Source organism: Phyllobates terribilis, unplaced genomic scaffold (genome assembly GCF_046119375.1).
Source record: "Phyllobates terribilis strain yellow unplaced genomic scaffold, ASM4611937v1 Scaffold_12__6_contigs__length_324123572, whole genome shotgun sequence".
In the NCBI taxonomy this organism is placed as follows: Eukaryota; Metazoa; Chordata; class Amphibia; order Anura; family Dendrobatidae; genus Phyllobates; species Phyllobates terribilis.
Genome location: NW_027362772.1, coordinates 288,411,599 through 288,483,687, shown reverse-complemented (window position 1 = coordinate 288,483,687; position 72,089 = coordinate 288,411,599). Strand labels below are relative to the sequence as shown.

Below are 72,089 nucleotides of genomic sequence, written 5' to 3'. Positions count from 1 at the left end.
AGACGGCACTGGGAACAGCAGTGCTGGATCTACCAGACGGCACTGGGAACAGGAGTGCTGGATCTACCAGACGGCACTGGGAACAGCAGTGCTGGATCTACCAGATGGCACTTGGAACAGCAGTGCTGGATCTACCAGATGGCACTTGGAACAGCAGTGCTGGATCTACCAGACGGCACTTGGAACAGCAGAGCAGGATCTGCCGGACGTCACTTGGAACAACAGTGCTGAATCTGCCGGACAGCACTTGGCAGATCCAGCTCTGCTGTTCTATGTGCCGTCCGGCAGATCCAGCTCTGTTGTTACGAGTGCTGTCCACAAGATCCAGCTCTGCTGTTCCGAGTGCCGTCCGGCAGATCCAGCACTACTGTTCCAAGCCACTTCCACAATTTTCTTTTATGATGGCAATCAGATGTGAATACATGTGACTTCAATATACAGTACAGACCAAAAATTTGGACACGCCTTCTCATTTAAAGATTTTTCTGTATTTTCATGACTATGAAAATTGTACATTCACACTGAAGGCATCAAAACTATGAATTAACACATGTGGAATTATATACTTAACCAAAAAGTGTGAAACAACTGAAAATATGTCTTATAGTCTAGGTTCTTCAAAGTAGCCACCTTTTGCTTTGATGACTGCTTTGCACACTCTTGGCATTCTCTTGATGAGCTTCAAGTGGTAGTCACCGGAAATGGTCTTCCAACAATCTTGAAGGAGTTCCCAGAGATACTTAGCACTTGTTGGCCCTTTTGCCTTCACTCTGCGGTCCAGCTCACCCCAAACCATCTCGATTGGGTTCAGGTCTGGTGACTGTGGAGGCCAGGTCATCTGGCGTATCACCCCATCACTCCCCTTCTTGGTCAAATAGCCCTTACACAGCCTGGAGGTGTGTTTGGGGTCATTGTCCTGTTGAAAAATAAATGATGGTCCAACTATACGCAAACCGGATGGAATAGCATGCCGCTGCAAGATGCTGTGGTAGCCATGCTGGTTCAGTATGCCTTCAATTTAGAATAAATCCCCAACAGTGTCACCAGCAAAGCACCCCCACACCATCACACCACCTCCTCCATGCTTCACGGTGGGAACCAGGCATGTAGAGTCCATCCGTTCACCTTTTCTGCGTCGCACAAAGACACGGTGGTTGGAACCAAAGATCTCAAATTTGGACTCATCAAACCAAAGCACAGATTTCCACTGGTTTAATGTCCATTCCTTGTGTTCTTTAGCCCAAACAAGTCTCTTCTGCTTGTTGCCTGTCCTTAGCAGTGGTTTCCTAGCAGCTATTTTACCATGAAGGCCTGCTGCACAAAGTCTCCTCTTAACAGTTGTTGAAGAGATGTGTCTGCTGCTAGAACTCTGTGTGGCATTGACCTGGTCTCTAATCTGAGCTGCTGTTAACCTGCGATTTCTGAGGCTGGTGACTCGGATAAACTTATCCTCAGAAGCAGAGGTGACTCTTGGTCTTCCTTTCCTGGGGCGGTCCTCATGTGAGCCAGTTTCTTTGTAGCGCTTGATGGTTTTTGCAACTGCACTGACCTTCATTTCTTAAAGTAATGATGGCCACTCGTTTTTCTTTACTTAGCTGCTTTTTTCCTGCCATAATACAAATTCTAACAGTCTATTCAGTAGGACTATCAGCTGTGTATCCACCTGACTTCTGCACAACACAACTGATGGTCCCAACCCCATTTATAAGGCAAGAAATCCCACTTATTAAACCTGACAGGGCACACCTGTGAAGTGAAAACCATTTCTGGTGACTACCTCTTGAAGCTCATCAAGAGAATGCCAAGAGTGTGCAAAGCAGTCATCAAAGCAAAAGGTGGCTACTTTGAAGAACCTAGAATATAAGACATATTTTCAGTTGTTTCACACTTTTTTGTTAAGTATATAATTCCACATGTGTTAATTCATAGTTTTGATGCCTTCAGTGTGAATGTACAATTTTCATAGTCATGAAAATACAGAAAAATCTTTAAATGAGAAGGTGTGTCCAAACTTTTGGTCTGTACTGTATATATAACACATTTACACTTTACACATTATATATATTGTATATATATATTACACACATACACTACACACACACATATATATATATATATATATATATATATATATAACACACATTTACACTTTACACATACACACTATACACATTTACACAACACATACACACATTTATGCACATTACACACACACTATACTGTGCACACATATACAATTTATGCGCACACATTACATACATACTATATACACACACACTATATACACACACACCTATATATACATTTATACACATTACATACACATGTGTAGACGTATCTCCATGCTGGACTGTGTTCAGGGTTCAGAAATTCCAGGACAGTTTGTAAGAATTGATCACTTTTTTGCCCTGTGCGTAAATTTTTTTTAAGGCATCCGTGTTGATATTTTTAAGCTGAACAAAGTTATATGGATTATTTTTATTGTAATTATCATTTTACAGTTTTACAGTGACTGCAGCTGATGTCTCAGATCAGACATGTATCACTTATAATCACGATTTATGATTTTCCAATTTGTCTGTAAAAAATATTGTCTGTTCGTGATTTTGGATAAACTCTCTAGAAAAAAATTAAACATCAAATTGTCAGGGACATCATACTCATAATGTGGGGGGAGTACACTTTTTTTTTTTTGCTTTTCATTCAAATTTAGCATCAAACCCTGCAGTCCACCACTTGGGATTTGGGATGGATTTTTCCTTTTCAGCTGACTTATTACAAAAATGTTGGGTGCTGACCGTTCTCTAAGTCCCGGCTTCTGCGCTCCCCAGTCACATCTACATATGATTGCAGTGGATCTCTGGAATCCCGGTGATCGTATATGGGGCTGTCAGCATCGGGCAGCTGTCACTGTCAGCGTCGGGCCGCTGTCGCTGTCATTGTCGGCGCCGGGCAGCTGTCACTGTCGGGCAGCTGTCACTATCGGCGTCGGGCAGCTGTCACTTTCAGCGTCGGGCAGCTGTTGCTGTCAGCGTCGGGCAGCTGTCACTGTCACTGTTGGCATTGGGCAGCTGTCACTGTCACTGTTGGCATTGGGCAGCTGTCACTGTCAGAGTCGGGCAGCTGTCGCTGTCACTGCCGGCTTCGGGCAGCTGTCGCTGTCACTGTCTGCGTCGGGCAGCTGTCGTTGTCGCTGTCTGCGTCGGGCAGCTGTCGCTGTCTGCGTCGGGCAGCTGTCGCTGTCTGCGTCGGGCAGCTGTCGCTGTCACTGTCGGGCAGCTGTCGCTGTCGGCGTCGGGCAGCTGTCGCTGTCGGCGTCGGGCAGCTGTCGGCGTCGGGCAGCTGTCGCTGTCGGGCAGCTGTCGCTGTCGGCGTCGGGCAGCTGTCGCTGTCTGCGTCGGGCAGCTGTCGCTGTCTGCGTCGGGCAGCTGTCGCTGTCTGCGTCGGGCAGCTGTCGCTGTCTGCGTCGGGCAGCTGTCGCTGTCACTGTCGGGCAGCTGTCGCTGTCACTGTCGGGCAGCTGTCGCTGTCGGCGTCGGGCAGCTGTCGCTGTCGGCGTCGGGCAGCTGTCGCTGTCGGCGTCGGGCAGCTGTCGCTGGCGGCGTCGGGCAGCTGTCACTGTTGGCATCGGGCAGCTGTCACTGTCCGCGTCGGGCAGCTGTCGCTGTCACTGCCGGCGTCGGGCAGCTGTAGTTGTCACTGTCTGCGTCGGGCAGCTGTCACTGTCACTGCCGGCGTCGGGCAGCTGTAGTTGTCACTGTCTGCGTCGGGCAGCTGTCACTGCCGGCGTCTGGCAGCTGTCACTGTCACTGTCTGCGTCGGGCAGCTGTCATTGTCACGGTCTGCATCGGGCAGCTGTCGCTGTCGGCGTCGGGCAGCTGTCGCTGTCACTGTTGGCATCGGGCAGCAGTCTCTGTCCGCGTCGGGCAGCTGTCACTGTCACTGTCTGCGTCGGGCAGCTGTCGTTGTCACTGTCTGCGTCGGGCAGCTGTCGTTGTCACTGCCGGCGTCGGGCAGCTGTCGCTGTCACTGCCGGCGTCGGGCAGCTGTCGCTGTCGGCCAGCTGTCACAGTCGCTGGGTCGTGTAAAGGCCACAAGTGATGTAACTGTGAACCCGATTTCTCACAGGATTTTCCTATACTCTGCGCGCGGCAGAAAGAAAAATCAATGTATTTCTATTTCCCTGGCTGTCAGCTTCCACTCTGTGCTAAATGCAATGTCCTCGCAGATGCTCCTTCCTGCAATAACAAGTCTGACGTCTTTTGTTACCATGGAGACTGTGTTATGATTTAGAAAAAAAAATTCTGTCGTGTCACCGATTTCTCTTTTTTTTTCTGTAATCCAATAAACAAATGGGCTTTAACCCTGTTGGTTTTATCTGCGCCCTCGTTACCCGGAAGCCCTATATATTCACCCGGGGAGGTCGCCGTCCGCTCCCGAGGGATCAGAGCGCGTCCCCCACTACTTTTGATCACCCCATCCCACAGATATGAGGTCTCTCATCCACATTTTGCTTTCTGGAGCCTTTTTCTATCCGTAACCCTCTATTTATCCAAAAATCATGAATCTCATTTACCCTAAAAAAGACGTCTCTACATAGGATCAATAACTTACTGATCGCTGGGACCCCCACAAGATCGGGGGCTCTGAAATACCCCATGGAAATGGAGCGCTCGCTTATTACCAGCACCCCTATAAAAAATTAATGGTGCGTTGCCGCCGCTCTATACTGATGGGACATTTCAAAGCCCCGGATACATAATATATATTATTATTATTATTATTTTACTTTATTGTATTTTTTTTATTACTCATTGCTATGGTGTATATATATAAAAAAAAAGTTTTATTATTAATTATTTTATAGTATTTTTTTAATACTATTCTTATTTTATTTCTATGGTGTAAAAAAAAACAAAAAAAAACAAACAACCCTTTATTATTTTATTGTATTTTTTATTACGCATTGCTATGGTATAAAAAAAACCCTTTATTATTTTTTGGTATTTTTTTTATTACTCATTGCTTCGGTGTAAAAAAAAAAACCAAAAAACTTTATAACTAGAAGTCATTATGTTACCACCAATGCCAAAAAAAGTATATATTGTTTTTGGGTTTTTCTTCTTTTAGAACATTTTTCATAAAACCTTTTTGCGTGTTTTTTTTTACTTTTCCTTCAGTGCAGCGTGACGCGTTTATTTTGCTGCATGATTAGTTACATTTTTCAGTGGTATCATTTTGAGGATGTATTTGTAACTCAATGAAAAAAAAATCCACCATTGTTTTGAAGGATTTTATTATGCTGTCATCATGCAGAATAAATAATATTTTACATTTATTACTCCGATGCGGCAATACCACAATTATATAGACACTGCTCAAAAAAAGCAAGAGAACACCTAAACCCACACATCGGATCTAGACGATTCTAAAAGGCTCAAATGCATCAATGCCTTCAGCCTCATGTGGCCGGAGCTTGTCGGCAGCTCCTGGATGGTGGACGTTGTCCTACACCAGGAGGAACCAAGGGCCACTACACCGGCGTCAGGTCTGACAATGACTTTGAGGGTTTCATCCCAGTACATAACAGCAGTCAGGGTACCTTTGGCTTCACATGAAGGTTAGTGCGACTCTCTAAGAATATATATATATATATATATATTATATTTTTTAACAGCCTTTGGCTCAATCTTGAGCCATGGTTACTTGATGGATGAATGCTCTGTAGGGAGATTGATTTTGTGAAAGCCTAGATAGGTCCACCAGGGTCTTCTCCGCCGTTGTCTTGATTGATAGCATCAAGCCATCGGGTTGCTGGCCTTCTTCTTCGCCTTGTTCCTTCTATTCTTCTGACCATGATGTCCTTCTCCAGTGATCGCTGTCTCCATATGATGTGGCCAAAGTAGACAAGTCATATCTTGGTGATCCTTGCTTCCAGTGACATGTCTGACTTGATTTGTTCCAAAATTGATTTGGTATTGATAACATCCTTCTCCAGCACCACATTGCGAAGGCGTTGATTCTTCTACGGTCTTGTTCCTTGATCATCCAGGTTTCGCATCCATATGTTGCTACAGAAAAGACCAGACTATGTATGAGCTGTGTCTTCTTCACCAGTGAAATGTTCCTTGATTTTGAAGACCTTGTCCAGTGACTTTATTGATGATTTGCCCATAGCTATTCTTCTATTGACTTCCGGTGGCATCACTACATCTTGAGTGATCATTGATCTGAGTAGGTTGAAGTTTTTTACAAGTTCCAATTCATCGCCGTCCATCTCATATGTGTCCCGGTTGTACCTGACAGTAGTCAATATCTTTGTCTTCTGTGTGTTGAGTATCTGTCCCATGCTCGAGCTTTCCATTTTGACCCTCCGTAATCAGTCCTTCATTCCATCTACGCTTGTTACTATCAATGTTGTATCCTCTGTGCATTTAAGATCGTTGATGATTCATTCAGCAATTTTGATTCCTTCTTCTTCTAAGAATATTCCTCCCCCCTTTTTGGTAGAGATAATAAAGTGTAGGAGAAAAAACAAAATCCACAGAGTTTTGGCAGCGAATTAACTGCACAATTCAGCGCTAAACGACACTGTTCAGTGTCCACTGTGCAACTAAAAATGAAAAAAAAACCTTCATCTCTGTGCAATTTACCATGTACGAACCAAAAAGGAATCTGCAAAACTCGAGACTCGGGGACGAGTTCAATGAGAACAGAAAGATTACACACGATGACAAACATCCTGCAGTATCGGCCGCCGTGAGAGCGTCTAATGCATCGAGCGCTATTAAATCACAATTGAGTAAGGCAGCGGGAGCCTCGGACCCACAGAAAATATTTCAGCCATTTGTCAAAAACATTTTATGTTGAATGTTCTGGAAATAATACAGTTATATGAAAAAGTTTGGGCACCCCTATTAATCTTAAGCTTAATGTTTTATAAAAATTGGTGTTTTTGCAACAGCTATTTCAGTTTGATATATGTAATAACTGTTGGACACAGTAATGTTTCTGCCTTGAAATGAGGTTATTGTACTAACAGAAAATGTGCAATCTGCATTCAAACAAAATTTGACAGGTGCATAAGTATGGGCACCTCACCAGAAAAGTGACATTAATATTTAGTAGATCCTCCTTTTGCAAAAATAACAGCCTCTAGTCGCTTCCTGTAGCTTTTAATGATTTCCTGGATCCTGGATGAAGGTATTTTTGACCATTCCTCTTTATACACAATTCCAGTTCAGTTAAGTTTGATGGTCGCCGAGCATGGACAGCCCTCTTCAAATGATCCCACAGATGTTCAATGATATTCAGGTCTGGGGACTGGGATGGCCATTCCAGAACATTGTAATTGCTCCTCTGCATGAATGTCTGAGTAGATTTGGAGCGGTGTTTTGGATCATTGTCTTGCTGAAAGATCCATCCCCTGCGTAACTTCAACTTTGTCACTGATTCTTGAACATTATTGTCAAGAATCTGCTGATACTGAGTGGAATCCATGCGTCCCTCAACTTTAACAAGATTCCCGGTGCCGGCATTGGCCACACAGCCCCAAAGCATGATGGAACCTCCACCAAATTTTACTGTGGGTAGCAAGTGTTTTTCTTGGAATGCTGTATTTTTTTGCCGCCATGCATAACGCCTGTTTGTATGACCAAACAACTCAATCTTGGTTTCATCAGTCCACAGGACCTTCTTCCAAAAAGAAATTGGCTTCTCCAAATGTGCTTTTGCATACCTCAGCCGACTCTGTTTGTGGCGTGCTTGCAGAAACGGCTTCTTTCGCATCACTCTCCCATACAGCTTCTCCTTGTGAAAAGTGCGTTGTATAGTTGACCGATGCACAGTGACACCATCTGCAGCAAGTTGATGCTGCAGCTCTCTGGAGGTGGTCTGAGGATTGTCCTTGACTGATCTCACCATTCTTCTTCTCTGCCTTTCTGATGTTTTTCTTGGCCTGCCACTTCTGGCCTTAACAAGAACTGTCCCTGTGTTCTTCTATTTCCTTACTATGTTCCTCACAGTGGAAACTGACAGGTTAAACCGCTGAGACAGCTTTTTGTATCCTTCCCCTGAACAACTATGTTGAATAATCTTTGTTTTCAGATCATTTGACAGTTGTTTTGAGGAGCCCATGATGCCACTCTTCAGAGGAGATTCAAACAGGAGAACAACTTGCAAGTGGCCACTTTAAGTAGCTTTTCTCATGAATGCATACACCTGGCTATGAAGTTCAAAGCTCAATGAGGTTACAAAACCAAAAAAAAGTGCTTTAGTAAGTCAGTAAAAAGTTGGTAGGAGTATTTAAAACAAGAGAATGATAAGGGTGCCCATACTTATGCACCTGTCAAATTTTGTTTGAATGCAGATTGCACATTTTCTGTTAGTACAATAAACCTCATTTCAAGGCAGAAACATTACTGTGTCCAACAGTTATTACATATATCAAACTGAAATAGCTGTTGCAAAAACACAAATTTTTATAAAACATTAAGCTTAAGATTAATAGGGGTGCCCAAACTTTTTCATATAACTGTAAGTAGATGAGCGCGCACTTTTTTTGGATTTACTTTCAGCAAGTAGTAAAGGGCAAATTCTCCTTTGAAGTTGTCGGCACAGATAATGGAGAGGAACTAAAAAATAAACAAAAAAAGTGCAATATACGAGGTTTTGTAGGTAGTCAATTGTGTTTATATATATATGTCTGAACGGTGGGGGTGCGGCACCCGGTATCTCCGCCGATCAGCTGTTTCCGGTGTCGGCGGTGGCCAGAACTGCTCAGCTGCATAGTTGCACAGCTTCGTTGACTGTATAGTGGCTGCGGTCGGATACTGCATATCCGCCACTGATTCAAATCAATAGAAGGTGGAAGTGCAGTACCCGACCGCAGCCACTATTCCGGTGACGGAGCTGTGCTGTGCCGCTCCGCAACTGAGCAGTTCCAACCACCACCGACACTGAGAACAGCTGATCAGCAGGGTGCCGAGTGCATCACCCCCACCGATCAACCTATCCCCCCCCCACAGACATTGACAACCTATCCTAAGGATAGGCCATAAAGGTTAAAGTCCTGGACAACCCCTTTAAGATTATTTTCTTGAAAGAATTTTGAAACTGAATCTTCTAAAGTGACAACTGAAATCAATGGGAACTTTAAGGGGCACATAATTTTCAATAGTAGCAATTACACACCAAACCTTTCTGCAAATCCCATTTTGTGCAATGGGAAATCCAGACTGTTCAGCTGTGGTTTAAAAGCCACTTCAATAAGTGACATGTCAAGAGGTTTCCTCCCAGAAGTCACAGGGGTCATGAAAAAGTCTGCAAAATTGGGGACAAATTTTAACACATTTTTTTTTTTCCTTTAACAAATCTGGCGCATCTTACAACTGCCGTGCGCCTCCGCCATAAACCTTACTTCAGCCATTGGCTGCGTACATTTCAGGGGGAATTCACGCCACTTTTGTGGAGGTAAATTATTTAGCATTTTTCGGGCAGGCTTCACCTCGCCTTGTCTCAGCTATGCTCACTTTGGGCTGGTGTAAAAATGGTAAAAGTGACTCGCCCCCTGGGCCGTGGGGCACTCGGATCCGGGCAATAGGGAACGATGGGAGTAGTAGTGGCAACCCGGTTCCGTGGCTCAGGGTGGTCAGGCCAGTGGTAGTCCGTTATGTGTTGATGATTATGTCCGACTACGCCACACGTGGATTGCGGTTATTAGGAACCGCCGCTGCATGCAGACCGCTGGGGCTGATGAGGTGTGCAGCTAGGATAGTGTGACTCCCCACGGGAAGAGTGCGGCCCCAGGGCAGTATAATGGATGTTGGGAGTGATGGTAGTGAGAGTCCCAGTGCTGATAGTGCTGGAGGAGCAAGGAGCACGCAGACAACAGGTTGCAGTCCAGGGTCTTTACTAGAACAGGTAAATTGACCCACAAACAGTCCCAGCTAGGAGGGGACCTGGATGTCTGAGAGCAACGGGGAAATTGGCCCTGGTCAGGGTGAGGGTGTAGGCCTACCGTGCTTTCTGTGCTCCTTCTGGCTATCTCCTCTTTATAGGGTAACAGCCCACGTTTCCGAGCTTTCCGTGTATTCTCGCCTGTATGGCCTGCGACGTGGGTTCCTTTCTGCTCCCAGCCTTGTATGGCTTTGCTGGTCCCTTCTGTTGTGGCAGGGCCTCCAGGCTTCTTAGGCCAAGGAATATACAGTCCCTTGCGGACTGGTTATCTGCTGGAGGATGTAGAATCCTCCCAGCCTCAGACACCAAAGTCTGGTAAAGTCAGTCTCTTATCTGCCAAGACAAGGCTTGCTTCGCCTCTTGTCTCTGGCTTGTGGCTCTCCTCCTGCCACACTTCCTCTTAGGTGCAATACAAAACTGTCTGTCCCTGCTCTGCTCTGGGACACGTCTCAGTGCTGAGACAGGCCTTCAAGTTCTCTCTAACCCTGCCCCCAGTACCAGCTTTTATAGGGGCAGCCAGCTCCCCCTACTGGCCTGAGACAGGAGGCACTGCATGCTAATGTTCCCCTGACTAGAGAACCTCCCCCTTGCTCTCAGACACAGCTTTAATTACACTTGTGGCATCCAGGCCAGGGTGACACATTCCCCCCTAGTGAAATTTAGTACTCCGGGACTAAACAATAAACAAAGACAATATGCATAACCATAAAACATTAACAGACAGACGACGCACAGATTGAGTTCCTAAGGTCACAGTGTGGTCTGTGACCGGGTGTCCAATACAATGGGGAGCCTTAACCAGGTGGGGGTCTGTCCTACCCCAAGTCCTTTACAGTCTTAGTTCATTCCTTGGTTAGGCTCCGAACGCAGTCCATACAAGGTCCCGGTTATAAAAAGTCCATAACCTTTGAGTCCTTAGGGTAGCTGCAAGAAACTGAAATACACTATTAATAAAAATGCAGGTAACTTGGCAAACATTTCAACATTTGGCAACAGGGTTATTTACAATTTTAGTGCACTCTATATTCTCCAGCGAGCGGGTATCTGCCCCTTTGTGCTCCTGGTTGACCTACGTAGCCCACTGTCTGGTGGTGGACTGACCTGGCTTTCCCCACTAGCGTTAGGGGTACAGCTACCAGCTGGGTGTACAGGTAGGGCAGGCAGCTGTCTGCGGGTCCTTTGGCTTACCGCAGGCATGGCAGGCTCACTGTCAGCAGAGGGTTGACTCTCCTGGGCTGCTGGTACAGGCTCTTCTGCCTCTGGAACCGCTTGCTCCTCTTCACCTTCTGGCTCTGGTGTTGGTTGTTGCTGTGCCGGTTGCAGGAAATGCAGGACAGGTACCACTATGGCATCATTTATGCGATCCAGGACTGAGGGAACTCTCAGAGAACGGTGCTGATCATTTCTTCCTTGTCCTCTGCGGGTTCAAGGTCACTCTGATCCTCTTCTGCACTATGGAGTTGCTCGGGGCATCTTTTGAGGTGGTCTCTGGAGACGACACTAGTGGTTTCTCCTCCGTCCTTGGTGATCACGCACACCTTCGGGTTGTCGTGATCAGACTGCAGCACGGTGTAGGGTTCCCTTTCCCACTGGTCGTCCAACTTATGTAGCCTTCTTTTTCGCTTTAGGACTTGTTCACCAGGTTCTAGGGGACCAGCAGGGGCGTGTTGATTGAAGAGTTTTTCTTGCCTCTCTCTCACCTGGGCCAGGCTCTTCTCCACACTCTCCTGTACCTTCTTGTACTGCAGTTGCCTTTCCGTATCCCAGTCCGCATCCGGGGAGGTGTCCTCAGGTATTAGGACTCCCATCTCCAGGTCTACGGGCAGCTTACCTGGTCTAGCTCGCATCAGGTAAGCCGGGGTGCAGTTTGTAGCATTCACCGGGATATTGTTGTATAGGTCTATCAGGTCCGGCAGTTTTTCTGGCCACAGGCTGCGTTCCTCCAGGGGCAACGTCTTCAGGAGATCAATGACTATATTGTTCATCTTCTCACACATCCCGTTGGTTTGGGGGTGGTAAGGCGTTGTACGAATCTTCTTACAGCCATAGAGGTTGCAGAACTCCTGGAAGATTTCAGCCTCGAACGCTGGACCCTGGTCTGTCAGGACCTGTTCCGGATACCCGTGTGGACGGCAGAAGTATTGCTGGAAGGCTCTGGCCGCTGTTTGGGCTGTCAAGTCCTTTACCGGGACCACCACTAGAAAACGGGAATAGTGGTCCACGATTGTCAGGGCATAGATGTATCCTGACCGGCTGGGAGCCAATTTGACATGGTCCAGAGCTACCAGCTCAAGAGGCTGCGTGGTGACGATGGGCCTCAAGGGTGTCTTCTGGCTGGCACGGTCCTTCCTCCTTAGGTGACAAGGGCCACAGTCTCTGCACCATTTTTCTACAGCTCCTCTCATGCCGACCCAAAAGAACCTTCCTCTTAGCAGGAACTCCAGTTTCTTCCAACCGAAGTGTCCCGCTCTGTCATGGTAAGCCCCCAGGACCATAGCTGCATCTCGCCTTGGGACCACGACTTGCCAGGTCAGCTCGTGCGTCCGGTGGTTGACAATTCTTCTGCACAACTTGCCTTCGTAGAGGAACAGCTTGCTCTTCTCTTTCCATAGCTGCTTGGCTTCCTCTGGGGCGTCCGGATCCATGCGGGCGTCTTCCTGGGTCAGCAGATCTTTCACCAGGCGGATGGCAGGGTCACTATCTTGGGTCTCGGCCCAGCTGTGGTGAGGTAGGGGATTGATCATCACGGTTGTTAGATCTTCCTCCTTCACACGGTGGGAGTGTTGGGCGGCTCCATACTGGTGAAACGCAGGGAGTTCTACCTCTTCCAGCTCCTCTGGGTCTTCGTCACCTTCAGGTAAGTGAGGCATCCTCGATAGGGCGTCAGCGTTGGCATTGGTTTTGCCTGCCTGGTACTTGATCACGAAGTCATAGTTGGAGAGACGGGCCATCCACCGCTGTTCCAGGGCACCCAGTCTTGCATTGTCCAGGTGTGTCAACGGGTTGTTGTCCGTGTACACGGTGAACTTTGCGGAGGCCAGGTAATGCTTGAAGCGTTCCGTCACGGCCCACACCACCGCCAAGAATTCTAGCTTGAAGGAGCTGTAATTCTACGGGTTCCTCTCGGTGGGCCTCAGCTTCCGGCTGGCGTATGCGATCACCCGTTCTCTGCCCTGTTGGTTTTGGGACAGTACGGCTCCCAGTCCCACATTACTGGCGTCTGTGTGGAGAATGAAAGGCTGGCCATAATCAGGGTAGGCCAGGATCTCATCCCCTGTGAGAGCCATCTTTAACTGGCGGAAGGACTCCTCTTCCGGTTTATTCCACTTGAAGGGCGGCTTTTGGCTCCTGGACTTAGACTGTCCGATTAGGAGGTCCTGCATAGGAGCTGCCATCTTAGTGAACCCGGGGATGAACCTTCGGTAGTAGCCTACCAACCCGAGCAACTGTCTCACCTCCTTGATGTTCGAGGGGCTTGGCCAGCTCTTGATTGCCGTGACCTTGTCAGGGTCGGGGGCCACTCCTTCCGCGCTTACCACGTGCCCTAGGTACTGGACCTTTGGTTTCAACAGGTGACACTTCGATGGTTTCACCTTCAGGCCGTAGCCTGCCAGGGCTTCGAACACCTCGGCCAGGTGCTTTAGATGGTCCTCGTAGGTTTTCGAATAGACGATCACGTCGTCCAGGTAAAGGAGGACCGTCTCGAAGTTTCGGTGCCCTAGACAGCATTCCATCAGCCCCTGGAAGGTCCCTGGTGCGTTGCAGAGCCCGAAAGGCATACAGTTGAACTCACTCAGTCCCATCGGGGTGGTGAAGGCGGTCTTCTCCTTGTCAGCCTCTGCCACAGGAACCTGCCAGTACCCGCTAGTAAGGTCCAAAGTAGAAAAGAAGTTAGCTGATTTTAGTGCGGCTAAAGACTCTTCTATTCTAGGCAGCGGATATGCGTCTTTGTGGGTGATACGGTTGATTTGTCTATAGTCGACGCACATTCTCTAATGACCCCAGCTTCTTTCATCTCTCTTAGCATGCCCTTTGCGTTCTGATAATGTGCAGGGGGTACAGGTCTGTGCCTCTCTTTTATTGGTGGGTGGCTCCCTGTGGGGATGTGGTGTTCTATCCCTTTTACTCTGCCGAAGTCTAGCGTGTGCTTACTAAAGACTCTCTCGTACTCCTGTACCACCCGATAGACTCCTTGATTTTGGTGCATGGGAGTGGAGTCAGCACCTACATGGAGTTTCTGCCACCAGTCCTCCTTTTGTTTCTGGGAGCCATTACCCTCCGCCTGTGGAGATGGAGGCAAGGGTTCCACGGCCCTGATAGCTTTGTGTTCGACAACAAACAGTTTGGCGAGTGTAGCGTACCTGGGTAAGTGTACTTCCCTCTCCCCAATGTTGAGGATGCGGACGGGCACCCTCCCATGACGGACATCAACCACCCCCCGGGCTGTCAAAATGGTGGGCCTGCTGTCTGAGTACACGGGTTCTACCATGGCTTGGTAGTCTCTACCTCTCAACCCGATTGCAGTCCGACACAAGATAGAATCATAGAATCATAGAATGGTAGAGTTGGAAGGGACCTCCTGGGTCATCTGGTCCAACCCCCTGCTCAAAGCAGGATTCACTAAATCATCTCAGACAGATGTTTGTCCAGCCTCTGTTTGAAGACGTCCATTGAAGGGGAACTCACCACCTCTAGTGGCAGCCTGTTCCACTCATTAATCAGCCTAACTGTCAAAAAGTTTTTTCTAATATCTAATCGGTGTCTCCTCCCATTTAGTTTCATCCCATTGCTTCTAGTCTTTCCTTGTGCAAATGAGAATAAAGATGATCCTTCTACAATGTGACAGCCCTTGACATATTTGTAGACAGCTATTAAGTCTCCTCTCAGTCTTCTTCTTTGCAAGCTAAACATTCCCAAATCCTGCAACCGTTCCTCATAGGACATGGTTTGCAGACCAGTCACCATTCTGGTCGCTCTTCTCTGAACTTGCTCCAGTTTGTCTATGTCTTTTTTAAAATGTGGTGCCCAAAACTGTACACAGTATTCCAGATAAGGTCTGACCAAAGAGGAGTAAAGACCGATAATGACTTCACGTGATCTAGACTGTATGCTTCTGTTAATACATCCCAGAATTGTATTTGCCTTTTTTGCTGCTGCATCACACTGTTGACTCATGTTCAGTCTATGATCTATTAGTATACCTGTCTTTTTCACATGTACTGTTGCTTAGCTCTATTCCTCCCATTCTGTATATGCTTTTTTCATTTTTATTGCCCAGATGTAGTACTTTGCATTTTTCCCTGTTAAAAACCATTCTGTTGGTTGCTGCCCACTGCTCCAGTTTATTTAGGTCTTTTTGAATCCTCTCTCTCTCTTCTCTAGTATTAGCTATCCCTCCTAGCTTTGTGTCATCAGCAAATTTAATCAGTTTACCCTCAATTCCTTCATCTAAATCATTGATAAATATGTTGAACAATACAGATCCCAGGACGGAGCCCTGTGGTACCCCACTTGAGACATTCATCCAGCTGGATGTGAAGCCATTTACAACCACCCTTTGAGTCCGATCACTAAGCCAGTTATGAATCCACCTAACAGTTGCCTGGTCCATTGCATACTTGGTCATTTTTTCAATAAGGATGGTGTGAGATACTTTGTCAAATGCTTTGCTGAAGTCAAGATATACTATATCTACAGCATTTCCCTGATCCACCCAGTCAGTGATTCTGTCATAGAAGGAAATTAAGTTAGTCTGACATGACTTGTTAGTTACAAACCCATGCTGACTCTGGTTAATCACTTCATTCTTATCCAGGTACTTACATACATGTTGTTTAATAATTTGTTCAAAGATCTTTCCTGGTATAGAAGTCAGACTCACCGGCCTATAGTTCCCTGGGTCCACCTTCTTCCCCTTTTTGAAGATAGGAACAACATTTGCTCTTCTCCAGTCTTCTGGGACTTCTCCTGTTCTCCAAGAATTTTCAAAGATTATGGAGAGTGGTTCTAAAATTTCTTCTACGATCTCCTTCAGTACTCTGGGGTGTAATTCATCTGGACCTGGACACTTGAACTCATTTATGTTAGTTAAATATTCCCTCACAATCTTTCTGTTTACAGATAACTTGGATTCCTCTATTCCTTTAAAAGGACAGTGAAGATCAGTTGATGTTACATTTTGTTTCTGAGAGAAAACAGATGCAAAATAGGAGTTAAAAAGTTCGGCCTTCTCAACATCCTCTCTTACCATTTCTCCATTTTCATCCTGTAAAAATCCTATAGCATCTTTGACTTTTCTTTTACTTTTGACATACCCCCAAAATCCTTTTTTATTGCTTTTGACATCTCTTGCAAGCCTTAATTCATTGTCAGCTTTAGCTAACCTGATACGTGCCCTGCAGGATCTGCAGACTGCATTATAATCTTCTTTAGATATGCCTCCCTCTTTCCATTTAATAAACATTTCTTTCTTTCTTTTTAGCATGTGTTTAAGTTCTGTGTTCATCCATCCTGGTTTCCTTAAATGCTTCCCATTCTTCCTACTTTTCGGGATTGTTAACGATTGTGCTTTGAGAATCTCATTTTTAAAAATTTCCCATCCTTCCTGGACATTTTTGTCCTTAAGGACATCCAGCCATTGGATCCCTCCTATTCTCTTTCTGAGTCTCTTAAAATCTGCGTTTCTAAAATCTAACCTTGAGGTTTGAGTCTTCACATGTCTTCCTCCTCTAGTTATCCAAAATTCTATAATAGCATGATCGCTGCCTCCTAGGGTCCCAGCCACCTTTACCTCCTCAACAATTTCCTCCCTGTTTATAAGGATTAGATCCAAAGTAGCAGATCCCCTTGTTTTCTCCCCTACCTTTTGGAAGATAAAGTTGTCAGCAAGAGAGGATAAGAATTTGCTTGACCTGTTAGTTTTACTTGAGAGAGATTCCCAACAAATGTCTGGATAGTTGAAATCTCCCATGACCACTACGTCATATTTTTTGGAGAACTTGGTCATTTGATACATAAAGAGTTCATCCATATCTTCAGCTTGCCCAGGTGGCCTGTAGTAAATGCCTACAATGGTGTCCTTTCTGTTGTTCTCTCCTTGTATTCTTACCCAAACAGTTTCCACAGAACTCCCAGTCTCTGAAGCTTCAATCTCTGTGCAGATATACGCTTTTCTAACATACAGTGCGACACCTCCTCCTCGTTTATCAAGTCTGTTTCTTGCAAATAAGTTGTATCCTTTTAGCCTTTTATTCCAATCATGTGTATCGTCCCACCAAGTTTCAGTGATTCCAATGACATCATATTTCTTTTCCTGCATTAGTAGTTCCAATTCTCCTTGTTTGTTGCCCATGCTTTGTGCATTTGTATAAAAACATTTTAGTTTGTGATTGGTTTCTCTTCCTCCCATATTTTTATTATTTAAATTGTTTTGTCTTTGTTCTTCCTTTCCACTTCCAGTAGCAGAGATCTCAATAGTATTTGTCAGCTGTATGGCTTTTTCTGGCCTTTTGCTTCCCTTCCCACATTGTTCTAGTTTAAAGCTCTCCTGATGAGTGTAGCAAGGCGACTTCCAAATACATGTTTTCCAGTCTTCGTAAGGTGCACCCCATCTCTAGCAAGTAGTCCATCGTATAGGTAATTCATTCCGTGATCCAGAAATCCAAATCCTTGTTGACGGCACCATCGACGTAGCCAGTTGTTCACCTGTAGAATCTTATTCCACCTCATTGTTTCATGGCCATCCACTGGGAGGATGGATGAGAAGACCACCTGCCTCCCAATTCATTTCACTTTTGGGAGGCATGGAAATGGGGAGTGGGTCACTCAGTCTTACGCTACCGATCTCACCACCAGACAGTTCTACCTGCTGCCGTCTCATCAGGGCTTTTATCTCCTTGTTGAGGACTCTCTGTTGGCTGGAACTAGCATTCACCGCCACCTGCTGTAGAATTACAATTACCTCTGAAAGACAATTTTCTATTACATTAGCACCCACAGTTATTTTAGTGTGACTTTCACGACGGTCAATGTCCACAATAATTACTCCCTGTGCCGGCAGTTCAACTTTACCAATTTTAATGGTCATCTCCTTGAACACCATCTGCGGCACGGGTAAGCCATTACTGACGATGATGCTCAAGTTACTGTCTGGATACCATGTGATATCAGCATCAGTCCAATACTGCTTAAAAAGTACATAAGGGATAGTGGTTACTTGCGACCCAGTATCCAGCAAGGCGCTCATGGGGATACCGTCCAGCACCACGGGTAAAACCGGGCGCCCCCCAACGTACTTATCACGCCAATTATAAGGGCCTGGTGATCTTATGCCTGGGGGTTGGCCCTCTGCCCCAGGTTGGACCCGTTTAAATTACAGTACCTGGAAATGTGTCCGGGCTGGTTGCATCGACGGCAAATGGGCTGTCCATCCTCTGCGTAGCGGTCTGTGGGCCTCCCTCGGAACGACGGGATCCTCCTCTGTCGACGCCACGGGACATCCTCCGGACTTGAAGCCAGCTCGATGGGTCTTGACGGGTCTACTTGCAATGCCTGGACGGTCCTGGTCAACGCCGCGACGCTCCTGGTCAGCTCCTGGACTTGGTGGTGCAGGTCTTTCGACGGGGCTTGGTTCAGGGCCTGTGCATCAGCCCCCACGGGGTCCATAGAGGAGGGCGCCGCCTCCTGGTGGTAGGTGAGAGCAGGGCGCCGGGGGTTTATAGCGCCACTGGTTGCAGATTCACGGAGCACCCTTATGGCCCTGTCCATAAATTGGGCAAAGGTCAGGTCGGGGTTCTGAAAGAACATGAGGCGCAGTTGGGCCCTGTGGGCGCTAGACAGCAGACCTTCTATGAATTGTTCTGTTAGCAGCTTATCCGTTTCCTGCACACTGCCAGGGTCAGTTTGTTGGATAGCCCTCAAGGCTTCCTGCAGATTTAGGGCATAGTCTCTGATGCTGTCCTGTGTCCGCTGCTTACATCCATAGAACCTCATTTTAATCTCAGCGGAGGTACGTGTGTCAAAGGTACCCCGCAGCCGGGCCAGAATACCCTTCACAGTCCTTTTCTCCTCAGTGGGCCATGATTTTACCTCCCTCTGGGCTGCGCCAGTTAACTGCCCTGTTAATATGCTGACCTTCTGTTCCTCTGTCAGGGGGTAAACCTGGAACAAACTGTACAGCCTTTCCTTAAAGTCAGTTAGGGCATGGGGCTCCCCTGAGTACTTGGGCAGCCAGGCCGCTCCAGGGATGTAGGGCAGAGAAAATGGCATCACTGCTGCTGCAGCTGCGTTGGTGGTAGTGGGCGCCTCTGTATCCGACATCTTCCTCCCCCCTAGTTAAGCGTGGCCTACCGTCCGACGATCCTCTTCTGTAGGCCGCGGCTCCGCTGCTGCTGCTATGAATGAGGACCTGGCGTTGCGTCCTGATGACGTCAGCGTCGCTCTCTCTCCCTTCCAGGACCTTGCGCAGCGTCGGTGCGTGGGGCGGAGCTTCGGATCTCGTGCGGTTTTGACGTCCACGCCCCTCTTCTTCCCGCGCGGCGTCCTGAAGATGGCGTCCGATGGCGGAAAACAGCTGCAGATGGCGGGAAGACGGCAGAAGACGGCGGGAAACGGTCCAAGATGGCGTCTGATGGCGGGAATCGGCTCCGGATGGCGGGAAACGACTCCGGACGGCGGGAAACGACTCCGGACGGCGGGAAACTTCGCCACAGGTAAGTTACAAAAGTCTTTTTTCAGGCACGCAGTACCCGGTGGTTGCGGGCATGAAATCCTGCCGACTACGCCAAAGCTGACTCGCCCCCTGGGCCGTGGGGCACTCGGATCCGGGCAATAGGGAACGATGGGAGTAGTAGTGGCAACCCGGTTCCGTGGCTCAGGGTGGTCAGGCCAGTGGTAGTCCGTTATGTGTTGATGATTATGTCCGACTACGCCACCCGTGGATTGCAGTTATTAGGAACCGCCGCTGCATGCAGACCGCTGGGGCTGATGAGGTGTGCAGCTAGGATAGTGTGACTCCCCACGGGAAGAGTGCGGCCCCAGGACAGTATAATGGATGTTGGGAGTGATGGTAGTGAGAGTCCCAGTGCTGATAGTGCTGGAGGAGCAAGGAGCACGCAGACAACAGGTTGCAGTCCAGGGTCTTTACTAGAACAGGTAAATTGACCCACAAACAGTCCCAGCTAGGAGGGGACCTGGATGTCTGAGAGCAACGGGGAAATTGGCCCTGGTCAGGGTGAGGGTGTAGGCCTACCGTGCTTTCTGTGCTCCTTCTGGCTATCTCCTCGTTATAGGGTAACAGCCCACGTTTCCGAGCTTTCCGTGTATTCTCGCCTGTATGGCCTGCGACGTGGGTTCCTTTCTGCTCCCAGCCTTGTACGGCTTTGCTGGTCCCTTCTGTTGTGGCAGGGCCTCCAGGCTTCTTAGGCCAAGGAATATACAGTTCCTTGCGGACTGGTTATCTGCTGGAGGATGTAGAATCCTCCCAGCCTCAGACACCAAAGTCTGGTAAAGTCAGTCTCTTATCTGCCAAGACAGGCTTGCTTCGCCTCTTGTCTCTGGCTTGTGGCTCTCCTCCTGCCACACTTCCTCTTAGGTGCAATACAAAACTGTCTGTCCCTGCTCTGCTCCGGGACACGTCTCAGTGCTGAGACAGGCCTTCAAGTTCTCTCTAACCCTGCCCCCAGTACCAGCTTTTATAGGGGCAGCCAGCTCCCCCTACTGGCCTGAGACAGGAGGTACTGCATGCTAATGTTCCCCTGACTAGAGAACCTCCCCCTTGCTCTCAGACACAGCTTTAATTACACTTGTGGCATCCAGGCCAGGGTGACACAAAAGGTCTCTAAATTTTAGCGCAAAAACCTGAATTATAGTGCAAACCCCTTGATGAATCGGGGCTACAGTGTAGCAATGTTCTCATTTTACAATATCTTTCAATATCTTATTCATATGCTTCTAGAGATATTAATGGGAGTCTGCAAGATGGGAAAAGAGAAAAAGGCTGATCCTTGAAATTGGATCTGTCACCAAATGTAACAATACAAACTGCATACATTACTAAATAGATCTTTGACCTGATGAAGCTGGTGTACTTGATGTGAAAGAAACTCAAAATCGCTGTGTAATCCTTTATGTAAACTTAAATACATTCTGTTCACCTAACCTGATTGACAGCTCCTCAGTGTTCCTCCGCCTAGCTGTTAAATCTGCACCCACCTAACATGATTGACAGCTTCTCAGTGTCCCACCTCCCTGCTGCTGCTAAAACTCCACTCAGTGTCCCTCCTCCCTCCTTATTCTCAACCCACAAAACCTGATTTACAAACTCCTCCTCAGGGTCCCTCCTCTCCTGATTCTCCACCCACCTAGCCTGATTGACAGCTCCTTTGTGTCCCTCCTCCCTCCCGATTCTCCACCCACCTAGCCTGATTGACAGCTCCTCAGTATCCCTTCTGATTCTCCACCCACCTAACCAGATTGACAGCTCCTCAGTGTCCCTCCTCCCTACTGCTGCTGAATCTTCACCATCTAGCCTGATTGACAGCTCCTCAGTGTCCCTCCTCTCTCCTGATTCTCCACCCATCTAGCCTGATTGACAGCTCCTCAGTGCCCATCCTCCCTCCCAATTCTCCACCCAAATAACCTGATTGACAGCTCCTCCTCAGTGTCCATCCTTCCTCCAGATTCTCCACCCACCTAACCTGATTGACAGCTCCTCAGTGTCCCTTCTCTCTTCTGATTCTCCACTCACCTAGCCTGATTGACAGCTCCACAGTGTCCCTCCTCTCTCCTGATTCTCCACTCACCTAGCCTGATTGACAGCTCCAGTGTCCCTCCTCTCTTCTGATTCTCCAGTCACCTAGCCTGATTGACAGCTCCACAGTGTCCCTCCTCTCTCCTGATTCTCCACCCACCTAACCTGATTGACAGCTCCTCAGTATCCCTTCTGATTCTCCACCCACCTAACCAGATTGACAGCTCCTCAGTGTCCCTCCTCCCTACTGCTGCTGAATCACCATCTAGCCTGATTGACAGCTCCTCAGTGTCCCTCCTCTCTCCTGATTCTCCACCCATCTAGCCTGATTGACAGCTCCTCAGTGCCCATCCTCCCTCCCAATTCTCCACCCAAATAACCTAATTGACAGCTCCTCCTCAGTGTCCATCCTTCCTCCAGATTCTCCACCCACCTAACCTGATTGACAGCTCCTCAGTGTCCCTCCTCTCTTCTGATTCTCCACTCACCTAGCCTGATTGACAGCTCCACAGTGTCCCTCCTCTCTCCTGATTCTCCACTCACCTAACCTGATTGACAGCTCCTCAGTGTCCCTCCTCCCTGCTGCTGCTGAAATCTCACACTGCTGAGTAGAAGCTGCAGCTGTCAATCAGGCCGGGTGGGAGATGACTGAATACATTTGGACTCGTGAGCTCTCACTTTTTCGCTGGACTCATTAAATTGATATGTTAATATCAGGATTATACAGCCATTCTTATATGGATTTTCACAGTAAGTACACCAGCCTCCTTAGGACCAGGACATTTATGTAATGTATACAGTTTGCACTGTGAAATCTGGTGACAGATCCACTTTAAGCTATTACAAACCTGCAAATATAAAGATGTTGTCTCCTTTAGACGTGACATAGGCGATGGAGCTCCTTTAAGGCTGCCCTTGCTTTCCCTTTTGACAAGAAGCTTAAAAGAAAATGGATCGTGCTGATCTAAGGATCTCAGGTAAATGTGCCATTGTTCCTCGCCTGCCGCCTCGCCCCGAGCCCTATTGTACGGGAACAAAGAGCGCGTTGTTCTCTCGCTGTAGGGAGCACGACCTGGAACAAGAGGCGAGTAATAATTCCGACAGGTGCAGAGGGGGAGCAGTGTGCAGGAATGGAATAATGCGTCACGGTCTCTATTGTCTGTGGATATTTAAATCCGCACTTATCCTGCGCGAGTTCTGTATAAAGCAGAGCGAAGCTGTACAACCCGTCCAAAGTCGGCAGCACACGGCGGAGGAGAAAACAGTCACTCACTGGATCCACCTGTCACCAGCGGGTGTCGGACTATACGCCGAACTTGGAACTATTGAGTTGTTTTTTTTTAAAGAAATTATACAAAAATATAAAGGGAACCCATCACACATCAAAAATGATCTCTTTTTTTTGCAAAAAGTTGCTAAAATGGCACAAAACTTGAGCAAACATATCAAAAGTACATAAAATCACTGCTGGGGAGGGGGGACAGGGGCAAAAAAATTACATTTTTAAACAGTAACAATGAATCGGCCAAAAACATCTAGAAAACCCCAAACTTCATCCATAATAACAGAAACAGGCGAACACAAAAAAAAATACTTTTTAAAAAAGGCAAAAAGTAAAAGACTTTGGTACAAATAAAAAAAACAGGCTAAAAACAGAATCAAGCCCTAAGTCTAATATTATTATGCATTTAAATTCCTGCTGTTTCTAGGCTTAGGAGTCCACTGGGCGGTCCTACTCAGTGATTGACTGTTTCCTATGTAATTGCACATGCGTCAGTCATTATTAGGACCGCCCACTGGACTCCTACACACAGAATGAGCGGGGATTTAAGTGAATAATATATATGGTAATGTTTTCATGCAAATCTAGAAATGTATGTTATATTCTATAAATTCTTGTTCATTCTGGGCTTAGGAGTCCACTGGGCGGTCCTACTCATGATTGACAGTTTTTGTTGTGAATATGTGTATATAGAGATATCGGCTAACCACCTCGGAGTACCAAGCACTGGACTCCTAACTGATCCATTGGTACGTGTGTATACAATCAGGAAATAGGTCCGCCTACTGGACTCCTAAGCCCAGATATATATATATATATATATATATATATATATATATATACACAGTACAGACCAAAAGTTTGGACACACTTCATTTAAAGATTTTTCTGTATTTTCATGACTTTGAAAATTGTACATTCACACTGAAGGCATCAAAGCTATGAATTAACACATGTGGAATTATATACTTAACAAAAAAGTGTGAAACAACTGAAAATATGTCTTATATTCTAGGTTCTTCAAAGTAGCCACCTTTTGCTTTGATGACTGCTTTGCACACTCTTGGCATTCTCTTGATGAGCTTCAAGAGGTAGTCACTGGAAATGGTCTTCCAACAATCTTGAAGGAGTTTCCAGAGATGCTTAGCACTTGCTGGCTCTTTTGCCTTCACTCTGCGGTCCAGCTCACACCAAACCATCTCGATTGGGTTCAGGTCTGGTGACTGTGTAGGCCAGGTCATCTGGCGTAGCACCCCATCACTCTCCTTCTTGGTCAAATAGCCCTTACACAGCCTGGAGGTGTGTTTGGGGTCATTGTCCTGTTGAAAAATAAATGATGGTCCAACTAAACGCAAAGCGGATGGAATAGCATGCCGCTGCAAGATGCTGTGGTAGCCATGCTGGTTCAGTATGCCTACAATTTTGAATAAATCCCCAACAGTGTCACCAGCAAAGCACCCCCACACCATCACACCTCCTCCTCCATGCTTCACGGTGGGAATCAGGCATGTAGAGGCCATCCGTTCACCTTTTCTACATCGCACAAAGACACGGTGGTTGGAACCAAAGATCTCAAATTTGGACTCATCAGACCAAAGCACAGATTTCCACTGGTCTAATGTCCATTCCTTGTGTTCTTTAGCCCAAACAAGTCTCTTCTGCTTGTTGCTTGTCCTTAGCAGTGGTTTCCTAGCAGCTATTTTACCATGAAGGCCTGCTGCACAAAGTCTCCTCTTAACAGTAGTTGTAGAGATGTGTCTGCTGCTAGAACTCTGTGTGGCATTGACCTGGTCTCTAATCTGAGCTGCTGTTAACCTGCGATTTCTGAGGCTGGTGACTCGGATAAACGTTTCCTCAGAAGCAGAGGTGACTCTTGGTCTTCCTTTCCTGGGGCGGTCCTCATGTGAGCCAGTTTCTTTGTAGCGCTTGATGTTTTTTGCAATTGCACTTGGGAACACTTTCAAAGTTTGCCCAATTTTTCGCACTGACTGACCTTCATTTCTTAAAGTAATGATGGCCACTTGTTTTTCTTTACTTAGAATTTGTATTATGGCAAGAAAAAAGCAGCTAACAGTCTATTCAGTAGGACTATCAGCTTTGTATCCACCCGACTTCTGCACAACTCAACTGATGGTCCCAACCCCATTTATAAGGCAAGAAATCCCACTTATTAAACCTGACAGGGCACACCTGTGAAGTGAAAACCATTTCCGGTGACTACCTCTTGAAGCTCATCAAGAGAATGGCAAGAGTGTGCAAAGCAGTCATCAAAGCAAAAGGTGACTACTTTGAAGAACCTAGAATATAAGACATATTTTCAGTTGTTTCACACTTTTTTGTTAAGTATATAATTCCACATGTGTTAATTCATAGTTTTGATGCCTTCAGTGTGAATGCACAATTTTCAAAGTCATGAAAATACAGAAAAATCTTTAAATGAGAAGGTGTGTCCAAACTTTTGGTCTGTACTGTATATATATATATATATATATATATATATATATATATACACACAATACAGACCAAAAGTTTGGACACACCTTATTTAAACATTTTTTTTGTATTTTCATGACTATGAAAATTGTACATTCACAATGAAGGCATCAAAACTATGAATTAACACATGTGGAATTATATACTTAACAAAAAAGTGTGAAACAACTGAAAATATGTCTTATATTCTAGGTTCTTCAAAGTAGCCACCTTTTGCTTTGATGACTGCTTTGCACACTCTTGGCATTCTCTTGATGAGCTTCAAGAGGTAGTCACCGGAAATGGTCTTCACTTCACAGGTGTGACCTGTCAGGTTTAATAAGTGGGATTTCTTGCCTTATAAATGGGGTTGGGACCATCAGTTGTGTTGCGCAGAAGTCAGGTGGATACACAGCTGATAGTCCTACTGAATAGGCTGTTAGAATTTGTATTATGGCAAGAAAAAAGCAGCTAAGTAAAGAAAAACGAGTGGCCATCATTACTTTAAGAAATGAAGGTCAGTCAGTGCAAAAAATTGGGAAAACTTTGAAAGTGTCCCCAAGTGCAGTTGCAAAAACCATCAAGCGCTACAAAGAAACTGGCTCACATGAGGACCGCCCCAGGAAAGGAAGACCAAGAGTCACCTCTGCTTCTGAGGATAAGTTTATCCGAGTCACCAGCCTCAGAAATCGCAGGTTAACAGCAGCTCAGATTAGAGACCAGGTCAATGCCACACAGCGTTCTAGCACCAGACACATCTCTACAACAACTGTTAAGAGGAGACTTTGTGCAGCAGGCCTTCATGGTAAAATAGCTGCTAGGAAACCACTGCTAAGGACAGGCAACAAGCAGAAGAGACTTGTTTGGGCTAAAGAACACAAGGAATGGACATTAGACCAGTGGAAATCTGTGCTTTGGTCTGATGAGTCCAAATTTGAGATCTTTGGTTCCAACCACCGTGTCTTTGTGCGACGCAGAAAAGGTGAACGGATGGACTCTACATGCCTGGTTCCCACCGTGAAGCATGGAGGAGGAGGTGTGATGGTGTGGGGGTGCTTTGCTGGTGACACTGTTGGGGATTTATTCAAAATTGAAGGCATACTGAACCAGCATGGCTACCACAGCATCTTGCAGCGGCATGCTATTCCATCCACTTTGCGTTTAGTTGGACCATCATTTCTTTTTCAACAGGACAATGACCCCAAACACACCTCCAGGCTGTGTAAGGGCTATTTGACCAAGAAGGTGAGTGATGGGGTGCTACGCCAGATGACCTGGCCTCCACAGTCACCAGACCTGAAACCAATCGAGATGGTTTGGGGTGAGCTGGACCGCAGAGTGAAGGCAAAAGAGCCAACAAGTGCTAAGCATCTCTGGGAACTCCTTCAAGATTGTTGGAAGACCATTTCCGGTGACTACCTCTTGAAGCTCATCAAGAGAATGCCAAGAGTGTGCAAAGCAGTCATCAAAGCAAAAGGTGGCTACTTTGAAGAACCTAGAATATAAGACATATTTTCAGTTGTTTCACACTTTTTTGCTAAGTATATAATTCCACATGTGTAAATTCATAGTTTTGATGCCTTCAGTGTGAATGTACAATTTCATAGTCATTAAAATACAGAAAAATCTTTAAGTAAGAAGGTGTGTCCAAACTTTTGGTCTGTACTGTGTATATATATATATCTATACAAACACACAGTTGTGCTCAAAAGTTTACATACCCCGGCAGAATTTTTCCTTTCCTGGCCTTGTTTCAGAGAATGTGAATGATAACAAAAAAAACTTTTTCTCCCCTCATGGTTATTGGTTGGGTGAAGCCATTTATTGTCAAACGACTGTGTTTTCTCTTTTTAAACCTTAATGACAACCAAAAACATCCAAATGACCCTGATCAAAAGTTCACATACCCCAGTTCTTAATCAATGACAGCTTGAAGTCTTTTGTGGTAGTTGTGGATGAGGTTCTTTATTTTCTCAGATGGTAAAGCTGCCCATTCTTCTTGGCAAAAAGCCTCCAGTTCCTGTAAACATGTCTAACATGAACTGCGCGCTTGAGATCTCCCCAGAGTGGCTCAATAATATTGAGGTCAGGAGACTGAGATGGCCACTCCAGAACCTTCATTTTGTTCTGCTGTAGCCAATGACAGGTCGACTTGGCCTTGTGTTTTGGATCGTTGTCATGTTGGAACGTTCAAGTACGTCCCATGCGCAGCTTCCGGGCTAATGAGTGCAAATTTGCTTCCAGTATTTGCTAATAACGTGCTGCATTTATCTTTCCTTCAACTTTTACCAAGTTTCCTGTGCCTTTGTAGCTCACACATCCTCAAAACATCAGAGATCCACCTCCGTGCTTTACTGTAGGAATGGTGTTCCTTTCATCATAGGCCTTGTTGACCTCTCTCCAAATGTAACATTTATGGTTGTGGCCAAAAAGTTCAATTTTGGTCTCATCACTCCAAATTACCTTGTTACAGAAGTTTTGAGGCTTGTCTCTGTGCTGTTTGGCGTATTGTAGGTGAGATACTTTGTGGCATTTGCACAGTAATGGCTTTCTTCTGGTGACTCGACCATGCAGCCCATTTTTCTTCAAGTGCCTCCTTATTGTTCATCTTGAAACAGCCACACCGCTAGTTTTCAGAGAGCCCTGAATTTCAGCTGATGTTATTTGAGGGGTTTTTTTTGCATCCCGAACAATTTTCATGGCAGTTGTGGCTGAAACCTTTGTTGGTCTACCTGACCATGGTTTGGTTTTTACAGGGCCCCTGATTTTCCATTTGTTAATCACAGTTTGAACGCTGCTGACTGGCATTATCTATTTCTTGGATATTTTTTGTATCCCTTTCCTGTGTTCTACAGTTCAACTACCTTTTCCCGTAGATCGGTTGACAATTCTTTTGCTTTCCCCATGACTCACAATCCAGAAACGTCAGTGGCTGGATGAAAGATGCAAGAGTCTCTCTGGATCCCTGAAACACGCTCAGCTTTTATGCACACACACTGATTACAAGCAAACAGGTCACAGGTGAGGGTGTTACCTTTATTAGCCATTCAAACCCATCTGTGTCAAATTCTGTGCATGTTATCAGGCCAAAATCACCAGTGTATGTGAACTTTTGATCAGGGTCATTTGGATATTTTGGTTGTCATTAAGATTTAAAAAGAGAAAACACAGTAGTTTGACAATAAATGGCTTCACCTAACCAATAACCATGAGTGGAGAAAAAGTTTTTTGGTTATCATTCATAATATTTGAAACAAGGCCAAGAAAGGAAAAATTCGGCAGAGGTATGTAAACTTTTGAGCACAACTGTATATGTATATATATATATAATTAATGTGTGTATATATACATTCATATGTATGTAAATGTACAGACACACAGGGAGTACTGTCAGAAGTCCAGTGTGCGGTCCTTGATAAATAGTATACCATTGACTTTTCACACCAATCTATATTCCTACTCATTTGGTGCTAAGATTTTTCACGGTATAGGACAACTCATTGGACTTCTGACTGTATTCCCTGTATGTGCATATATACAGAAATCTGTCAATCACCGAGTAGGACCGCCCACTGGACTCCTAAGCCCAAAATGAATAGGAATTGATTTGAAAAAATATACAGTAATGTTTTCACATCAATATTTTAAGTATATTGTAAATTATTCATTCCAATCCTCACTCATTTTGGACTCGGGAGTCCAGTAGGCGAGGCTAATCAGTGATTGTATATATACCTACACAGGTCAATCACTGATTAGCCTCGCCTACTGGACTCCCGAGTCCAAAATGAGTGAGGATTGGAATGAATAATTTACAATATACTAAAAGATTGATGTGAAAACATTACTGTATATTTTTTCAAATCAATTCCTTTTCATTTTGGGCTTAGGAGTCCAGTGGGCGGTCCTACTCGGTGATTGACAGATCTCTGTATACACAGATACTGGAACCATAGTGCACCTTTACTGAAGAGCCCAGGATAGTACAGATTTGCACACATTTCCTGTTTTATATTTCACGTAAGACAGGGTCTGAAGTAAGTAGGGGTCGCAGTTAAGACCAGGCACCCGCAATCCAACAGATTCAAGGGCTCATCGGCCACATCACGCCATTAAGGTACTTAGGCAACTGTTAAAAACAAATTACTAATGGCTGTTTGGTGGGTAAACCTGCAAAACTGTAGGACCATTAATGGGGTTTTCCTATATATGGCTTATACAAAGGATGCACCATAACTATCTGATAGACGAGAGTCTTAGCAGCGGGTCCTGCATCCTGCACTGTTTCTCGCAATATAAAGTATGAAATGAGGTAGCACCCATTGGATGTTACTTACAGGTGAAGAGTCCAGTGGGCGGTCCTAGCCTCCTGAGGAGTCCTGGCTAGTTTCACATCTCACAGATCAGAATGTGTCATTACAATCCAGCGCATGCTGGTGACTTACTAAAGGCTTCACCTGGCTTGTAATGTTGTAGCCCAGCCTATGGGACACGGAACAAGTCAGGATCCGCCCACATGACTCCACAGAGAAATAAAATATAATAGGCTACATCAGAACTTTATTTTATACTTTTTCCTGAAAGGGACAGTTTAGACAGGTGTATTTATTGAAAGCTATATCCATCCGGTTTAGTACAATATGCTAGGGGTTTCCGAGGAACAAACAGCTTAAAAGTCACATGCGCCTCTAGCATATAATTTTTCTTTGGGATGAGGAAAGCCCCTCTAAGGTTATGTCGGCACAGTGAGTATTTGATGTTTCAGATGTTCTGCACCTATATTGCTTTACTAGAAATAGTAACACTTTAGCGTGCTCTCTAAGCCAGTTTTCTGTTAAAAGGTTGAAAAATGTGTGATATTTTTCCCTTGACCTAAATCAGGGCTTAGTAAATTTGTTGCATGCCCATTTTGCCATGATGTATGCCAGAATGTTGGTGTGAACTGAGGCTAGCTCGGGGCTGGGGTAGATTTCAATCTTCCGGTGCACAGAGAGCCCAATGATGCACTGAATTAAGAGGCACACGCGCCTTACTGCGCTTTAGGTTAAGTTTAGACTGGCGCAGAACTTTGCCGACCAGTCACAAGCGCAGAAGTGACGGGGTTCACAAGCTTCTCCGCATCGCTGACGGGTGCCCTAAATTGGATCAGATTAACACATGCTACAATTTTCTTCCCATGCAGTGAATAGCCTATCTGTACGAGCAAATAGGCGCTCAACTGGACTAAGGACTGGCAGTCTATGAAGGGTCAGAATTCTAAAAATTGCCCAAAAATTGTCTAATCTACCTATATGAAAAAAAAATGTTGAGGCTGGTTGTGTCATTAGATCTCACATCACAAGCGATTAATTCTTACGCTTGTGGTTAACTATTTAATATTCCTTCCGTCCCTTTTATGCCTGACGAGACGACATGTTTTATCAAGTCCTCGGCTAAGAAATCTGATCAATCTACATCTCGCTGGTCGCTTTTATGAGGTTTGTGGTTTATGTGGCGGGTCTCAAGATGAACACAAGAGTGAAAACAAATGCAGCTACTAGGGCTTTTCTTTATGCTTTTTCTATTATTTTTAATCCACATTGGAGCAAAAAAAGAACCAACATTAACCACTTCACACCCAAGCCTGTTTTCGCCTTCATGACAAGGTCAAATTTTACAATTCTGGCCATTGTCACTCTTTGAGGTAATAACTCTGGAACGCTTCAACAGATCCAAGTGATTCTGAGAATGTTTTTTCGTGACATATTGTACTTCATGATAGTGGTAAAATTTCGATAGAGCTTGCATTTATTTGTAAACAAGCGCAAATTTGGAAAATTTTGCAATTTTCAAAACTTCAATTTTTATCCCCTTAAATCAGAGATATATATCTCACAAAATAGTTAATAAATAACATTTCCCACATGTCTACTTTACATCAGCACAATTTTGGAAACATGAATTTTTTTGTAAGGAAGTTATAAGGGGTGAAAGTTGACCAGCGATTTCTCATTTTTCCAACAAAAATTACAAATTTTTTAGGGACCACATCACATTTGACTTGAGGGGTCTAAATGACAGAAAATACCCAAAAGTGACATTCTAAAACCGGCACCCCTCAAGGTGCTCAAAACCACATTCAGGAAGTTTATTAACCCTTCAGGTGCTTCACAGGAATTTTTGGAATGTGGAAGGAAAAAATAAACATTTAACTTTTTTTCACAAAAATTTAACTTTAGACCCAATTTTTTTTTTATTTTCGCAGGGGTAACAGGAAAAAATGGACCCCAAAATTTGTTGTGCGATTTCTCCTGAGCGTGCTGATACCCCATATGTGGGGGAAAACCACTGTCTGGTGGACGCACGGCAGGGTCTTGGAAAGGAAGGAGCGCCATTTGACTTTTTGAATGCAAAATTTGCTGGAATATTAGCGGACGCCATGTTGCATTTGGAGAGCCCCTAATCTGCCTAAAAGTGACACCATTTTGGAAAATAAGTTCCCTGGGGGGGTCTATCTAGATGTGTGGCGAGCAGCTTGAACCCATAAGTGCTTCACAGAAGTTTATAACGTAGATCAGTGAAAATAAAAAAAAGATTTTTCACACAAAAGTTTTTAGCCCCAATTTTTTTATTTTCAAAGGGGTAGCAGGAGAAAATGGACCCCAAAATTTGTTGTGCAATTTCTCCTGAGCGCGCAGATACCCCATATGTGAGGGAAAACTATTGTTTGGGCGCACGGCAGGGCTCAGAAAGGAAGGAGTGACGTTTTTGAACACAGACTTTGATGGAATGGTCTGCGGCTGTCATATCGCGTTTGGAAAAACACCCACAAGTGACCCCATTTTGAAAACTAGACCCCTCAAGGAATTTATTTAGATGTGTGGTGAGCACCTTGAACCCACAGTTGCTTCACAGAATTTTACGTGGATCTGTAAAAATGAAAAAATATATTTTTCCCACAAATGTTGTTTTAGCCCCATATGTTTTCATTTTCATAAGAATAGCAGGAGAAAATGGACCCCAAAATTTGTTGTGCAATTTTTCCTGTGTACCGCAATACCCCATATGTGGTCGAAAACTACTTTTGAGGCACCGTGCAAAGCTCAGAAGGGAAGAAGCGCCATACTGGAGTTCAGATTTACTGGACTGATTTGAGGGTGCCATGTCACATTGGCAGACCTCTCATAACACCCCATTATGCAAACGTCACCTCTCAATGAATCCATCTAGGGGTGCAGTGATCATATTGACACCACAGGTGGGTCACAGAATTTTATGCCATTGGGCAGTGAAAAGTATTGTGCAGTGAAAAGTATAATTACATTTTTACCACCAAAATTTTGTTTTAGCCCCAGATTTTACATTTTCACACAGGCAAATGAGTACAAATGGCACCAAAATTTGTCCCACAATTTCTGCTGAACGTGGCAATACCTCATATGTAGCTGTACAGTACTGCTTAGCCACATGGTGAGACTCGGGAGGGACGGAGCGCTATTTGCCTCCTGGAGCGCAGATTTTTATAGAATAGTATGCAGACTCCATTTACAGAGCCCCGAAATGCCAGAATAGCAGAATCCCCCCTTATGTCACACCATTTTGGAAATTATACCCCTTTGGGAATTTATCTACAAGTGTAGTGACTATTTTGACTCCATGGGTCTTTTCCAGAAACAAGCAGCAATGGATGTTGCAGAGTGAAAATTGCAAACTGCTGTTGTAGTGACCAGTGTGTTGTGCCCAGCTCATGCTTCTGAAGACATGCACCCGTAAATTAGGCGGGCTCTCATTGCTACAGAAATGTCAAACATGTGGACGCTAACTACGGTTTAGGCACACTGTGGAGCTCAGAAGGGAGGGGGGCATTTGCATTTGGGAGTGCTGAATTTCTTTTGGGGGACAAGGAGTCATTTCGCTTTTCCAGAGCCTTTGTACTACCAGTAACATAGAAGCCCCTATATTTCCGATAACAGATGATGGACCTGAGTGGGGGCTTTTTTTTGTGGATTGAATTGAAGCTTTTGTTGGGAACATTTTTGATCACATTTATCCTGTGCTTTACGCTGAGCACTTACATCGGGGTTTCCATCTAAATCTCCGAGTGACGTGATTCAGATGAAACCCCCCCTAGTGATCCATTCATTATAATGAGGCAGCAAAGTTACTCTGGACTCCGTCTGGCCTCTGTTCAGCTTTATCCTTTCAGAAGTGCACAAAACTGAGGCCGACGGCACTTTTATGCACCCCTAAAAATACAGACATCGCCGGATCACAGGCCAAACGGTGTCCACAGTGCCTCCATCTGCCTCAGTATAGGGAATTTTCCGGCAGGGGTTCCGTCTGAATCACATATTTCAGAGATTTATATGGAAACCCCGGTGTAAGCGCTCAGCGCAGAGTGCAGGATAAATGTGAGCCAAGTCATACTGCAATCTTTGGGAGGCAGAATGAACAAATCAGCAGGTGAAGAATTGTTTTTTTACTCTGTTCCTCATGCAGTATAAGTGATTTGAAGATTTTATTCTTTAGGTCGGTGTGTGATTACAGCGATACCAGATTTATATCGGGTTTTTATGTTTGGCTGCTGTCACACACTAAGATGTTTTTTTTTATTGGGCATCGCCCTATTCTGAGAGCTATAATTTTTCCATATTTCGGCTGAGTCATGTAAGGTCTTGTTTTTTGCGGGACAAGTTGACGTTTTTATTAGTACAATTTTTGGAAATGTAAAATTTTTTGATCACTTTCTATTCTGATTTTAAGGAGGCAGCACGAAGAAAAAACAACAATTCAGGATTTTTTTTTTTTTTCCCACGTGTGGTAAAATAGATAAGGCAGCTTTATTCTTTGGGTCAGTACGTTTACAGAAATATCACATTAATTTGTTTTATGTTTTAGCGCTTTTACACAAACTTTTATAGAAAAATTATTTTTGCATCGCTTTATTCTGAGAGCTATAACTTATTTTTCGGCTGATGGAGCTGTATGGCGGCTTGTTTTTTGCGGGACAAGATGAAGTTTTCAGAGATACCATTTTACTTACATTAGTCTTTGTGATTGCGTTTTATTCCACTTTTTGTTCAGCGGTTTCATGATAAAGCAGTTGTTTTTTCGCCTTTTTTTTTTTTTTTACGGTGTTCACTGAGGGGGTTAAATAGTAGGACAGTTTTATAGGTCAGGTCGTTCCGGATGCGACGATACCAAATGTGTTTTTTTTTTTTTTTTTCCATAAAAAAATTTGTTTATGGGTACAATATTTTTTATTCTTTTGTGACTTTTTAAAAAAAAAATAATATTTTTTTTACACTTTGTCCCACTATGGTGGGACTTTCACTTTTTTCAGCCTGATTGCTTATAAAGCATAGGGATGCAGGAGCATGCCTCTGCTGCACTGACACACAAAGTTGTTAGATCATGCACTGCGCATGATCTAACAACTTTGCTAGTTCTGGTGACTCAGATGTCATCATGGCAACAATCGGGACCCCACGATGACGTTGTGGGGTCTCCGATCAAAGGGCACAGGGGCTTTCTTCCCTCTGCCTGCACGCTAAATGCTGCGTGTCCCAGGTGTCAGTATCAGCTGAGATCCAGCAGCGATCACCCGCGCACAGCCCCCTGTGCGCAGGCGATCACCATGACGTGTATATATACTGCATGGGTCGGAAAGTCCTTCCTGACAATGACGTATATATACACTGCAAATGTCGGGAAGGGGTTAAAAATACAAACTGAATTAACCCCTTAATACTGCAGGTGATTTAGATCTTCTTCATAGGCATTTTTAATTAGCCAAAATTACACTTAAGATAATTTTTGCAATTGGGTTTCATTGAATATGTTGAACCATTCAGCTTCTACAGTAGCTATGTATCACTGTCCGTAGCTGGCTGCAGAATGAGATGAGTGAGCTCATTTTAACAGCAGAATCTGCACCTCTTCAAAGCAAATTTATGACATCAGCGTTCATTTTAATTTGGACTTGGATGTGAATCCGTTTCTAAGAGTTCAGATGAGCAATTGAAGTTATAACTCAGAACGAGCTCACTAACAGATTCACTCATTCTGCAGCCAACTATGTACAGCAATACATAGAAGATGTAGACCAGTGGAATAAATGCATGAATGGTCTTTATAGGATTATGAGGGCTTTCTTTTTGTCGGACTCACTGCATTTTTGCAGTGGCACCATTTTGGGGTACACGTGAAAAAATGGTAATTTTTTTCTAGCACTCAATCCTCCCAATTTTTCAAGTCAAAAAAAGCGCTTTATTAATCCATATAAAATGCACAATTTTAAAAACCAGACATCCTGCGAGAAATCCTATGCGTTTCGAACCCAGAAATATGTAGGGTTCTTAGTCATGGCATCATTTTGGGTACATGAAAGTGAATAACTAACACTTTCTGCTGGGAAGGAATGGACATATTCATCTATTACACAGTTCGTTACTGCATGAGAAAAAAAAATTAAAGAAGGTATTATCCAGGAGTAGAAAAAGGTTGCCAACTACTTCTATTATCCAGTTTCCCCAAATATAAGACCTACTATGAAAATAAGCCCTAGTGTGATTTTTCAGGATTTTTGGAGTATGCTTAAAAAAATATAAATAAGCCCTGGTTATTATTTCTGGCAGTCCTAAAGACAAGGAATGGAGCGGAGGTTGAGCATGCGCATCTCACTTCCATACAATGCAGAGTCGGGTTCCAGAGCCCCATTTTTGGAATTGCTGGTGACCCCAGGTCATATATGAGAAGTATATATCTTGAAATGGTTGGAGGCCTACTTTATTGGTCACAGCGATTGTCCAGTACAAAGTGTGCACTCTTCTTCTGAAGCACCTCTATAAAAAGGCAACAGATCAGAAGTCGTCTGCTGAACGGCTACTATAAAAATTGCAAGTGTGATTCTAGCCTGAAATGCAACTCGAGCATTCGTGATGGACCCCACAAAGTAGGAAAAAGTCAAAATAAAAGACCACACAGGCGCATGATTTGTTACATTTATTTCCGTAATCAAGCACATGACAATTTCTACAGTCATATAGGAGTTAACCTTCGAGGAGGGTCTCGACGCGAAGGGACTTTAGTTAATTTTTGCATTTAGTTTAAAAGGTTGTATTCGATTCAGACTCTCTCAGCTTACAGATAGGGAGGTGGTTATCTTAAAAAGAGTGCATCTTCCACCCAGGCATTGGGGTGCAAAGCCAACCAGCTTAGAAAAAAATAATAAAAAACAGAATCCACAGAGATGGAATGCTACGGACACAGCCCGAGTCCAGAAAACGTCAGTAGATAAGCACTGTCCCTAATCATGCCCGGCATGCAAAAATATTGGCCACCGTACAATTGCTATGTCATTCCAGTGCCTGCAACAACGGAGAGGATGGTAAAGCGAAACGTAAGAAGGATAGAGCAGACTTTTTTTGGGGGGTGGGGAGGGAGGGTCTTCATTCAGACATCAAGCCCGAGCTACAATATCAGATACGGAAACAGAGCGTGAAAAGGAATCTAATCTGTAACAGTTAATTTTTGGAGCTCAGACGACCTCTTTATCACCTATCCACTGTGAAAATTGTTCCATCCTCCGTTATTCCTGGATGAAAGGCCAAGAGGAGTTTAACGAAGCAGCAGGTTGTGCACGCACGCCGGCCGCGGTCTTGCGCAGGTCGTGCACGCACGCCGGCCGCGGTCTTGTGCAGGTCGTGCACGCACGCCGGCCGCGGTCTTGCGCAGGTTGTGCACGCACGCTGACCGCGGTCTTGCGCAGCTCTATGTAACATCCTGGCCACAGTCTTGCGCTAAGAGTGAACTACGAAAAAGTTCCCCTGTTCTGGTGTTCGGTGGGAGTTGTGACTTAACAAATAACACTCATTCAGTGGATAGGTGATAATCTTTTAGAGACCAGAATAGCCCCTCCACAAGTTCCTGGATCTCTTCTTCACCCACCCCCTCTACAAAATCCCCACCACTATGGACCTATGCACAACGACCAAGGAGGCCAAAAAAGTGGGCATAGCCACAATCAAATATCCATTTTTTTGGCACCGGATGTTTTCGAGAAGATTAAAAAGGAGATGCCCGACAGATCAGGTGCTCAGTGCCGGGTGTAAACCTCACTGCAGAAGACTGTGCTGTCTGACGATCAGGTCCACAACCGTGTCTTAACCCAAAAAAAAACACCAATACCCAGTAACACACCGACCATCACCAGTAACAAGTAAGACTCCTGTGTACTGCAAATAAAAAAAAGAGACTGGAAATGCATAAATAAAATAAGTAAAATAAGAAGCAATAAAAGTCTTTTTAGAAGAGGCACATATGCAGGGAATGTGGTCTTCCAACAGTAGTTGCCATTTGTTCCTGTGAGGTTTTGGATGGTTGTTCCGCAGGTTCAAAACATTCTACTACATATTGAACATACACGGAGGGGACGGGTGGGCTGCAACTTCTTATGCCAAGGCGAGGACTGCAGAGAGAAGGATTAAAAGAGTAACAAGAATATGTTGAGGCTGTGGAACTTTACACTTCAACTATTGATGAATCTTTGCAATATTCGCCCTTACATTACTTGGCTTCATTCCAAGATGAGAGTGCCGTTTTACTGGCCTAGTTCCTGCTCTTCTGCAAGAATCTGCACTCAAACACAGAGCAAGGGAGCAGCAACGCTCACAAAGGGAGAGTGTTAGTAAGAAGTCTGAGTGCAGATTCTTCCTGGAGCTGCAGATCAAAGCAGCTTGTAAAAGCACATGGACCAGGCTGTTAAAACAGCACTTTCAGCATGGTGTTAGAGAGAAGAAAGCAAAATAACATCACGGACTATGTTACAAAGATTCAGAGCTTTGCAAAGACTGATCAATAAGTAATAGCGTGGGACATTTTGAAAAAGCTCCTGTGCTCTTTAAAACCAATGTCTGATGCCGCTCGTAGAGGAGTCAAGTGGCGTCAATGACGTTGCGTTTGCACAGAGCTGCAGTAAGACTAGCAGGTACTGAGCGTGCACCCTATACTAATGAGTAAGACTGATGCACAACACACACCGACCGTGCAGGTCAGTTATGTGAAGGGCAATGTGCTTTGTTTCTGACTTTCTTGGGGGGTAAATGAATGGAGCGGCCGCATCAAGACAGACGTAGAAAATGCCGCTAAGAGCACTTTGGCATCTTCTCAAGATGTATAAAATCAAGTCATAAATAAAACAAAAAACGTACCAGTCATGGCTTCTTGGGCAAAATATTTCACATCCATATCTTCATCCTGGCCCAGTTTCTGAAGTACGGGCTTGACGTCTGATTGTAATGTACTGAAATTATAAAACAGAGAACCATCAATGTTCACTTCAATTAACCCAGTGCCCATTTACGTACAGAACAGATCAAATGCAGAATAATGGGTATATATAGTTTTATTTTTACTTAAATGTATTTTAGTCTAAAACAAATGTATATTTTTTAAATTGCATTTCATCTTTGTTTCCATGCACATTGGTGGCTGCAGAATGAGTCAACTTAGAATCCATGAGTGAGCTCCCTCAGCTGATGTTCGGCTTTCAATGTTCAGTATAAGGCTAATGTGCACAAGATGCAGAAATGCTGCATATTTTTTCCACTTCTCCCTGGCAGGAAAAACGCATGCGTTTTTCCTGCCAGGTAGAAACGTTTGTGAAGCGTTTTTGAATGCATTTCTGCATGCGGGTTATCAAGTGCTTTTCCAAGAGATTTTAGCATCACTTGGAAAGTGCTTGACAACTTGGTCACACTATATAAATCCATGCAACCGGCATGGATTTATATAGTGTGACCAAGTAATAGTTAAAAAAAAATAATAAAAGACTAAAAATGGTAAAAAACAAAATAAAGATTATACTTACCTTCCGATGGCCCCTGGTATTTACTCCCCTGCGTCCAGTCTGCTGTATACAACAGACCGGATGCATTACTGAAGAGGCCGGGGGCCATCAGAAGGTAAGTATAATGTATATTTTTTATTTTATATTCTTTTTTTTTTTACAGTTTCTATGGTACCCAGGTCTGGATGAGAGTCTCCTCTTCTCCAGGCCTGGGTACCATCCGCACATAGAATCGCTTAATATCCGCGTGTGCAAATGTGCTGACACGGATAATATGCATTTCAATGCAAGTCACTGGCGGCGATTGCGTAGCATGTCCGCTAATTTAATGGACATGCTGTGTATTTTTCCGCAATGATAATCCGCAGCAGAAATTTCCGCAGCATGTGCACAACACATGTGGATTATCATTGGGGACCATGGGGCACGTATTACCAAGCGTTTTTTAAGTGTTTTCGCTGCGGAAATTCAGCGGCAAAAAACGCTTAAAAAATGCATAGTGGGCACGCAGCCTTAATATGATGGCCGTAAGTTAGCCGACAGGAGCTCAGAATAAGACAGTCACAAACAAAATGACCGGACAAACTCACTGACAGATATCAGTCAACTCATTTTGTAGGCAACAATATGCGGAAAAATCAAAAGCCTGAAGAAGAATAATAGAGCAAAACAGTTTATTAAATTCAAACTGCAAAAATGAACAAAACAAAAAAAAAAAATACAACAAGCCACCTTCTTTGGCATGGAAAAGGGAGCTGCACTTCATTTGTAGCCTAGTCCTAGTTTCCCACTTTTGTCTTGTGGACATATCCCTGCCAGTAATACATGCTGGATGCCCTGAATTCTGCTGCTCACTTCACTAGCTTTCTTATATCAGTGCAGCTTTATTCTGGGAGCAAATTTTTCTTATACAGCTCATAGAAATCACTTCACTGAGGAAGTTTGAGATTTTCGGCTGCTCGCTTTCCCTCTAAAGAACCCAACAGATCCAATCCTGTCTGTACATTGTCTGCAATCCACCTCCTCACCTGCAAATTACAGTGTGCGCCTATCTATGCTTTAAGTGCAACCTGTGTAATCTGCCCTCCCTGAGGACTTGGATGCTTTCCACCCTCTCAATGCTGCTGCTTTTTACAATCAAAGAAAAGGTGACGAGAGCAGATTACACAAAAAGTCTTTATGTCACATTTGCTGTATATTACGATGACTTGGACTTCTTAAATGCTCATTTTAAATTTGAGGATTTTACAACCATTTCGACATGGATTTTCAAAGTAAGTACAGCAGCCTCATCCCAAGATCTGATGCCCATCAGTACAAAGCCAATAAAGCCAGAAGCAGTCTGTAGTGGAATCTGTATCAAAAACAGCAGGATAACCTGCCATGTGAAGGAGTTACACAGACACTACGGCAGCAAACTGGTAGGAATTTCTTACACCAATTATAAAGTTGCAGCATTTTACAGCACTTTAAGAAAAAAAATTATGCAAAAAGCCTTTAAAGCAGATCTATGAAAAGATTTCACAAACTGAATACATCATTAAATAGATCTTACAGCTGATGGGGCTGGTGTACATGCTTTGAAAATGTATGTAGGAATTGCTGTACTGTCCTTTGTGATTGCTACGCTGCCTATTAAAATGAGCATTTTAGGAGCAGAGTCTGTACAAACAATAAGGGGTAGACTTATCCCAAGTCATGGAAAACCTAGGATAAAAAAACATCACAGAGAAAGAAAAAGCCATAGGCTAAGTGCCCACTATGCAGAAATGCTGCAGGAAAAACGAATGCGGATTTTACATGTGTTTTTCCCGCCAGGTAGAAGCGTTTGTCAAGCGTTTTTGCATGCACTTCTGCATGCGGGTTATGAAGCGCTTTCCAAGCGATTTTAGCATCACTTGGAAAGTGACCAAGTAATAGTTAAAAAAAAAAAAAAAAAAAAAAGAGTAAAAATGGTAAAAAATAAAAATTATACTTACCTTCTGATGGCCCCCGGTCTCCTCAGCGATGCGTCCGTCTCTTGTACGGCTCGCGATGGTCTAAAAGGACCTTCCATGACGTCATTTAGTCATGTGACAGGTCACGCGACCACTGACATCTGCAGTCGCGTGACCTGTCACATAACTAAATGACGTCATGGAAGGTCCTTTTAGATCATCGCGAGCCGCACAAGAGACAGATGCATCGCTGAGGAGACCGGGGGCCATCTTTATTTTTTATTTTAAATTCTTTTTACTATGGTACCTGGGTCCGGAGGAGAGTCTCCTCCTCTCCAGACCCGGGTACCATCCGCACATTGAATCGCTTAATATCCGCGTGTGCACGTGCAGTCATACGGATATTATGTGTTTCAATGCAAGTCACTGGTGGCAATTACACTGCATGTTCGCAAAATTAATGGACATGCTGCGTATTTTTCCGCAATGATAATCCGCAGCGGAAATTTCCGCAGCATGTGCACAACACATGCGGATTATCATTAGGGACCATGGGGCACGTATTACCAAGCGTTTTCACTGCGGAAATTCCGCCGCAAAAACGCTTGATAAACGCATAGTGGGCACACAGCCTTACTAACACCAGGTCAGATTACCAATGCACTGCAGAATGCAGAAGATCCCCATGATAAAGGCGGGAGCAGCACAGGTGCAAAATACTGATGCAAACAGCCACTCACTGACCTACCAGATCATGGAGGGGGTGGCTGTGTATACATGCACACAGATGGGGCTTGCATAGGACGCCAGTCACACAGATACGTGTGATGCACAGTGTCTGGCTTACAGCCTACTGATGACGCCCATACTATTAGATCAGGTAGGCTTGTGCAGCACTATATAAGCAAACCCCACAAAGACAGGGGGTCTGCTGCATCCTGCTAGTGCATTGGTAAGGCTTTATCTTTTTCTGGGATGTTTTTTTTTTATTTTGTTCCATGTTCGCCAAAACATAGGATAAACCTGAACAAAAACAATGGTGAGAGCAGTAGTAATGTGGGGGGAGAGGTGGGCGGGGAAAGCGCTCGGCTCTGGAGGGGGGCGGGGAAAGCGCATAAAACGGAGCACAGATTCAATAGAAAGTTACAGGCTCAGACTTATTATTGAATCCGTAATCCGCTCTAAAAATACAAACAAATAGAGGAACCAAACTTGACGTTTTTTTTTTTTCTTTTTTTACATTAGTTTTAGACTACAGAAGTGAGCGATGCATCATTCATACATGAGGACCCCGTATGTAGGGGCAGCACATACTTGCTATCCAGGATGGGTCCTATCCTTTGTAGGGATTTGGCTACATTGAATCGGACATTGGCCACTTGATCAGCGGCCATCTTTAGTACAATAGGCAGCATCAGTTTCGTGGTGATTTCCTTCCCGCAAGCTTCAGAAAGGGCCTGTAGAAGGGAAAAATAAAAAGCAATGAAATAAAGATTTCTCACCAACGCTGCACCTAGTCCGGGTCATCAGCAGAGAACACGTACGTTAACACAGAACAGAGTCGTCATTCGATGCAGGTAGTTGGGATCGTTCGCCATGGCCAGGACCTTCGGGACGATGGTATTTTGGGCCCACTCTGCTCCAAACTTTTCTACCAGCTTCATTAAGTTGTTTGTGGCGGCTTCTCGGATCGCATAGACTGAAAACAAATTGCAGACATTATGGTTTGCTCAGCATTTCACGCCTGCATTACTGGCCCTGATCAGTGTGTCCTGTGCAGACCACAGTAAGTACAGTTTTCCCATGAGCTAGTGTTGTCCTGCGAGTGTGAACGTGTGCAGACATTGCTTCTAGGACTTTTAAGAGTCTAAATCAGGACGTGCACAAACTTTTCTGGCAAACTGAACCAATCCAAAGGGCTGTAATAAAACTTACCATACGAGACATTTATGGAAAATAGAACGTATATGACAAATGTTGGCAGCTGGCACCTACCATGAGCATGGAGGGGTCGCTTCCTCCCCTGTTCGTACTCCGCATGTGTGTGACCAGATGGTTGCGGGGCAGCACGGACTAGCACTGCGGTCCACTGTGGCCCCCCGACCATCAGGAGCCAGCGAACCTCCTCCTACCCAGCACAACGTCGTGTGTGCGTCCCATAAGATGCCGGCAGGTAGGAGGAGGTGTGCTGCCAAAGATTACTGACCAGGCCCTGTGCACAATATTCCTGTGAATCGATTCACTCATCTCTAATAAATACGAAAAGTAAAAATCTGATGTCTATAAACGGCGCCTTGTGGTGCCAGACGTGGGGCTTTACCGGCAGAACTCTGCACCCTGGTTTATTTATTAAGTTGAATAATTCAGCATTACATTATAGGAGTGGAAGTCTCCAGCAGCCATACGGCGTAAATCGCAGAAATCTGCCAAAAATCAATGTGCTTTTGTGTAATCCAAACTAACGCTGTGATGTCGGTGGCCGCTCCTGCTATGCCTAATTATGATAAGAGAATTGCTGACTGATTAAAGCCACCGCAGGAACCAAGACGAGACATAATTAATACCGTTATCTCCGGCTTGTTTGTAGCACTTACCGTGGTCAACAAGCCAAGCCATGCACAGAGAATTCAGCTTTTCATCGAAAAACTCCACACCCTATGAAGACAGGAGGAGGAATGATCAGTGCAGGAACGTGTAGCAGTAATACTATCACCTGATATATACACACACACAACACACAGACTTACCAGCTGCCCGGCCAGCAGGGGCATGTACTCGATGATGGCGAGTCTCACTCTCCACTTAGTATCTTCTGCCAGCTCTACAATGGCCGGCAGCAGGGACTGAGAGAGCTGCCGAATGCCGATCACCTCATTCACACAGTCCAGGTTAGATATAATGTTCAGTCGCACTTCAGGACACTGGAGAAGAAAAAAAAAAAATATTTTAGGATGTGCACGATTTCACAGAAAGTGACAATGATCCCATAGGTATAATCATCATTTATCCACATCACCTCATCTTTCAGCTGCGCCAGGAAGAGAGGTAGAAGGTGCTCGATGGTGTTATCTTTGCCTAAAATCGTGGATAACCCCATGATTACAGAGGCCAGGGCGGATTTCACGTGTTGATTGGAGTCTGATACCAGTTCCTGAAGAGGATAAAAGGAAATAAGTCTTGTGCCGTGTCTGTGCTTGCAGTATGTAAGCACATAAGAGGATTTTATGTTACGGGGAATTATATGGCTTGTGATGAAAATTGTACCCCATTCTAAGAGGTAAAATCCACAGTGGTCAGTGATTGGCTGCAGCGGTAACACGTGTCAGAAAGTCATCATGCAGCAGGAAGGAAAACTTGATGGTGCCGCAGCATAAACGGTGAGTATTGGTTTTATTTCTTATCCCGTTCTGAGCATTTGGTGAATAAATCCTGCTCTCCAGAGAAGCCGGATAATTCAATATGAGAAGTGACTGTAGACGATGCGTCAGTACATGAAACGTGATGGGATGAGCGGCCATCGAAAGAGAAGACAAGGTCACTTACAATGCACAGAATATGTGATGTCCCATTAGAGATCAATGCAAAGCTGCTCTGCTAAAAGAAAATTATACCATCGCTCTCCACCCCTGCAGAAGACAAGATGTCGGCAGCTGATGAGCGGCCGATGTCTGTCAAGCGCAGACTACAGTCAGTGATCGCAGGTGGAGAGTATAGCATTTTTTTTTATTTTTTTTTTTTATTTTAATCGAGGTCCCGAACTGATTAATCTGGGGTTGTCCAATAACGGAGCACCTCCTTTTCAGAGTATGTTAATAATTCTCACCTTTACATAGGGCAGAATGTGGTTCATGATTACGGCCTCTCTCCCGTCAGCAGGCAGGTTCTCACAAAATTCTTTAAAAAAAAAAAAAAAATAGAAAAGATTTAATTTCATTAAAGTAAATTCAAGAACAAAAGTGAAATTCTTGAAAAAAATGGAAGCTGCAGCAACCAGTGTGAATACATATTGCAGTTTTCTCCTGAATTGGCCATGTTATTCATTCATTACATAGAATAAAATATTGTATTAGAAAGAAAAACAAGCCTGAATATCATTAGATAAATCCACGATCCCAAGAAGAGGGCTCTCCACCATATGCGCACCTCTGGCCTATTCACTCTTGATATGAGTATGGGGGTCCGCCATCCCTGCAGACAATGAGGTGCACATCCCCAGCCTCTGCTCCATTCACACTGGGTTCTGCTGCGTCACGTTCTCGGGGTCTGTGAGGTCCCAGCAATCAATAAGTGATAAATTTATTAGCTTAATACAAGTCTATTAACATCCTCACCTTTTACTTTGTGGGCCCCTGCAGCCCGGACCTCAGCTTCACAATCCTTCAGCAGGTTCTGGAAGGCCGGCACCAGGTCGTTCTTTGTGATCTCTGGACCGACCGCTTTTTGGAGCTGAAATAAGACATAATACAGATTACTGACACCGGGAGACTTCACTCATCAAGTTTATACTGCAAAAATAACCTTCATGTTGCAAACTACATATCATAGTTTACAGGACAGACTAAGCAATTAAAGAACATAAGCGGCGCAGGTGGAAAGGAGGCGCAGGCAGCACTGGTGGAGACGCAACGTTCCCCCTGTGCCATCGTCTACTTTAGCAAAGGCAGGCGGCACTTTTGCGCACAACGTGATATCAGCTCCAGTTTGTTTTTACTTTTTATTGCATGTACTGAAGAAACTCCAGTCATTAAACTAAAAAGCAATTTTCCCAGCATCTTCATAGGAAAATGATAAACCATTTCCTCATTAATTTAGTGATAACGCTCTGGCCCTTTAAGGAAAGATTGAAGTCTACTTAAGTCAGGACAGCGTGGCGCATAAACACGAGAGCAGAGCTAAATCCTACAGCCTTCTCTTTATTATTTACCTGTACCCGACTAACCCTTTACAAGCAGCAGTGTCCTCCTACTAGCAGATAAACCCTTTATAAACAGCTATGGCCTCTACCTTTAGCAGCTCTGCAGAATACACAGGACATCTTATATCATACATGATAAATAGGGTATCATGTATTTTTATAATTTCATCTACCGTTCCTTCTTGTGTTTTTCTCAGAAGTGATATTTACACTTTTAAAGAAGAAAATTAATCAAAAGAAAGCGATGCGTATCAGCGGGAGGTTTACCTCAGAAAACTTGTCAGCTACCATGTAGCGGACGCGCCAGGATTTGTCCTCCGTAGCTTGGCGGAGTGTGGGCATCACCAGGGTTTCAAGATCTTCTTCAGGAAGCAGCTGGGCGATGCTGACACAGGCTTCTACTGCCAGCAAGCGGACAGAGTCCTGCAGGGACAGAGAAACAACCTTTAGGGCTCATGCAGACCACCATAGTATCAGACCGAGTGCAATCCGACAAAGCATTGGATCGCACTAGGTCCAATGTTATTCTATGGGGCTGTGCACATGTCCGATTTTTCCCTCGTACAGACTCTTGCAGCGTGCCAGTGTTTGTTTCGATATTCGGATCACACTTGGCCAAGCGAGTCAATGAGTCTGTGGAAAACATCGGACCGCACTCGGCTGATCACTGAGCCCATACCCCATCACTCGCCTACCTGCTCGTCTGAAGCCAGGTTTGTAAACAGAGGAATAATGTCATTTTTCACATACTCCAGTTCAAGTACTTTAGCAAACTCCCCAAGTTTGGAAGCGGCAGCACGGCGGACCATGGGAGTGTCATCGGAGCACAAGTTGCGGAAATGTCTATAAGAAAAAAATAAATAGAAAAAAAGAATTACAATTTCAACAAGAAGAGCAAGTTATACAACCCCTGGCAAAAATTATGGAATCACCGGGCTCGGAGGATGTTCATTCAGTTGTTTAATGTTGTTGAAAAAAAGCAGATCACAGACATGGCACAAAACTAAAGTCCTTTCAAATGGCAACTTTAGGGCTTTAAGAAACACTAAAAGAAATCAAGATAAAAAATTTGGTACTCAGTAAGGGTAATTTTTTTCAGACCAAGCAGAGGGAAAAAATTATGGAATCACTCAATTCTGAGGAAAAAAATTATGGAATCATGAAAAACAAACACACAAAAGAACACTCCAATACATCACTAGTATTTTGTTGCACCACCTCTGGCTTTAATAACAGCTTGCAGTCTCTGAGGCACGGACTTAATGAATGACCGAAGCGGGAACATTTAATGGGGAAAAAACTACAAATTATAAAATATTTAAATATCTGTCCTTTCACTTTATATATTTTTCCTCCCATTTTAAGACCTTTGCTCATTATTAACCCCGTTAATAATCAGTGCTGTCGTCGGCCCCGGAGGCTCGTGTGTGCGATCTCTGCGGCGTGGTGAGGACACTTACTGCCGGATCTCCGCCTTCACAGTACTAGACACTCTCGGGTAGCACACGCTGAAGAGACCGCATGCAGACGTGCGGGATGTGAACCAGTCACCGCTGGCGAGACGTTTCACCAGCGGCACAAAGTGAGCTTCAAGGTCAACAGGAGAGTGTTCATGAGAGATCTTCCTCAAGGATTCCACCGCTTTGTCACGAACCACGGTCTCTTCGACGGTGGCCAGGCTTTCCAAGGGCGGCTGCGAACACAGGAGACGCCAATCAATCAGATACTAATCATACATTTATCACAGCCGCGCAGGCCGTCCATCGCAATCATCACATATCATATACAGCAACTGGAAAGACATGGGCACTGCAAAATAGCAGCCGACCGCGTCACCGACATTTCTAATTAAAGAATAAAGCAGATAAAACCCAACATGTCCAATCCCCGATAGTGACCATAGCAGCTGCTGCCGGCTACTCCTCCCCATCCCACATGTACATGCTCAGTGCATCGTGTCATTTAACCCCTTTAGAGCCCATGCCATATTAGTACGCACATTTGCGTACAGCCCGTTCAGTGAGGGCTGCTGCGCTGAGCCCTCACTGAACCGAGCACATGTCAGCTGATTCTTACAGTTGACATGTGCCCGCAACAGCCACGGGTGGAATCGCGATCCACCCGCGGCTGTTAACCTGTTAAATGCCGCTGTCAATCTCCGACAGCGGCATTTAACGTGCGCTTCCGGGTAACGCGTCCTAAGCCCCGCCCACCGGCGACCCCGTCACGTGATCGCGGGTCGCCGATGGGCGTGCATGACAACCCAGGGTCTGCAGCAGACGCCTGTGGTTGTCATGATCTGGTCGCTATGAGCGCCACCTAGTGGTCGGCGCTCATAGCACAGGACCAATTCTGCTATATGCAGGGGATCTGCTGGTCCCCTGTATGTAGCAGAGCCGATCAGACAACTGCTGCTTCTAGTCTCCTATGGAGACTATTGAAGCATGCAGTAAGTGAAAAAAAAAAAGTTTTTAAAAAAATAAAAAAAATTAAAAAAAAAATAAAAGTTTAAATCACCCTCCTTTCGCCCCATTCAAAATAAAATAATAAAAAATAAACCCCACATACACATATTTGGTATCGCCGCGCTCAGAATCGCCCGATCTATCAATATAAAAAAAGAATTAATCCAATCGGTAAACGGCGTAACGAGAAAAAAATTCTAAATGCCAGAATTACATTTTTTGGTCGCCGCAAAATTGCAATAAAATGCAATAATGGGCGATCAAAACAGCGGATCTACCCCAAAATGGTATCAATAAAAACGTCAGCCCGGCGCGCAAAAAATAAGCCCTCACCCAGCCCCAGATCACGAAAAATGGAGAAGCTACAGGTCTCGGAAAATGGCGCTATTTTTTATTTTATTTTTTTACTAAATTTTGGAATTTTTTTTCACCACTTAAATATAAAAGAACCTATACATGTTTGGTGTCTATGAACTCGTAATGACCTGGAGAATAAGAATGGCAGGTCAGTTTTAGCATTCAGTGAACGTGGTAAAAAAAAAAAAAAAAAAAAAAAAAAAAAACCACAACTGTGGTATTGCACTTTTTTTGCAATTTTACCGCATTTGGAATTTTTTTCCCGTTTTCCCGTACATAATATGGTAAAACTAGTAATGGCGTTGAAAAGTACAACTCGTCCCGCAAAAAATAAGCCCTCACATAGCCATATTGACCAAACAATAAAAACGCTATGGCTCTGGGAACAAGGGGAGCAAAAAACGAAAAAGCAAAAACGACAAAACCCAAGGTTGTGAAAGGGTTAATATAAGTATCAGGCACCTGCTTCCTAAGTGCAGCTCGGATCAGGCATATTGAATCCAACATGCCTAACCAGCCTCAACATCTGTCATGAGGGCAAGTATCAAGACCACCCCCTCCGCATTCCATACACATTATATGATCATACGGTGCCACCACAATGAATAGGCCTGGCCGATGTCCATCTTACACGTATGGGTACCTTGAGGGGGTGAGTCATCTGCTGCACTCATCTCTCACTGCAGAAGTGAGTATAACCCTTTAATGATCGATGGTGGGAGGGGGTGCGTAAGACCTCTGGGAACACCTCTAATCCTGACAATGAAGGGCCACAGAGCCGGACCCCCCTCATAGGGGTATTCCCAGTCAGTGAAGCATGACTCCATTCAAGTGACTGGGGCCAGCTGCATTTTCCGGAACCAGTGGGCAGCCGGGAGCTCCCCTGTGAAAGGGACGCATCTCTTTGGTCCCCTCATTCTCAGGATCGGTGGGAGCCCGGGGTGTTGGACTTGCAGCAATCATTAAGTGATGGCTTCTACAGATAGAATGACTGAGATTGGAATACCCCTTTAAAAAAAAAAAAAAAAAACACATTAAAGCTCTGCTCTTTAGGCATTTTTCAAGTGCTTATGACTTTCTCTTTAATATCTGAGCGTGCTCAGTGACCCGGTGATTTCTAGGACGGGTTCTTGTCTGATCCTAGGATCTGAGAACCTCTGTGCGATAATCCGCCAGCAAATGAGAAAATCCAAACTAGAGATGCAGGTCAGGAGCGCGAGGCCTCACGTGGAGAATGAGGCAAGGCCAATTAGGAGCAGTGTCGGTGTGCGCGGATTACGGGAACTTTCCTCCGATGTGCACCGAGTCTGAGCAGCCGCCGCTGACTACTAATCCCGCGGCACCATAAGCTTATTATGTGCACACTTATAGGACCACCTGGAGCTGCCTGTTATGTTCCTGCCGCATCTGCTACCGACATACATAAATTACTTTCAACTGAGCCGGTGACGTCGAGAGAAATATTTAAGAGCTGCCAAAGTGAACGCGAGTGTGGGCCGGGAGCCAGGAGAGTAGGGCCCCCCAGATGGCACCTAGTGTCTCAATGCCCGCGCCGCTCGCAAGCCTTTCGTTCCAGAAGGCGGAAAAGGCTCAGAAGAGATCTAAGACTTTGGCAGCTTTACTTGCTGACGCACAGAGTAGATTGGCAGCGAAGTGGGGAGCCAGATGCGAGCTTTGTAGCTGGAGCCAATAGAGGACAAAGCGGGACGAGGCAGCAGTCTATTAACAACTTTTATGTTTGATGGAATTAAGGCCGGGAAGAAAGAAAAAAGTAACAGTGCAAAGGATGGGCTCCAACATGGCTGCCGACGGTGTGCGAACTAAAGCTGGAGGCGAGTCACATCGCCACAGGACGAACTGACCGCTCAGGAGTCAGGTCCGATAGTTGCTGTTTAACCGCTTAGATGCAGCTGACAATTGCCGACAGCAGCATTTAAGCAGTATGACCCAGTTACGTTGCAATCGTGTGGTACCGATGGGGTCACCCTGGAGGTCCCCATCGCCGCCATCTTTTCACAAACACAGGCCAGTAGGTGGACAATACACTGCAATGCTTATATTCTTATAACAGTTTGCAGGGTCAAGTCCCCTTGTGGGACTGAAAAGGAGCCTGTTCCAGCAGCCAGTTCAGTATTTCTTGACCACTGGAGGGAGACCTGCGAGCTGCCTCCCACCTAGCGGCATACATGGCTCTTCTGGCACAACGTCAGTGCTGCGGCACGGTGCACCAGGCCGGCTAATCAAAGGAGGAGTTGGAGAGCAGGAGGAGGCTCACAATGCTGGACCAGGTGCCAAGAAATGGATTCGCTCATTACTAGATACAAGTTCCCCCCAATAAAAAAATAAGGAAAAAAAAAAAAAAAAATCACAGAAGTTCCTGAAATATCCTAATAATGTCGGCCTGAGTGGTTTTGTTATTTCCTACTAGGCCACATAAACTACAGGATTGTGTAGATCAGGACACTGCTTGTGTCAGGTTTGTGAAGCAGTCGCCCATAGAGGCAGCATAGGGGTTTTATACTACACCTTTCCTTAGGGAAAACATAGGCGGAGTACTGTTCATAGACAAGGGCCTTATATCTAGGGGCATGTGCGGTTATGACGAGGGACGACTACAGATATACCTAGTGCATCCCTCTTGGTATCCGGTGGGGAATATCTGAGCAGGCAAACTCCCAGAATACATGTATGAAGACAGCTATGTAAAGGAGCTCACTGTTATGTACTAAGTGAGCTCTGAGAGCCGGCTTACTATCAGGCTTATCTGCCTGAATGGGTTAATTATCTAAGACCCCGCTCCAGCACAGAAGCCAATAAGGATGCGCGCACTATGACGCTGTGAATTGGGCCTGAACACGCACTGGAAACTACATCTGATTGGTCGGCGGCGGCCATCTTTCCGTAGCCCAAGACCAGTGCATGCAGATGTATACTGTGGAGACATTTGTTCCCGTTTGAATGGATCTCTATTACAGATAAACCTGTTTTACTACACACTGAACACTAGCACTAATAATTTTTATTTCTATAATGCCAACATATTCCGTAACACTTTACATTTACATGGGAATTAGACAGACAATAAAAGACATTAGAGAATAACAATAATTACATAATTTAACAAGGTCTCTATGCTCCTCGTGCCTGTTGATTGACATGAGGGCATATTTCCCACAGACAGACATGCTTTTATTTAGGCATCATGGCTCCAAGGAACCGCTTTGGACTCCCTCCAATACCTCCTGATGAAGCAATATCAAGGATGGGGAAACGCGTCGAGCTCGCAGTGAACTGGCAGCAATGTGGGCCCTTTACTAATGGAGTGACATATCCCCTTTGATCATGCGGTGCTGTATATTGGACCTAGCAGGGGTCATTTATTGTAACCAGGTACCCTCACCACCCAAGCACTATTTTCAGCTTGATTGTTATATTATAGTTACACAGGTTGGAAAAAAAAAAAAAAGACCTCGGTCCATCAAGTTCAACCTTTCTCCACCAATTGTACATTTTTTGTCACTAAATTATCAATAATCCACAATGTTATGTACTGAGGAAATCCTCCAGCCCCTGTATAAAACTGTTATACTGTCGGCCATCACTACCTCTTGTGGTCGGGCATTCCACTGTCTGACTGCTCTGACTGTAAAGAACCCTTTCCTGTTTAGCTGCCAGAATCGCCTTTCTTCCACCCGTAATGAGTGCCCCCTGGTCCTTAGAAGGAATAAGTCATGTACCGTCCTTTGTACTGACCACACATATATTATACATGTAAAATGAGATCTCCTATGAAGTGTCGCTTTTCTACGCGTAACCAACCCAACTTTTCCAACCTTTCATCATATGAGAGGCCTCCAGCCCTTGTAATAATCTAGTTGCCGCCTTTGAACTGACTAACTTCTGAAAATCCTTTTTACAATGTGAAGCCCAAAACTGGATCCCATATTCCAGATGTGGCCTCACCAGTGATTTATAAAGGGGTATCAGTATGTTGGGATCACGGGATATTCTCTCTTATTATACACTCTAATATCTTGTTTGCTTTTGCGGCTGCTGCTTGACATGGAGTACTGCTGCTCAGCTTACTTGTAACCAGAATACCCAAGTCCTTCTCCTGCTCTGTAGTCTCGAGTATAAAGTAAAGGGCTCCCTAGGGCTAGACGACGGTGAGTGGGGGCGCCAATCTTGTGTGCTTCAATCTAGGGTGCCAACCTCCGTAGTCAGATAGGGCATCCTTTAGGGAAAGCATCGGGTCCCTTCAATTCCTTGTATCCTGATCTACTCAGTCCTGTACTTTATTTGGCACAGTAGTGGATAATAAAACTGCTCAGGCCAACATTATTAGGATATTTCAGGAACTTCTGTAATTTTTTTTTTCCTTTTAATTTATGATAACTAAATGTTATCTTTTAATGGGAAAGAGGGGGAGTTTTGATTAATCAGACCTTGGTTATATTCCTTACCTTATTGTTTTTTTTTATGAATTTAAAATAAATAAATTCCCCCAAAAGTAGTTTAAATTTCCCCCTCTTTTCCCATTCCAACAAAAAAAAAAAAAAAAAAAGTATTATAGTACATTTAGCATTGCCAGGTTTATAAAAGTCTGATCTATAAAGAAATAAAATTATTTAACCCAAATGATAAATGCAGCAAGAAGAAAAGAAAAAGCAAAAAAGAAACAAAAGAAAAAAAAAATAAACATTGGGTAAAGTTGCAAAGTGCTTGTAAAAACAAGGTCTGACGTGCCCCCGTTCATCGGGAGCAAATGTTTTGGTGTGTCCTTAAAAAGGATTCTCTCATCATCATCATAAATGGGTTGTACAATACTATCCTCCGAGGCGGCCGGTTTCCTAGGCAAGGAGCGCGCGCTTACAAGTGTTTTGAAGCTGTCCAGATGGATGGCTCCGATCAGACTCCACCCCCCTGCACGTCTCCCGTGCTACAGAGGCAGAACGGTTTGCAGATTTGGAGACTGAATATTTTTGGGTTAATAGTTCAATCATGCCGCTGGTCCAAATTGGCAACCTTCACAAGAAACCCCAACAAGTAAGTCCATGTACTCTCACAATGAAGGATGTTTCCTACTCTAGAGACTAGAGTAGGAAAAAGTCACCAAAGCCCGACTAAACAGTGTGTATCGTGTAAAATAGAGAACCAGAAAGAAAAAGAAAACGAGTGCGGTCATTTTAGCTTTTTTGGAGTTTCCCTTTAAAGAACAGATACAAAGGATCCAGATATTGATCACTTAATTACAAAGGTGACCCGATAATAAGAAAGAACCAAACACTCACGAGCAAACAATGCACAAATTCTGGTCCGCCAACCAAAGTGGTGAAACTTCCCAGCTGCTCGGCCAGAGCCAGGAGCACCTCGTCTTCATCGTATATGGTATCTAGGAAAGAAGAAGAAAAAATACTGAAAAGCTCTACATCATCAGCAGTCCAAACAAAAATAAAAAATACATGTCCGTCGTACAGGTCGGATTTATTGCAGACCAAATTGTTCTGATTTTTCAGGTTATCTGCAGCAGATTTGAGCTACTGAGCGCATTCACACATCATGTAATTGCCGGAAGCGGGGGGGGGGGGGACTAGTGTTACCAGAGGAGAGGTAGATAGCTGTTTCTTAGTTCTGCTGTGCAGGTGCAAACCTAGAATATGATGCAGTGTTATAGAAGGACTGCAGCTCCTTAATGTTTAGGCAGACATCTGAGAGGTCAGATCCCAAGTGATCATTAAGGCTGAGCAGCACTGCGACATCGGCCATAACGATTCCTGGAGTGCAAGTTGCGGATCTCTGGGCATAGGATATAGGGAGAGCAGCTACGTACTATATAATATACACCGTGAGTACAGCAGGATTTAGGATCCAGAGGGGACCCTAACAAGTCAGCAACACAGCAGGATACAGGGATAAATGGGACCATACACGTGTGGCTACACAGAGCTGGGGGTCCGCTCCAGACTGCTATGATAGCCGTACCACTATATACTTACCAGTGAGAAATGGGAGCAGCTCCGTCCTGGTCCTCTCCACCCCCAGAGCTAGCGCTATGGTGGACAACTTCTTGATGCTGTTGAGACGTAGCTGCAAAACAAGAAGAATAGGGCATTATTGTGGGGGCAGGGTACTGAGAAGACCACAGGGATGTAAAGCAGAGACACCGATAATAAAGCTTTTCCTCTATCAGAATTTTCTCACTGCAAACCAGAAAATTCCCACACAGCTCTGTCACCCGTAACGCCGGTCAATGGGGCCGATTTATCCAGTGTAATTTTTAGACAGTTCATGACAACTATAAAATGTGCTAGATGGCGTTTGTCTAGTTTTAAGGGGTTTTCCATTTTTAACAAAGTGGACGACAAACGATTTTAATAAAGTAAAAAACCCATATTGTACTCACCCTCCCCTGGCTTCCCACCACTGTGTTCTGGCTGCATTAGTGACATCACTTAGCTCTCTCTGCTGATGCGGTGACATCACCACTAGAGGCAGTCACTGAACACGGGGGCTCTGCTGATGCGGTGACATCACCACTAGAGGCGGTCACTGAACACGGGGGCTCTGCTGATGCGGTGACATCACCACTAGAGGCGGTCACTGAACACGGGGGGGCTCTGCTGATGCGGTGACATCACCACTAGAGGCGGTCACTGAACACGGGGGCTCTGCTGATGCGGTGACATCACCACTAGAGGCGGTCACTGAACACGAGGGCTCTGCTGATGCGGTGACATCACCACTAGAGGCGGTCACTGAACACGGGGGCTCTGCTGATGCGGTGACATCACCACTAGAGGCGGTCACTGAACACGGGGGGGCTCTGCTGATGCGGTGACATCACCACTAGAGGCGGTCACTGAACACGGGGGGGGGCTCTGCTGATGCGGTGACATCACCACTAGAGGCGGTCACTGAACACGGGGGGGCTCTGCTGATGCGGTGACATCACCACTAGAGGCGGTCACTGAACACGGGGGGGGCTCTGCTGATGCGGTGACATCACCACTAGAGGCGGTCACTGAACACGGGGGGGCTCTGCTGATGCAGTGACATCACCACTAGAGGCGGTCACTGAACACGGGGGGGCTCTGCTGATGCGGTGACATCACCACTAGAGGCGGTCACTGAACACGGGGGGGCTCTGCTGATGCGGTGACATCACCACTAGAGGCGGTCACTGAACACGGGGGGGGCTCTGCTGATGCGGTGACATCACCACTAGAGGCGGTCACTGAACACGGGGGGGGCTCTGCTGATGCGGTGACATCACCACTAGAGGCGGTCACTGAACACGGGGGGCTCTGCTGATGCGGTGACATCACCACTAGAGGCGGTCACTGAACACTCTGCTCTGCTAATGTAGAAGCTGTAGTTGTGTTTTGGCTGTGGTGGAGACGTCGCTAGAGACCAGAGCAGCACCTGGGGGAGTAATACCTAGCTTTCTTATTTTACTAGATTGCAATGATTTGGTGCCTGTGCTGACAAAATTAGAAAACCTGAGCTGGCTTACTTTGAGCCAGAAAATTTGCTTGAAAATATCTGCTTTTTTTCTTTTTTTGAGTACGCTGGCTGGAAGTATAGTCACGCCATCTTTCCAGTGAGGACATGCCCCTTTATTGGGCAAGGTGTAGAAACTGTCCAAAAACATGAATTTGGTGCAAGTTATACATTTTGGCACATTTAGCTTAATAAATCTTCATCCCAACATATCAGTAACTTAAAGGGTTAATTCCAACATTGCAAGTTTTCACTATTACCTATCCGCAGAATTGGGCTTCTGTGACAGCTGGGATCCCAAGAATATGGTCTGGAAATGCACGGCCACCGCTGCAGACAAAGGCGACAGCGCATTTCATGCCCCATTTTCGGGATCGGTGGGGTCCCAGCAGTCAGGCCACCACCATTCAGTAAGTTATCGCCTATATTGTGGATAGGTAACAGCTTGCAATGCTGGGAATAACCTTTTGAGCCATTACTGAGCCCACACATTGCAATCAGGGTTGCTCCAACTCCTCCACAGACCCCCAGTCATCACATTTGAGGCAGATTTACCACCTCCCAGGCGAGGATGAGTCTGATCCTGAATTTATCATGTCACTATCTGGCTCCAGGATCAGATCCCGCACCGTGGGCGTCACTGGCTCACACACAGTCATTATACAGGAACACTCCACAGATTGCAGCTATGACTACGGGATGACGTTACACCAGGATGGGCCATAATGGACACGTGCTAATGAGTATACACAGCTAGGGGGGAGGAACACGTGATCCATCAGTCTTTGATGATGGCGACTGAAATGGTCTTATATTAAGATGTACATTAAGCAAATCCGGACAGGCAGCATTATACAGCATTCCTTTCTAAAGACAGCGTGCCTGTGTGTAAATCTGTACACAATGTTTATAGCAGCGGGGCTCCTATACATTACTGAGGGCGGAGATCCTACTATCTGCTGACAAGTGCTCAGCTGAGCACTCCATCCTTTTAGCTCTGACCATTTTTTCTGGCCTCCATGAACGCTGTTGAGGAAAATATCAGGGCACATCTGACGAGCAAAAAAAAATAAAAAATCCAATTACAGCTCTGCAGAATAAAAGCCGCTATCTGACCGGCTGCAGTAAGTCACTGCTCCACTTTAAACTGCAATGTGCTGATATACAGACAGGGGGCGCTGTCAATATTGTCACCCAAACACAATCCACAGTTACTATACTGACGGACCACAGACACGAGATACAAGGTACACTTCTATAGAGTACGCCGGCGACTGTGGCACCACACAGATACACCTGACCACAAAGCAAACGCTACAGGATCTGGACACCTGCAGAGACATTTGTTTTTTCTCATGAATGCATTTATTTGACGTTAAAAATATATTTTTTTAATTGGATTTCAATAAAAGTATTGCACAGTTTGGCTTTCTGGTTCCCTGCACATTGTCAGTGCTCGTGACGGGGAGTTTGTAAGGAGCCATTGAGTTTCATTAACCTGTACACACATCATTTTAAAAAAGGATCCGTGTGTCTGCTCTGTGACTCGGAGAACGGCCTTTCTTATCCATTCAGAGGACCAGACTCGGCCATGGAAGTTTATGGGGATTTGTTAATAACAGAAGACTTCTTTTCCACCCATTTTTAACTGATCCATTGTCACGGACTAGTCACAGGTCTCCTGAACGCAACAGCTTCACAGACACATGAGGCTGTCAAGTTAAGGGCCAGAAAGTTGCAGACAGTCCGTACTCGGACCACGACGCATGGTCCACACCGCTGCCGTTAACCTGTGCATAGCCAGCCAGTACTTTGACAGATGTCCTCGATAAAGACCTCAAGCAAGTCGAAACGTTGGACACGATCTGTTCCTTATCCTTGATGCCAGATCTGATAATAAATCTGATTTTTGTTGCAAGCAGTAAAAATCTCTCATTTGTGTCAGTGCTGAGGTTCTCTACATTTGTGTCACGGGATCCCTATCCTATCGACCACGTTCATAGCAGAGTGACGGCTTCTTGTTATCTACATGGATGTGTGAATCTGACCTTAGAGAAAAAAAAACGACACAAATGTAGAACAGAGGCAATCTGGATAAAGATACATTTTTGATAGATGAAAAGTTGGAAGCCACATCAAAGTTCAGCTCAACTTTCATGTGGTCATATATCAGTACAGAGAATTTTAGAAATAGACAAAGTAAGGCTACATACAGGCTGTGCTTGTGCCCACTGTGTCAGGACATTATGTGCCGTACAGTGGACACCGTCAAGTTGGATGTAGAAATATCCGTCCAGCATAGGGACCCATTGAAAAAAAAAACATGTACTGCATGGTATACAGTACTTTTTTTTGCAGTAGCACAGTGGATAGTGAAGCAGACGGCTGCTCTTCCCTATAGAGTAAAACAAATGGTATACAGACACATTCTGGCCACACACAGGCAAGAAGACCTCACTTTTGGCTGCCTCCTGGTGTATGGGGGGATGATGGGACCGTTACAGTGTACGTCTGTAAAAGCTCCATACATATAGTGCAGACTAAGTTCACATAGCCAGTGTGGACTAAGCCTTACATACTCCTAGACAGAACAAGCTCACTGACAGGTCTCAGTCAACTCATTCTGCAGCCAGCAATGCGCAGGTAAACAACCTGTAAGGCTGCGTGCCCACGATCAGGAATAGTAGCGTTTTGGACGCAATGTATTTTCACTGCGTCCAAAACGTTGAGTTTTACAGTACAAGCACAATGGATGGGATTAATAGAAATCCTATGCCCACTGTGCTTCTTTTTAACGCTGCGTAAATGCACGTGTTTTCGAGCTGCAGCATGTCAATTTCTCTAAGGCCACGGCCCCACTATCAGTATTTCGTCAGTATTTTTTCTCAGGAGTGGGAGCCAAAACCAGGTGAGGAACAATCAGAGAAAAGGTATAATAGAAACAAGTCACCAATTCTGCATTTATCACCCACTCCTGGTTTTGGCTCCCACTCCTGAGAAAAAATACTGACTGAAAACTGACCAAATACTGATAGTGGGGCCATGGCCTTAAGGGAACACTCAGTCTTCTGTGCGGAATTTCCCCATAGACTTGCATTAGATGCAGTAAATCTGCAGTTAGAAAAAAAAGTTATAAAAAGGCATTTACACAGCATAAGCGCACCCAAAAAAATGCATTTAAACAGAAATAATTTTAAACAACATTTTTTGATAACCAGCCCAGGTAAAGCAGACAGCTGCGGGCTTATATTATCAGACTGGGAAAGTCCCTGGTTATTGGGCCCATCCCAGCCCAAAAATACCAGAGTGGAGCATCATTGGTATTCATGGCAGCTGTGATTTGTCAAGAATCACATCTACCATCAACCCCTGGGGTTAGTAATGGAGAAGTGTCTATCAGACATCACTAGCCCGGTAATTAAAAATAAAAAAACACACTTTCTTTTAATAAAAGACTCCTCCACACTAGCGCTCGTTATCCAATTCATTAAAAAAAAAAAAAAAAAAAAAAAACAACGTTCCCACGAAGCTCCTCCGATGTAATCCATGATCCTCGATGTCTCCGGTGTCTGTGAATAGCAGGAAAGTGAGAACAACTCTCATCAGAGCTCTCTTAATGAGAGCCAGTGGCTCTGATGAGAGTTGTCACCACTACCCGGCGCCTGTAATAGCAGCACTTTCCTGCTATTCACAGACACCGGAGACATTGAGGATTACATCGGAGGAGCTTCATGGGAATTAATTATTTTTTTTTTTTTAAAGAAAATGGAGAACGAGGGGAAGTGTGGGGGGAGTCTTTATTAAAATAGTGTTTTTGTCAGTTTTTTTCTCTTTTTACTTACTAGGTTAGTAATGGGGGTGTCTGACAGACGCCTCTCCATTACTAACTTTTGGTGTTGATACCAGCTGACATCAACCCCAAAAAATATTACCCCAATTGCCACCGCACCAGGGCAATCTGGAAGAGCCGAGCAAAGCTCCAGAAATGGTGCATCTAATGTGATGCGCCACTTCTGGAGCGGCTGTGGGCTGGTATTTTTTCAGGCCGAGAAAGGGCCAATAACCAGGAACCTTCCCAGCTTGATAATATAAGCCTGCAGCTGCCTGGTTTATCTTGGCTGGTTATCAAAAATAGGAGGATCCCACATAGGTTAATACAAGTATAGTAAACTACACAAGCACGGCACTAATTATATATCTTACGGATATCTACCCCATATATAGCTATCCAACATCTATTCATATCTTTCACATAGAGACAAAAACGCTGCAAATATGCATGGGTCAAAAGCGCAAGGAAAAACGCAAGTGAGCGGAGGATTAATGCGGAAATTCAGCTGCGTGAAAGCCTGAACAAACACTGATTGTGGGAATGTGCCCTAAAAGTCAAACGATGCAAACTTTTTTTTTAATCTAAAACAGCAAAAAATGATTTTGAGCCCAAAACACGAGCATTTGAAGCAAAAAAAAAATTGTCCCGGAAACGGTCCATAGGGGTGGCATGCTTCCAAATGTGTCCAAGACGTAATTTTGATTATACGAACATATTTATGGACCTCAGTATCAGCCGTGTTCTGAGATCACAGTTGATAGATGTTTAACCACTTCGCGCCAGAGCCTGTTTTTGCCTTCGTGACCGGGCCAATTTTTTCAATTCTGACCACTGTCACTTTATGAAGTAATTACTCTGGAACGCTTCAACGTATTCCCCTGATTCTGAGACTGTTTTTTCATGACATATTGTACTTCATGATAGTGGTAAAATTTCTTCCATATAACTTGCGTTTATTTGTGAAAAAATCGGAAATTTGGCGAAAATTTAGAAAATTTTGCAATTTTTAAACTTTGAATTTTCATGCCCTTAAATCAGAGAGCTGTCACACAAAATAGTTAATAAATAACATTTCCCACATGTCTACTTTACATCAGCACAATTTTGGAACCAAAATTTTTTTTTTGTTAGGGAGCTATAAGGGTTAAAAGTTGACCAGCGATTTCTCATTTTTCCAACAAAATTTACAAAAACATTTTTTTAGGGACCACATCATATTTGAAGTCACTTTGAGGGGTCTTTATGACAGAAAATACCCAAAAGTGACACCATTCTAAAAACTGCACCCCTCAAGGTGCTCAAAACCACATTCAAGAACTTTATTAACCCTTCAGGTGCTTCACAGGAATTTTTGGAATGTGGAAAAAAAAAATTAACATTTAACTTTTTTCACAAAAATGTTACTTTAGACCCAATTTTTTTTATTTTCACAGGGGTAACAGGAAAAAATGGACCCCAAATTTTTTTGTGCAATTTCTCTTGAGCGTGCTGATACCCCATATGTGGTGGAAAAACACTGTTTGGGCGCACTGCAGGGTTTGGAAGGGAAGGAGCGCCATTAGACTTTTTGAATGTAAAATTTGTCTGAATAATTAGCAGACGCCATGTTGCGTTTGGAGAGCTCCTGATGTGCCTAAACAGTGGAAACCCCCCACAAGTGCCACCATTTTGGAAACTAGACCCCTTAGGGAACTTATCTAGATGTGTGGTGAGCACCTTGAACCCCAAGGTGCTTCACAGAAGTTTATAATATTGAGCTGTAAAAATAAAATTTTCACATTTTTCCCACAAAACCGTTTTTCATCCCTTAATTTTGCATTATCATAAGGGTAATAGGATAAATTGCACCATGAAATTTGTTGTGCAATTTCTCCTGAACGCGCTGATACCCCATATGTGGAGGCAAATTACTGTTTGGGCGCACTGCAGGGTTTGGAAGGGAAGGAGCACCATTTGACTTTTTGAATGTAAAATTTGTTTGAATAATTAGCAGACGCCATGTCGCATTTGTGGAGCCCCTAATGTGACTAAACAGTGGAAACCCCCCACAAGTGCCACCATTTTGGAAACTAGACCCCTTAGGGAACTTATCTAGATGTGTGGTGAGCACCTTGCACCCCCAGCTGCTTCACAGAAGTTTATAATATTGAGCCGTGAAAATAAAATTTTCACATTTTTCCCATAAAAAATGTTTTTCATCCCCTAATTTTGCATTATCATAAGGATAACCGGAGAAATTGCACCATGAAATTTGTTGTACAATTTCTCCTGAGTACGCCGATACCCCATATGTGGGGGAAAAACACTGCTTTGGTGTACGGCAGGGTTCGGAAGAGAAAGGAGCGCTATGTTGGCTGGGATAGGCAGCAGACGCCATGTCACATTTGAAGAGTCGCTGACATGCTGAAACAGCAGAAACCCCCACAAATGACCCCATTTTGTAAACTACACCTCTCAAGGAATTCATCTAGGGAAGTAGTGAGCATTTTTTAATTTTTAAATTTATACCATTGGGCAGTGAAAAAATCATAATTATATTTTTACCACAAAAAAATGTTTTACCCTCAGATTTTACATTTTCACACAGGGCAATGGGTAAAAATGGTGCCGAAATGTGTCACACAATTTCTTCTAAAAGTGTCAATACCCCATATGTGGCTGTATCGTACCGCTTAGCCATACGGTGAGATCTGGGGGGGACGGAGTGCTATTTGACAATTGGAGAACAAATTATTGTAGAATAGGCATTTGGATTTGGGAGCACAAAATTTTCTGAATTTCTTTTGGGGGGCAAGGGTCATTTTGCTTTTCCAGAGCCTTTCTGCTACCAGTAACTTGGAAGTCCCTTATATTTTTAACAGATGACGGACCTGAGTGGGGACTAGCTTTTTTTGAGGACTGAGTTGAAGCTTTTATTGGGAACATTTTACGTAACATTTATCCGGCGCTCTAGGCTGAGCACTTACATCGGGGTTTCCATCTAAATTTCCAAGTGATGTAATTCAGATGAAACCCCTGCGGGATCCATTCACTGTAATGAGGCAGCAGAGTTACTCTGGACTCCGTCTGGCCTCTGTGTCCTTTTTTTCAGAAGTGCACAAAACTGTGGCCAACCGCACTTTTATGCACGCCTAAAACAAATGACACCGTGGGATCCCAGGCTAGACGGCGTCCACAGTGGCCTATATCTGTCTCATTACAGGGAATCTTCCGTCATGGGTTCCGGCTGAATCATGTATTTCAGAGATTTACACGGAAACTCTGGTGTAAGTGCTCAGCGCAGAGCGCAGGATAAATGTGGGCAGAGCCTTACTGGGATCTTTGGGGACATAATAAACAAATCAGTAGCAGGTGAAGAATTGGTTTTATTTATTTTTTACGCCGTTCCTAGTGTGATAACTGATTAGATTACTTTATTCTTCGGGTCGGTGTGATTACAGAGATACCAGATTGATATCGGGTTTTTATGACTGACAGCTGTCACACACTAAAAGACGCTTTTTTTGCAAAATCTAGTTTTTGCATCACCATATTTTGAGAGCTATAATTTTTCCATATTTCGGCCGACAGAGTCATGTGACGGCTTGTTTTTTGCGGGACGAGTTGACATTTTTATTGGTACCATTTTTGGGGACGTGACATTTTTTGATCGCTTTCTATTCCGTTTTTTGGGAGGTAAAATTAACAAAAACAAACAATTCAGGAATTGTTTTTTGAGGTTTTTTTTATGCCGTTCTGCGTGTGGTAAAAGTGATCAGGCAGCGTTATTCTTCGGGTCAGTACGTTTACAGCGATACTACACTTACTGTATTTTTTTTATGTTTTGGCGCTTTTATACAATAAAACTATTTTATAGAAAAAAATATTTTTTTTGCATTGCTTTATTCTGAGCGCTATAACTTTTTTATTTTTCGGCTGATGGAGCTGTATGGCGGCTTTTTTTTGCGTAACAAGATGACGTTTTCAGTGGTACCATTTTTATTTCTATTTTGTTTTTTGATCGCATTTTTTTCCACTTTTTGTTTGGCAATATGATGAAAAAGCATATTTTTTTGCTCCGTTTTTTATTTATTTTTATTACGGTGTGCACAGAAGGAGTTAATTAGTGTGACAGTTTTATAGCTCGGGTTGTTTCGGACGCGGCGATACCAAATATGTGTACTTTTTTTGGTTTTGTAAAAATATACAGATTTATTGGTTTAATATTTTATTTATTTATTTTTATTTATTTTGTGATTTTTTTATTAATAGTTTAAAAACTTTTTTTTTACTTTTTTTCACATTTTTTCTTAGTCCCTGTATGGGACATTAATTTTTATTTTTCTGATCTCTGATCTCATGTAATGTAATAGACATATATTACATTACATGAGATCTTCCCTGACTGTTTCAGTCAGAGTCTCCTGTCTGGCTACAGCTGCAGCTGAGCCAGACAGGACACCATATATGGCAGAGCTGGAGGCGGTCATGTGACCTCCAGCTGCCATAGCAACCCCAGGTCCTGGAAGGACTCGGAGGTCTTCGGAGAGGTAAGTTGACGACCCCCTCTCCTCCTGCTGTCTCCTATATGCCGCGATCACTATAGATCACAGCATATAGAAGACAGCTAAGGGTTAACATCACTGGGACCTGATCTAATCAGGTCCCGATGATGTTCCCTGTCAGAGCTAACGCTCTGCACCGGAATCGCAGCGCTTGCAGGACCCTGGGGGTCCTGAGCGCTGCGAGACCACCCACCGTTTTTAAACGTCGGCGCTGCACAGAGCCCGGCAAGCGCCGACGTTTATCTACAGTGGGCGGTCGGGAACCGGTTAAGACTGCCTCTGAGCAGACACGTTGCCTATTTACACATGGGCAAATAAATGGACACCTCATAGGGGCAAATAAATGGACACCTCATAGGGGCAAATAAATGGACACCTCATAGGGGCAAATAAATGGACACCTCATAGGGGCAAATAAATGGACACCTCATAGGGGCAAATAAATGGTCTACTTTTTTTTACTTGACACCACAGAGAGCTCCTGCATTTTTGCTTTTTTTTTATCCATCTGTATGGATAGATTTACTCTAGAGAAAAAAAAGTCAGAGTTACTGACGCTCTGCATGTCCAGCGTTGTTCTTGCTCTTTGTTGATTGGCTGCAGTGGTGATATGTGCTGTACTCGTGACATCGCTGGCGCAGTCCATCACTGGACTCAATGTCTCAAGCTGTCTGCACTGACATTACTGCTAGACTTAGTGATTGGCTGCAGCGGTCACGTGCTGTAATTGTGATTTCAAGGCTACAACCTGTCAACAAAGAACGGGAGCAGCTAATATTCTGATATGTTACCATTATAGAGCTACTTGAAAAAGACCCGCCTATCAAGTTCAACCAGAGGATATGAAGTGGGAATATGGGTTCGCCAGAGATACCTGTGGACTACACAGAATTACATAGCAGGGGGCATTCAGCCCCCAAGCAACATGCCGTGCACCCCTGTGCTAGAGAGGAGAGACTACCCGCTCCCTCACAACTTTTTATGCAAATTTCTGGAAATGCACCAAAATCCAGATAAGCATAAATAAACACCCATTATATGAAGCAGTTTCCACATGGATTGTGCTGCGCAAACTGCAGCAAAGCCACACGAGGACTAGCCCCTTGGATTAGCAGACCTATGGCGGCTCCAAATACAAATCAGCCTCAGATTTCTGCATCAGAGTCTACTGCAAACACACAGGGGTATTCTCACCTCATACATTTATAGCACATCCCCAGGAAATGCCACAAATGTATGGTAAGAGGGTCCCACCAATGGGACATGAATCAATCTCCAGCACAGGGCCTTGCTATGTGCAGCCGCCAGTGGAGAGGTGGACAGACTTCCAATGCAAAGGAATGGACATGTGCACAGGAAGCCCGGCCTCCCCTCCATTGACAGAGGCGTGCATGAGGGTCCCATTCTTGACCACCAACAGATCTCATATCCATCATACAGTTATGACTACAAGCTGCAAATACTCTATTAAAAAACAAAACACTGCTTGGCCAGAGCAGGGTGTGTTGCATCCGCGTAGCCCAGTCTATATCATGTCTAGTAACATGGTAGGGAGGGTGTTTACTGTATAATTACAGGGGCTGTTCACTTCTGGACAACCCCTTATTAATGGCTCCAGGCTGGTGCATAAAGTAAAATAAAACTATAATCAAGTAAAAGAAAGCCGGCACTCCGTCCTTATAGAGAAAACGCAGTGTTTATTATAACTTTATTCCACACGAGCCACAGAACACCGATTCTCAGCCACCTGACGCAGATGTTTGAGGACCTGTGATCCCTGGCTTTAGCACCTATGGAATAACGTTACAATAAACGTGGAGCTTTCGCAGGTAGGACGGAGTGACGGCTTTTCTCTGACTTGACTATACTGATACGATGCCGAGCTCCCTGGATGACGCCATTACACGTGTGGTGAGCTGCTGGTTTTCTTGTGCTAAATAAAACTATTCCAACCCATTGGACCAGTGCCGCTGCTCCACTCCCAGCCCTGCATTCCCTGCTGGTCTCCTGACAAACAATTATGAAAGACTGACCGTCATTTCCAAACAGAGAACAGGTGTGTACAGGTGCGTACTAAGAGTAGTAACCTCCATATATAACAAATAAAAGTTGCACCCTGTAGCGCTATAGCATGCAAACATGAAATATATGAGATTGGCATTGCATTACTGCTCTAGATAATAGGAAAAAAGAAAATACTAAGTTCATAAACTGGCCAATTCATGCATGCCCAGTAGCCACGACAAGGCAATCTCTTTGCTGGGAACCTAACCTAATGTGATTCCTCTCCTGGGCGGTTTTATTCACAGCTTGGTCCCACCTGCCCATATAAATGTAGGCTATCAGCCTAGCAGAGGAATCACACTAGATTGGGTTCCCAGCAAAGAAGATCACCTTGTCATGGCTGCTGGAAATGCACGAATTGGCCAATTTATGCACTAAATATCTTCATTTTAATCTATTTTCTAGAGCAGTAATGCAATTCCAATTTCATATATTTCATGTTTGCATGCTATAGCGCTACAGAGTGCAACTTTGTTAGTTATTGACATAAACAATGTCACTTGACCGCTGCAGCCAATCAGTGGCCACTGATCAGATGCATCCTTAACGGTTTTTGTCCCAAGAGGTAGAAATAGTCTTCTGTTTAGACAAAGGCTTGAGGGCGGCAGTCCATCAGCGGCCGCTGTACCCTGGGGGGGGCGCACACGCATTCAGGAGCCCCTGCATATACTGGTGTCATCTTTAGGTAATAAACAGTTTACTTTTCTTGAAGTGTTTCATACAACTTTTCCTAATACATATATTAGTGGTAGTTACATGTCTTGACACTTGATTGCTCTGTTGCAGAGTAGGGCATTGGATTAGGAGTTATATTTATATTCCACCATCCTTCATGTGATATATTGCATATACATTTGCTCATGCTCTTGTCTTGTGGGTCCCTGTTTTTCCCTCACGTGTGTATACTCCCCTCTTCCTCTACCTTCATTTTTCTAATAATTTTTTTTTCCAATTTTGGCCAATACCTGGGACTGTTAATCGTCATTCTTTTCTGTCTCTTTCATGAATCCTTTAATGACTATTTGTCCCATACCTAATCACAAGTCCTAGTGTAGCAATAGCACGTCGGACATGTTATAATAGCATCTGATTTATCTAATGCGCATTGTATGTTGGACACGCTACTTCTTTCCATGAGTAATTCCTGGGGCCATTGAGCAGTAGTGGACAACCCTTACTTCAGTCAGTGGCCGGAAGCGCCACGTAAAATCTTTAAAGAAATTGTCCACTACTTGGGACAACTCCTTGTCATCCCGATAAAATAAAAAAGCTTATACTCACCTCCAGGACCGCGAGTGCTGACTCTGCTGGAACGGATTGGCTTTTATATTTTATCGGGGCCAAACATTTCGATCAAGAAGGGGTTGTCCTAGTAGTGGACGACCCTTTAAAGCAGGGACTTGCCCCGCAACACTCGTCACCTTGCCAAAAATCACCGATTACTAGAAATGAGCAAATCAGATGGTGGAAAATTCAATTTAGCCTCTAACTTTACGCAAAAAAACCCGATTCTTTCCAAATCCGATTTTTTTTGGTGACTGGCTCTAGGCCGGATTGGAGGAGCGGGCGGGGGCTCTGGGGCTGGGGCAGGAGACGGCGATCACACGATGACTAGGACGTTTTTTAACCCTATGTTTCGGGGGCAGGAGACCAACCACCACATACAATGGTCAGATGTGCTCGTCCTTAGACGCTGCGATCGTGGAGGGTGTCCGGTGGCGATTACGCTCCTAGGTGCCATGGGCGAGGCGCCATCACTGGTCGTCCTGGTAACCGTCACTCTGCTTTTCCTGATCCTGAGTGGCAGCCATAGAGGGGGGTCACCCAGCTCTTCAGGGACACATAACACTATCACTGAGGAGAGTCACGTACAGACACAGGCTCCTGTCACGGCAGGATGGCCGCTCTCAGGCCGCCGCCGCCTCAGTGGCCGCTCCTCACCTGCACGTCCTCGTTCCTCAGCTCGTCTATCAGCACGGCGATAGGATACAAAGAGTCATCTCCGTCGGCTCCTGCCATCTTGACACCGGCTGCGGCTTAGTCTTCCTCGCCCACTCTCGGCCTACTTCCGCTCTGGAACGGGAGCGGAGCGCCGAGCACCGGAAGTGACGACAGGCTGCGGCTGTAAAAGCCACGCCCCCTCGCCCAGGCTGTAACGCGCAGGCGCACGAGCTACCAGGACGCCTTGTATTACGTAGTCATCTCTTAGTTTGGTCCTCGCTCACCGTAGTATCTGCAGGAAGCCTCGTGTTGTGACTACTGCGGCAGAGAGGATGCTTGTGTGATTGGGCAAATATAGGAAAACTACTGCCAAGGCAACCAAAGATAGGGAAGCAACCAGTCAGAGAGCAGCTTTTATTTTTTTAAAACGCTGGAAAAAATATCAGCTGCACTGTGATTGGTTGCATAAAGAAGCAGTGGTTGCACATGCTCCCTGACTATCTATGGGCGGGGGTATAGCCAATTAAAGGGGTGTTCCAGGATAGGTGATTACTAGATCAGGAGGGGTTCAACCAAAGATTGCCAGAACAGGGGTCTTACACTTTATAGTCTTTCATTTGAACAGAGTTGCGCATGCTTAAAGGGTTACTCTCAAGTTTGCCCCGTTTTGAATGAAGTTGAGGTGCACATGCTCATCCTCCACCCTACACATTGTATATGGACCTGTTGGGAGATTGCCATCAGTAAATTAGCCTCTAGCCTATGGATTGGGAATAACCCTTTAAGCACCGCACCCTTTAACGAGAATCATCAGGATTTTACCCCCGAAAACTGTTTATATGCGCATATAGCTCTTTTTAAAGATAAGTCCAGTGATGGATGATCCGTTCCTCCATTACTGAGAAATCAGCTTTGCAGTTGATATGCATGAGACTGAAGGACTATGGTAGATCTGAAGCCTCTGTCACTCCAGCCCTATTCCCAGCGCCACCTCCTCCACGCCGTGGATTATTTCCCATAAAACTAGTCACCCCCTCACATCTCTCATACAGCGTTCCCGCTATGTATCATACCCAATGTCCCACATTAGTCGCATTTTAGTCACTGCAGCGATCAGAGCGATTTCTGACAATCTAATAAAGTATATAAAAAAAAGTATAAAGTACTATAAAGTAATGAAAGTTTTTAAAATTGAAAAAAAAAAAAACTTTGAAAAACTTATTTGGTGTCGCTGGGTCTGTAAAAGTCTGACCTTCCAAAATATAAAAGGATTTAAGTAATAAGGTGAAAGCCATTAAGAAAAGAAAATGAAGTTGTGTCTTGAACAGAACTGACCTATGGAGTAAACTAGCAGCAGTAGGTCGTCCAACAGAAGGACCCGTCCCGGCCACCATGGATGTGGAGTCTTTGTGCTCGAATATCCCACACCAGAATGGATTAAATGCCTGCAAAATCTTCATGGAAAATCCAGGAATTGATGCAGATTCTGTGGTGAAGCTTATACAATTCATCCTCGCCCCTAATTACTTTACATTTGATGACAATATATATTTACAGGAGATGGTACAGCGATGGGAAGTGAAATGGCTCCACAATATGGAAATCTTTTTATGGCCAAGCTTGGAGATGACTCTCTGTCCTCTTGTCCCATCCGGCCTCTGTCCTAACACCATTACATTGACGATACTTTAATCATCTGGTCGGAGTCTGAGCAGCAGCTGAAGACGTTCCATGAAGACCTTCTGTATATAGGTGAGACGGGGCAAAAGCTTAAAACATGGATGAATTCTCATCGTCACAAAATAAAAGAAAAAAGAATAGATCTACCTGTGGCAAAACATCTTTGCAGCATCATAGAGTCATGGACATGAAATTGCCAGTATTGAAAGGAAACTTCAAATCTCAGAGAGACAGAAGAGTCGGGGAGTATAAACTTATGACAGCCGGAGACACTCAGAGCAGGAATGAAGGTATCACATGGGTTTATGATGGCCCGGAGACACTCAGAGCAGGAATAAAGGTGTCGCATGGGTTTATGACGGCCCGGAGACACTCAGAGCAGGAATGAAGGTGTTGCGTGAGTTTATGACGGCCTGGAGACACTCAGAGCAGGAATGAAGGTGTCGCATGGGTTTATGACGGCCCGGAGACACTCAGCAGGAATGAAGGTGTCGCGTGGGTTTATGTCGGCCGGAGACACTCAGAGCAGGAATGAAGGTGTCGCATGGGTTTATGATGGCCCGGAGACACTCAGAGCAGGAATGAAGGTGTCGCGTGGGTTTATGACGGCCTGGAGATACTCAGAGCAGGAATGAAGATGTCGCGTGGGTTTATGATGGCCCGGAGACACTCAGAGCAGGAATGAAGGTGTCGCGTGGGTTTATGATGGCCCGGAGACACTCAGAGCAGGAATGAAGGTGTCGCGTGGGTTTATGGTGGCCGGAGACACTCAGAGCAGGAATGAAGGTGTCGCTTGGGTTTATGGCGGCCAGAGACACTCAGAGCAGGAATGAAGGTGTTGCGTGGGTTTATGTCTGCCAGAGACACTCAGAGCAGGAATGAAGGTCGGTGTATCGGTAGTTGTAGATATTATTCGTATACCTTATATTATATTTTTAAATATTTTTGAAACATTTTTTTTAAAAAGTGGCTGACTCCTTTCCAACACTGGCTACATGCACATGATTGAAGTGTCTTTAGTGTCCTGTAAATCATCCGTTTATGCAATTCTATGATTACGATCTTGAACATTCCTTAGTTTATAAAATGGGGACAGATTTACCCAAATTCGTTTTGCCGGAAGGTTCTAATGTTTCCTTCTATTCACATTGCACGAACGCACGGATCTCTATGGGAACCGCTCCTTCCAGAAGGATAATATTGACCTCGGAGCCGGCGCTGCGTTTACTCTGCACTGTTTAATACCAGAGGAAGTCGGAGAGTTAAGTGCATTCACTGTAAATATTTCTACCGCGGGGATCGTGCGATCCACAGAACATAGTCCTGCCCCGATAACAGGTTCACGCTTCCAGCTGTCACATTACTACTTTTACATGGGATGTTTGGGCGGAGAGATATGCTGAGAGTTTTCTTCTGTAAATTTCGTCTTTCTGGATACATTTTTTACATAAGCGTCTCTGCTAAAAAGGAAAGGAAAAATTAAGACTTAAAAAGGAATGGTCGGTCCTTACGAATATTTAGATTTCAGCAGGGGAGGCCATATAACGAGACGACTGCAGATGCATT

At 44.7% G+C, this 72,089-nt stretch overlaps 1 protein-coding gene across 1 annotated transcript; it reads right to left on the bottom strand.

The window, feature by feature from the left end:
• Nucleotides 1-36,428: 36,428 nt before the first annotated feature.
• PPP2R1B (protein phosphatase 2 scaffold subunit Abeta) lies at nt 36,429-69,048 on the bottom strand. Its single transcript, XM_073657135.1, has 15 exons — nt 68,844-69,048; nt 54,959-55,049; nt 54,254-54,354; nt 47,601-47,833; nt 46,836-46,983; nt 46,408-46,563; nt 45,557-45,671; nt 45,049-45,119; nt 44,242-44,376; nt 43,973-44,146; nt 43,820-43,880; nt 42,770-42,924; nt 42,540-42,682; nt 38,651-38,742; nt 36,429-37,908 (listed from the first exon to the last, which is right to left on the bottom strand). The coding sequence occupies exons 1-15, from the start codon at nt 68,919-68,921 to the stop codon at nt 37,892-37,894; spliced, it is 1,770 nt and encodes a 589-aa protein (XP_073513236.1). The 5' UTR covers nt 68,922-69,048; the 3' UTR covers nt 36,429-37,891.
• Nucleotides 69,049-72,089: the final 3,041 nt, after the last annotated feature.

What these genes read in the sequence shown, in the direction of transcription:
- PPP2R1B (XM_073657135.1), bottom strand. Translation starts at nt 68,921, where the DNA reads ATGGCAGGAGCCGACGGAGATGACTCTTTGTATCCTATCGCCGTGCTG. An exon ending in AGGGGCCCACAAAGTAAAAG is followed by an intron (nt 45,120 to 45,556) that starts GTGAGGATGTTA and finishes TTTTTTTTAAAG; the next exon opens with AATTTTGTGAGAACCTGCCT. An exon ending in CGACTCTGTTCTGTGTTAAC is followed by an intron (nt 42,683 to 42,769) that starts GTACGTGTTCTC and finishes TCCCTTCTACAG; the next exon opens with GCCCTTTCTGAAGCTTGCGG.